We start from the raw sequence: 72,089 nt of genomic DNA on the forward strand, positions 1-72,089 counted from the left end.
GAAAAAACACACGGAAATGAATAGTATATTGTATTTGCAATGCTAGCAGCTGTTGCCATATATGACATTGGCCCTCTGCCTTCTGAATATGCATGATCTTATACATTGATGGGCACAACCTAAGATCTATTTATAGTAGCTAGATAGACAAATAATAAAATTGGGGTAGCAATTATAAATAGCATCTATTAACATATGTGACCATGCATCATAGGGCTGCTAGTCCTGGCTGTTCCTCCCCCACCCCAGCTTCCTTCTATTGCCTGGTGGGTCTTGCCACACTGATGTGTCCTTATGTAAATAGTGTCCCTGTTTACCCCCAAAGTCTGGAATGGATTGGATGTCCCCCAGGCCATTCGGATAAATGAGATTGCACTGTACTTCATTTCATTTCATTTCATTTCTCCAGTGCCCGGAGTAGATAAGGCCTATCTTCTGCATTGGAAGAGGTCACTCAAGAGCAACAAGATGGTCTTCCTTTCTCCCTATCAAGTGCATTTTTTTTATATAGCTGCAACCACAGTCCATGGATAGATTAAGATCCATTAGAATTGCTCACAGCACCATCTTAATTTCTAGTGTCTGTCAGCCAGGCTGCACAGGAAAAGCACGTGTCTCTGCATAGCAAATATCCTAGCCGGGATACAGACGAACCGTCCAGCCATGAATGTAATGTTAAACATTAGAATGATGCTCCTTTGTTGCTTGCTAGAGTACACTGCCTGTCCATATCAACCTGAATAAACATTTCAGTTAAGGCTAGCAATATGAGTTTTCCAAAGTATTGCTTTTAATAATAATAATAATAATAATAATAGGAAGGGAAAGATCATTCATTTTATCGTGTGTATGTTAAAAAATGGGTGTTCTAGTCTCAAACCATGGGAATCCTTATGGGATAAATGGCTTCTGCTTACCCTTTAAAAAAAAAAAAAAGAAGGAACGACATCACAACATATTAATTGATTCTAAACCTGCAAATTAACAAAGAATACAGTTGTTTTCCAGCACGTCTGTGCTTCTCAGCTGGAGATGTGCTGTTTTTCATGCAGTACACAGCAGGTTGAAAATGGCTGTGTGCTCTTACGTGTGGGGAGGGGCAGGGGGGGCGCTAGCCACCTGACTATTTTGTGCTGATGGAGAGTTGGTGGATGGAAGCGTAAATAAATGAATTTTCCTTGAATGAAATATTCTGTGATCTGATGCCGTATCATTTCATTTCTAAGCTCTCTATTATGATTGTTAACATGCAACGAACAAAGGAGCTGCCAGAATTTCAAGCACATGATAGTCACTTCCCCACTATTGCAACACAATGAGTCCATTAGCGTTTTTTTTAACCTTTAGTGTATGTGTGTGTGTGTGTAATAATGATGCAGTGAGTAAAGGTTTCGTTTAGGCCGAGGAACTTTTGTAGAAACACTTGGATCTGCAAATCACATAAAGTCCCCTTCCAGCCTTCTCTCAGCACCACCACTGCTTACCCCTTCTCCCTCCAGCAGAGTCCGACCATTTCTCACAGCAGGAACACATAACAGAGAAGACATGTAGCTGAGTTTCAGAGCATTTGCTGTCCTTAATTCACTCCCTGGCATCTCTAGTTAGGCTGAGAGAGCCCAACCCTGGAGAGCCATTGCCAATCAGCGTAGTCAGTAGTGCGCTAGATGAACTGAAGGCCTGTCTCGCCAGAAGGCGGCTTCCTAAGTTCATACAGCCATTCCATGTCCAATGCTCCACCCAGCCTTTGGTTCAGTTGCTGGATAACACCAGTGGTTCATTTAGTCCAGCATCCTAATCTCACAACCAGAAGCCTATGGGAAGCCCACAGGCAGGACCCTGAATGCAACAGAGCTCCCTGATCCTGCAGCTTCCAGTAACTGGTACTGAGACATAGTGCCTCTGACCGTGGAGGTACAACACAGTCATCAATGGAGCCAGTGTGGTGTAGTGGTTAAGAGCGGTAGACTCATAATCTGGTGAACTGGGTTTGCGTCTCCGCTCCTCCACATGCAGCTGCTGGGTGACCTTGGGCCAGTCAAACTTCTTTGAAGTCTCTCAGCCCCACTCACCCCACAGAGTGTTTGTTGTGGGGGAGGAAGGGAAAGGAGAATGTTAGCCGTTTTGAGACTCCTTTGGGTAGTGATAAAGTGGGATATCAAATCCAAACTCCTCTTCTTCTTCATCATCAATGGCCTTCTCCTCCATGCACTTGTCTAGTCCTCCTTGCAAGCCATCCAAGTTGGTGGCCATTGCATTTTGTGGAAGTGAATTCCATAGTTTAGCTATGTATGGAGAAGTACAGTGTACTTTTGCTGTATGGAGAAGTACAGTGGTACCTCAGGTTACATACGCTTCAGGTTACAGACTCCGCTAACCCAGAAATAGTACCTTGGGTTAAGAACTTTGCTTCAGGATGAGAACAGAAATCGTGCTCCGGCAGTGCAGCGGCAGCTGGAGGCCCCATTAGCTAAAGTGGTGCTTCAGGTTAAGAACAGTTTCAGGTTAAGAACGGACCTCTGGAACGAATTAAGTACTTAACCTGTGGTACCACTGTACTTACTTCTGTCTGTCCTTCTTCCAAAAATCAGCTTCACTGGATTTCCACGAGTTCTAGTTTTGTGAGAGAGGAAGAAAGATTTTTCTCAGCCTACTTTCCCCAAACCATGCATGATTTTGCACCCTTCTACCATGTCTTTCTCGCCTTATATCTAAATGAAAAAGCCCCAAATGAAGGAACCTTTCCTCATAGTGGAGTTGCTCCACCCTCATTATCATTTGGTTGCCCTTTGCTGAATTTTTCCCAACCCTACAGTATCCTTTTTCGAGGTGTTCTAGGGTAGGTGGTATCCCAAATGCCATAGATTTGTAGAATGGTGTTATGATATCAGCCATTTTGTTTCTGGTTCATTCCTTATGCCTCCCTGGCAAGGAATTTGCCCCTTTCACAGATGCTGGGTAATATTTATAACTTCACTTACTTCAAAATATGGTAAACAAGTCAGCAAAGGGTCCTCCTGCCCATTCTGCCATGTGGGCCCTGGACCTATGGCCCAGAGTACTGCACTGATGCATGAGGTGTGTGTTAATTTACCACTCTGCAGTATGTTGACATTTTCTCAGTTCTCCTGCAAGAGATCTTAAAACCCACTGGGCCTGTGATCTCTATGCACCCAAATTAAGATGTAAGTGAATGTCTTTCTTCTTTTGGCTAGGACAGGCACTGCAGATTGTATCTTTGTGGACTCTTTATATGGTGCCCAACTGTTGCGGTATAAGATTATTTCTCTCCATTCCACCCAGATGGCTTTAGAAGATGCCCATGGGTGCACTCGCTGGGGTGATGCTAGTTGACACAAAGATTTTTCTTTCCCTAAGTTATTTCACAGTTACATTGATTTAGACAAGCTAGTTTTGACATTCTGTTGAAAGCTGCTACCTGTTCAATAATTCTATGATAACAGAGAGATTTTCTAAGAGAAGTTCCCTTCAGTATATCTAGAAATGAGATACCATAATCTCAAGCGTTACTGTAGTCTGTGCTACTGATAGAAGTGGATTATGGGGCCATTTTACTGTAGTTTGCAGTATAAATATTATGACCTTCTGCCTGGTTTGGATTTTATCTCTGAACTTTTTCTGGTTGAAGATGTCTACATTATAACCATTTAGGATTAGGTGATCGTAAAATTAGCAGGCAAGGTTCATTGTCTTCCAACCCAGCCAGCCACAATTCATTACATCAGCCCAAGTGATCCACATCCAGTGATTCAGCTGAGCAAGTGAATGTGTGAAATTTGTAGCAATAGTCATTACAATGGTGGTGGTAGATGTGGGTAAAAATACTGCTGATCTTGAGTGAACCCTATAGCAACCCTCTAAGCACGTATGGCAGTCATCCCATTTCTAAACCAGCAGGAAGTTTGTGCTCCAAAATTCAGTCTGAGTTTTCATAGATCTTTACAGGTGAAAGTCAGGTGGTGATCATGCTAAATGCTGAATTTGGGAGGTGGGGATCAGGCTGTGTAGTGAAGACCTATGATAACAGACTACCAGTTGATGGAAACTGCAGGAGGGAAGAGTGGAGGAGGAGGAGGTTGGATTTGATATCCCGCTTTATCACTACCCTAAGGAGTCTCAAAGCGGCTAACATTCTCCTTTCCCTTCCTCCCCCACAACAAACACTCTGTGAGGTGAGTGAGGCTGAGAGACATCAGAGAAGTGTGACTAGCCCAAGGTCACCCAGCAGCTGCATATGGAGGAGTGGGGAATCAAACCCGGTTCATCAGATTATGAGTCCACCGCTCTTAACCACCACAACACACTGACTATTGTGTTCAGATCCTTCTTGCATGCAGGTATCTGTTTGGCCACTGTGAGAATAGGTTGCTGGACCAGATGTGCCATTGGCCTGATTCTTATGTTCTTAGCAGCCAACAGATGTTGCTGGACATCATCTCCTACAATAGACCATGTTCTCTGAGACTGATGGGAATAGGCATCCAACAATATCTGGAGGTTATGCCTCCCTGCCCTATGAGGAAAGGTTGAAGGAACTATGTAAAGGTAAAGGGACCCCTGACTTTTAGGTCCAGTCACAGACGGCTCTGGGGTTGCGGTGCTCATCTCGCTTTATTGGCCGAGGGAGCCGACATACAGCTTCCAGGTCATTTGGCCAACATGACTAAGCCGCTTCTGGCGAACAAGAGCAGCGCACAGAAACGGCGTTTACCTTCCCGCCTGAGCGGTACCTATTTATCTACTTGCACTGGCACGCTTTCGAATTGCTAGGTTGGCAGGAGCTGGGACAGAGCAACGGGAGCTCACCCCATTGCAGGGATTCGAACTGCCAACCTTCTGATCAGCAAGGCCTGGGCTCTGTGGTTTAGACCACAGCGCCACCTGCATCCCTTGAACCATGTACTGTATGCTTATTCTGGAAAAGAAAAGAAAAGAAAAAACAGCAGGGGAACATGAGCATAAGAACCAGGTGCCTGTGGAAAATCAGCAAGCAGGACCCAAGAATAAGAGCATTCCCCCTTCTGTAGTTTCTAGCAACCGGTATACAGAAATATTACTGCCTCCAATCATGGAGGCAAATCATGGCCATCATGGCTAGTAGCCATTGATAGACTTTATCCTCCATGAATTATTTGTCCAGTATCTAAGTTGGGATGCGGGTGGTGCTGTGGGTTAAAGCACAGAGCCTAGGACTTGCCGGTCAGAAGGTTGGCGGTTCAAATCCCCACAATGGGGTGAGCTCCCATTGCTCTGTCCCTGCTCCTGTCAACCTAGCAGTTCGAAAGCACGTCAAAGTGCAAGTAGATAAATAGGTACCACTCCGGCGGGAAGGTAAATGGCATTTCCGTGAACTGCTCTGGTTCGCCAGAAGCGGCTTAGTCATGCTGGCCACATGACCCGGAAGCTGTACGCTGGCTCCCTCGTCCAATAAAGCGAGATGAGCGCCCCAACCCCAGAGTCGGCCACAACTGGACCTAATGGTCAGGGGTCCCTTTACCTTTACCTATCTAAGTTGGTGGGCATCAATGACTCCTGTGGGATCAAGTTCCATAGTTTAACACGGTGCTTCATGAAGAAGTACTTTTCATTTATCTTTGCTTTCACGTGGCAACATCACTCTTCGACGATCTGAAGGGCTGTCACATAGAAATACTTGTTCTCTGGTGCCCCAGAAGGCAGGACTAATAGGCTTAAGTTAAAGGAGGCCAGCTTTTTGTTGAACATTGGGGAAAACATCTTGACAGTAAGAGCAGCTCAACAATTACCTGGCGGGGTGGTTGTCTCTCCCTTGCTGGAGGTCTTTCTGTGGAGGCTTGGCAGTCGTCTGGCTCTGGCTCTCCTGTACTTCCAGCACTGAGCAGAATGACGTGGCTTGCGAGGCCCACTCCAACAGAATGATTATGCAAAAAGACAAAATTCACTAGATGGCCCCCTCCACAGAAGATAGAAGAACTCCTGTGCTAAGCTAAACTCGGTGCCCCTGGTGATGTTAATAAGCCAAGTGGATTGACAGCACTTGAAAGGATCACCCATTTATTCTGACAACTTAAAGTAGCTGTATGCTTCATGAGCAGATATCTCTCAGTGCATGATCTGGAAAAGAATCGCCTTGAGCAGAAAAGAACTGGCCAAAGTGTGCAGAATATTCTGCGCAGTTGAGGGTTTGCTGTTGTTTTCATGTTCATGTACGAATGCAATGCAAACCTTGAGAAAATTCATCTTTCTTCGCTATAGTTAACAAAAAAAGAAGAATCCTCTGGCTTTGCTAGGTCTCCAGCAGGGTTGGGGAACCTATGGCACTTTAGATGTTTTGGAGCTCTTAACGTATGTCAGGCCCAGGCAGAGTGGCCAAGGCATAGGGATAATTGAGAGCCCCGTAACATTCTTGCAGCCACAGGTTCCCCATCCAAGAATGGCTCCCAGATGATAGATAAGGTCCACTAATGGGGCTGCAGAAGCTGCACATCAGATGAATCTAGAAGTCCAAGTTAGAACACAACAGTAAATAAGACTCACTTCTGGGTCAGTTCCCATCTGCACTGTAGGTTTAAAGCAGTCTCATACCACAGTCATGGCTTTCGCCTAAGAAACTTGGGATCTGTAGTTACTTAAGGGTGCTCAGGTAACCCCACTTTTTATGCCCTCCTATTATGAGAACTTCCCATTTATTCTTGCTTTCTGCTTCCAGCTCTTTAACCAGTTACTGATCCATAAAATGACCTATCCTCTTATCCCAAGGCTTTAAGCTTGCTCATTAGTCTTTGGTGAGAGACTTTATCAAAGGCTTTTTGAATGTCCAAGTATACAACATCTATTGGGTCACCCCTATCCACATGCTTACTGAAATGCTCAGATATCTATTAAAATATTAGTTATTTTTAACAAAATTATGTTTGTGGAAGCCATGCTGGTCCTTCCTCAGCAAGATTTGTTCTTCTAGATAAGTGGCAATTGCCTTTGCTTATTTTGACCACTCCCTCTGTGTGGTGGTGCAGATTTGGCTCAGGGGGACAGGACAAATGACTAGGGAGTAGCAACACTGTTGAAGAGGAAGTGGGCTACTCAGGGACAAGAGGCCCTCAGAGTTTTCTTGCCCAAATGCCCCCCAAACCCAGAGCCAACACTGGTCAGAAGCTGGAGGCAGGTTTTGCCTGGACAGGAACAGTGGCAATGCTTCACTTTTGCACACTGCTGTGAATGGCAACCATTTGCTTATGTCCACAGTGACACCAAAGGACATAAGGGAGGCACACCTCCCTTATCCTGGAGTCCCACCCACAGAGAATTAAACATGTTCTTATCTACATAGCCCAATCCTGGCTTCTGCTTCTAGATGGCACTTGTGAGTGACAGGCGAGTGCGATGGAACGGCACACGGCTTTTATTAGGATGCTTCTGATAACTAGGAGCAGTTGAAAGCTATTGTCATTCCTCTTTAGTAGAGGAATTGATGCCAGTGCTTGATTAACTGCAGTTGGAAAGTGTTGAGCACTCTGAGCTCCCAGGCTGTGCTAAATTTCCGAAACAGCATCCCAGCCAATCATTAATGCCTATTCCTAGTGCCATGGACACCATTTACAAAAATAATGGTGCTTCAGATGGAGCTGTAACATAGACACCCCTCTATTTGAGGAATTAGATTAAAATTTTGTGACTGTGGCTTTTTGTTGCTTAGGTAACCACTGTTAACATGGCCTCGTAAAGGTCTACTTCCTCAGTTGAGACTGAAGAGGTAGAATTAATCATGAATATATTGACTGCTGCACTGTTAGAGATAACCTCCAGACAAAATGTCCCCAAATTACTAAGGCTGTCAGTTGATTAGATTTTGTTCATTCATTAATCACCTGCCTTTTAATTGATTAATTGATTATATTTAAATAAATCTGAATACTAGAAAAATCTTAACACATGTTCCTTTTTCAGACATTTTCCCTGATTAATCTACTAATTAAATCTTGCAACCCAACAAATTACCACTGGAATTTAGAATCTTGTATGTGGCAGAGTTAGTAAAACTAACAAATATCCTACGGATGTGTAATGGAAGATAAACTAGTGATAACTTTAAATCAATATAGTCTATTTGGTACTGAAAATGTATTTGTTAACTCTCTAGGAAGGCTCTGGTGAACTCAGTGAAGTTTAGTTTTAAGTAACTTGGGGCTAGGAATAGAGTTGTATAATATTTTGCTATCCCATGGTGACATAAGGTCTCTTCTGCACTTTCCCTGGTTGAATTACATTATGCATGTACAATTCATCATCATCATCTTCATTGTCATTTTATTTGTATGCCATCTTTACACACACACACACACACACACACACACACACACACACACACAATCATTCTCCTAGGAGCTTCCCTTGGAATACAACAGCTTTAATCAAGCAAATATTGATGAATATGTTTACATACTAGATCTGGCAAAACAAGAAGCAGCATGAAATCACTTGATAGATTTTTTTAAAAAAAAAATCTGGCTACAACAGATTGAAAGACCTGGGGAAATGAAAATATATTTGCTTGGCACTGAAATGACATCAAGGTAGGTTCCAGGTGAGCCTTTCAGAGGAAAGCATTCCACAGTTATGCTGCTGCCACTGAAGGCCCTCATCCTGAAACTACCTTTTGCATCTCATATTGTGAAGAGGGTCCATGTAAGGCCACCATGATGTTCCACATAGACACACATGGAGAGAGCTTACATAGAAGAGAGAGGCTGTTAATGTCATCTGTTAAGCCAGGAGTAGTCAATGGGTTGTCTCTCCAGATGTTGTTGGACTCCCATCAACCCAAGTCAGGATGGCCAATGGTCAAGGATGATGGGAGTCATAGTCTAACAATTTCAGCAGAAGACAAAATTGGCAATCCCTGTACCAAGCTGAAATATGGTTGCACGTTGCTTTTCAGGTGTAAGATATTTGCTAAGCTGCTGCAATACATGGAATGTTCATAAATATCCTAACTACCAAGGGGAAAGGTTTCAGCAGCTGCATGCTGAAAAGCAACACTGCTTTTCTGAGAAAAGTGAAAGGTCAGCTTGAGAGAAAACTGTTCCATGACCTAATGGAATCGCTGTGAGCTTTGGCAATATCTATGGAAAGGCAGATGCACCATAGACCAGGGTCTATGTCAGAGTAGACACAGTGAGTTGGAGGCTGAATTTCACATATAGATTTGATCTAACCATAAGAACATTTAGCTGTACACCTCCCCACCTTTTTTTGTTCCATATGAATATGCCTTTGTATCTATATAACTGCATCACTACAGAAATTTAATACAGGGAGAAATGGTCATGTTTTCGCTTCATCATCATTTCACCAAGCTGACATGGTGTCGTCTCAATCAAGATTTGATACATCACCTTCACCACAACCTGGACAACAGCATATCCAAACTGATAAGCTTTTTCGGAGACCGAGACTTGAAGATACGCCGACACTATGCTGACTCTGCACCTAAACAGACTTGGGACGTGTACTTTCTAGCCCAGTAGAACTATGGAAGGGTTTACTGCAAGAGACAGTTTCTCTGTTATTTGAGCACAGGACATGACATGAATTGTCATAACTGTTACTCAGTATAATCTGCATGGCCTGAATCTTGGCTTTGTCAGACACAAAGGTGCAATTTGCACAACCATTTCCCCTATGTGGTGGTTGCATGATAAAGTTGCAGAATCAGACATTTGGAAAGAGCCTTGGAGACCCTATAGTTCAACACCCTGCCCAATGCAGGAGCATACCTGTCAACTTTTCCCTTTTCTTGTGAGGAATCCTATTTGGAATAAGGGAATTTCCCTTTTTAAAAAAGGGAAATGTTGACAGCTATGTGCAGGAGACAATGACAGCAGCCCAGGCATATGTTCACCCAGCTTCTGCTTCCAGTGAAGGAGAGTCCATCACTTCTCAAGGCAGACTGCTCTTCAGTCTGTTAGTTCTTATGCACAAAGGCATTGACCACAACTGGCTTTAAAAAAATGCAATTAGTATGGGTGCTCCTGTATCAGGATAAATGGTAATAATATAATATAATAATAATAATAATTTATTATTTATACCCCGCCCATCTGGCTGCATTTCCCCAGCCACTCTGGGCGGTTCCCAATCAAGTGTTAAAAACAGTACAGCATTAAATATTAAAAACTTCCCTGAAAAATTCTTCCGTTGGAGCAAAAGGCAGCTTGTGGAGAAGAAGATCCATTGTGGCGAAAGAGAGAAAGGGTTTAATGCCTCTTCCTGTGTGCTACGCTACACACTACAGTGGTACCTCGGGTTACATACGCTTCAGGTTACATACGCTTCAGGTTACAGACTCCGCTAACCCAGAAATATTACCTCAGGTTAAGAACTTTGCTTCAGGATGAGAACAGAAATCGTGCTCCGGCGGCGCGGTGGCAGCGGGAGGCCCCATTAGCTAAAGTGGTGCTTCAGGGTAAGAACAGTTTCAGGTTAAGAACAGACCTCCGGAATAAATTAAGTACTTAACCTGAGGTACCACTGTATTTCTGTATTTGATTTCTTAAAAAATCTATTCAGTACCACAAGATCTGCTTATGGTCACTGGGTTTTTTTAAAAAAAGAGAGAGCAGCAATGGGTGCCAGCCATGATAACCAAATGGAACTGCCAAGTTCAAAGTTCTGTGTACTTCTGAAGAACAGATGCTGGTGACAAACAACAAGGGAAGGAAAGTTGCCTTCAGGTCCTGCTTTCAGAGGTGTCCGGCTTGATCATGTTTAAAACAGAATGCTGGATTATATGGCATTTGGTCCAGTCCAGGGGAGGACTTCTTATTTCTTGCAAATCCCACTTTCTCCCAAGGAATATCCTGACTCACCATTTGCCTCCAAGTGAAGTCTCTGGAGAAAATAAAAAAAGGTATGCACTTGGTATTCAGGATACAGAGCGCTGCAAAACTCAACTCTATGGCACATTCTGGAAAAGTGAATGCAAATCAGACATTTGCCTTTCATTTGACGAACCCCCAGCCTCCCCCGGATAGTTCTGAGTGGAGTGATTGATTGAATGATTACTTTATAATGATACTTTATAAGCTGTGCCTGTTAATATAGCAGTTTGTTTATAACAGGCACTTATATATAATGTTGTAAATACATAATGCATCAAGAATGATTGAGCTCTGTCTGGAATGCAGCGAGAAACAATACGGTGCCGTGGCACTTCGGGGTATTTTCATTTAGGGTATACTGGAATGCAGTAAGGAACAACAGGATGCTGTGGCAGAGAGGCGTGTTCAGTTGGTTAGGCATGTAGCAAGAAGCGTTAGAGTGCTGTGGTAGACATCTCTGTCTGCTTGGCCTAGTATGGACTCTGGAATGTAGTCAGGAGCAGCACTGTCCTGCTATGATTCTTTCCAGGACGCAGTAAGAAACAATGGAAAGCTGTAGCATGCAAGTATGTTCTCTTCGATAAGTATGCAAACTGCCAGGCATGCAGTAATAAACAACACAGTGCTATAGTATGCTGGTCTGCTCATTTGACCGAGTGAAAATTCTTGAATACGCAATATCTTGAATACATGAGGATACGTTTCTTAGTCTAATTAAATAACTTGGTTGGATTGCTACTGCAGTGCCTTGGCCATTTAACTCAGTATTATCTAGGTCCACTAACGGGCAGGATTCCTTTTTTAAAAATTACTTTTTATTAATGTTTTACCTCCACTTTTTTAAATGTTTCATTAATAACAACCCACATTAATACAAATATTAATACAATCAAAAGAGCCAATTAAACAATTCCAAACTAAACATTTTTGGACTCTCCAGGACTTCTGTCCCTCTCAGTCCTATCTGGGGATGCCAGGGATTGAACATGGAACCTTCTGCACACAAAGAAAATGCTCTTCCAATCAGCTACGGGCATCCTCCATGTGGCACGGTGCAAGGAGAATGCCACTGTAGACAGTGGTGCAGTGGTGAATTGCAAAGTGCAGAAGCCCATCATGACAGCCATCATAGCTATGCCCCCAAGGAGAGTCCAAAAATATAGGCAGCTTAGTCTATTATGTACTCACACACAGAGAGAGATAGGGCATCAATACATAGCATAATGCCCAATATATTAAGATCAGCAGAAAATTATGGAACAGTGAGCTGGGAAAGGGTGGTGTAGTGGTTAGCCTGCTGTGACTGATCAGCATTTTGAGAGTCAAATCACTGCAAATAGGTTGCCTGGCTTCTCTTCAGATCATTTAAGACTGCCATCTTTTTGCAGTAAAACCACTAGGATGAAGTAAGAACTCCATCAAAGAGTTCCAGAGCAAGAAAGATCCATCAATAACCCTGGCATTCTGGCACATGAGGCCATCACCCCCGCTCTGAAAATAGTCTTGGAGCAGCACTCCCTTGCATTCCACTTCCACCAAATCGCTGGTAGTAGACAGACATTCATTTGGCTAAGCTGCTGTTTTAATTGGGGTGGCTGAGCAAGGGGTCACAAGGAGTAACTGCTACCTGTTCCATCTCATGTGGAGTTCAAGATGAAGTGCATTTCAAACAAAAATGTACATGTCACCATAAATCCCAGATAGTTATGTGTGTACACACACACACACACACACACACAAATTGTGCTTCTTGCAATGTTGTTGCCAGATGTTATCTTTGCTGATAATGGAGCCAGTTAAGACTAGAAAGAGCTATTTTGCTTGCTATATTAGCACTTCCACTTTAGAATAATCCCTCTAGCATGATTCCGTAGTATTTACAATTTTTGTAAGTACCGATTATATTTTCAAAGTCAAAGTGGAATAAAATTAGTGCATTGTAGACAGTCATTGTGCTTTCTTTAGTAGTCAGCCTTACACGTATTTGAATAATGCTTTATGAATGTAATTTGAAAGGTAAGAGCTTGATTCCTTTCTCCCCCCTTTTTAAAATAAAAAATACACTTACATGGGCAGTATGAGCTCTTGCTGAGGATCTTCGGTGCATGGCTATTGTGTCCTTGGAGAGTTAATAAAGAAAAACTTGGTTACGTAAGTTCACAGTGGCATGTGGGTGGCATTCAGGTAAATCAGTATTTATTCACATTCTTCCAGTAGCCAAGGGGGGGGGGAACCCCTATTTTGATCATGCCACTTACACAGCCAGTTTCAACTTGAGAAAATGAACAGTATAAATATCTCATTCACAAATGTCAAAAAAATAAGGGAGAGGCTTTATTTTTGGCCATCACCAGCAACTGATTTTTATGAAGGGGCATTTCAAAGGACTTCGTTCTCCATCTGCGATATATGAATAGCTGTCCACAGAAATGATTTAGGAGCATGGGAAATGGTGCTATACCAGAACACGCTCCCCCAGCTACAGTTTGTTAATGTTGTCAACAGGGCTTTTTTCAGCCGGAACTCACCAGAACTGAGTTCCAGCACCTCTCAGGTGGGCGCCATTGCTATTCTAAGCGAACAAGGGAGGTGTTCATGGTCAGTTCTGGCACTTCTTTCTCTAGAAAAATGGCACTGGTTGTCAAAGACCCCTACTCCCCTTACAGAACTACAATTTCCCAAGTTGTTTAATAATCATCCTTCTCCACAGGGAATTCTGGGAACTGCAGCTCCTTGAGGGAAACAGGGAGTCTCCTAACAACTCTTGGTATCCTTAACAAACTACAGCTCCCAGAATCCTTTGGGTGAAGCCAAGTCTGTTTAAAGTGTAACATAGTGCTTTAAACGTATGGTGTGAATGTGGTCTCTGACCAGCAGCTGAGGTCTTTGAACCTGTCTACCTGTTACCTGATGTTTTAAACAGGTGAATGAACCTGGGGCCTTCTGCATGCACTATAGGTGAGCCATGGTTTCTCCACATTTGGTAGCAAATGACTTTCCAAATAGGTGCCTTATAAAGTACCCATGACCAATGTCAATAGATTACTCTTTGGCAGCTGAAATACATCTCTGACACTCTTCCCCTCCTCTCCAACCACCACCTCCAATATTATGATGCTGTGGAGCAGGGGGTGGAATTAACAAGCAATGTCATCACTCCTTGTAGATAAACACATGCGTAGAGTGTCAGGCATAAGTAGGAGATTACAGAACGCATCTTCCTAAGTGCCACTTATAAATACAACACGTGTAGCTTGCGGAAAAATGTCATCTAAAGAGAAAAGCAAGACTTTGCAACCACAGTGGATTATATCATTAGCCAAACTGGAAAGTAATCGCTGCTTGTGGCTGCCAGAATATGTCACTATCCTGGAGTCTGCTGCTTCCTGAGCAGAAAAACAAATCACCAAGTTTAAATTAATACACCAAAGAGCAAGTGGTAAGCTCTATAAAAGGGATATGTAAATTAGAAATAGCTAGTGTGTGGGAGAATATGGGAGCAGAACATGGCTTAGGAATGCCAAAGCAAACTCGCAAGATGTGGCAGACAAAAACCTATTTGCAAATGCTTATTTGCATTTATTTATTTTCTGTTTAAACCTGTATCATAAAGACAGGAGGGATCTGCTGGTGCTGTGGGCCTCTCAGAGACCTCTAGTTGATCAGTGTGAGAACAAGATGCTAGATGGCATCTAAAACTAGCTAAGTTATTTTGGCAATACAGTGATAAAGAAACAGTGATGTGCTGTCCTTTCATGACACCACACAACAATTGCCTGAGACAGCCACCTCAGTCTGCCTAAAGATACAGTCATACCTCTTGTTATGTTCAGTTCAGGTTACGTCTTTTCAGGTTGCATCCTGCGGCGACCCGGAAGTACCAGAAAGGGTTATTTCCGGGTTTCGCCGCTCACGCATGTGCAGACGAGCAAAATGATGCAACGCGCATGCGCAGAAGCGGCGAATCACAACCCGCGCATGCGCAGAGGTGGGTTGCATTCCTTTCAGGTTGTGAACGGGGCTCCGGAATGGATCCTGTCTGCAACCAGAGGCCAGTCCAGATAAGCTATTTCATGCCAACTTTTACCAGCTGAAAGCAAAAACAAACCAACAATGGCAATGTATGGACTCCATTATTTTTCTGGCTCGTTTCAGAAATCTATATTGCCATTGTGCAAATCTATTCTGTCGACACTCTTTCATAAAGTCCCAATGAATCGTACCAACAAAATGAACTTGCTCTTCTTCAAAAGTGAAGCATGCACTGGGTTTAACTTTGTTTTAAATGCATTATATATACTCAAAGTAGAACCATATTTGTGCAGAAAGGAGAGAGAGAGAGAGAGAGAGAGAGAGAGAGAGAGAGAGAGAGAGAGAGAGAGAGAGAGACTTGACGGCTTTATGTTTGATTCACAATCGAAACCACAGTAGACGTCACAGGAGGTTTAAGACCAGGCACACACACATATACTTAGTGCACTTGATTACAGATCAGCAGGGAATAAACAAAAACACCCCCTTTTTGTTATATTAAAATCATACTTTTGTTCCCATGTTAGATGCTCATAACACCGCTCTCTCAGAAATGGAACAAGCAGCACGAAGTTGTTGCAGCTGCAAACAAATATCTCATTTACCATTCTCATTTAAATGTATTCTGGAAGGAAATGGTAAAGAAGGTAGCACACTCATTCTTCAAATGAGAAGACGTTTTAGGGGGAGAAAAAACAACAACCCAGAGTCTTTAGGAAGTCTGTCCTAATATGCATAATCCCGAATAATACACAACAATTGGGGAAGGGGGGGAGATGAAGAAGATTTGCAGCCACCTCACCAAACACTCAGGATGCAGGAGAAAATCAGCACCTGCCTAGAGGGTGGTGATGAGCCTGGAAAGCAAGTCCTATTATGAATGGTTGAAAGAGATGGAGAAAAGAAGATTAAGGAGAAACACAACAGTAGGCTTCAAACATCCGAAGGGCTGCTACATAGAACATAGACTTGGGTTGTGTGCACACCAGCCCATTAAAAGCACACTTCTCCAAAGAACCCTGGGAACTGTAGTTAACTCTGCAACAGAGATACAATTCCCAGGACCTTTAAGAAACCACAATTCCCAGGATTCTTTGGGGGAAGTCACATGATTTAAATGCATGGTGCACACACAACTTTGTGTGTTCTTCCAGGGCTGGAAATAATGGGTAAGAGTAGCAAGGAAGCAGATTTTGGCTAAAAGCATTAGCAAAAACTTCTGGTGGACAGCAGAGCAGGTGGCAAAGCACTCCTGCACTGGAGGGTTTTAAGTAGAGGAAGGATGGTCACCTGACAGGAATGCTTGAGTTACATCTTGCATTTATGTCATGCACTGAACAAGGGAGGTAAACTAGATGTAAAATTCTTGTAAAATTCTACAAGAGGAGAATTGGAAAGAGGAGCCAAAGGACAGAGGAGGGGAGGTTCTGAAGCACCAAGTAGACATTATAATGTATGTGTATGAAGAGATAATTCATAGTTATTAGACATGGGCATTATCAGGTGATGAGTTTATCGTTTAATATGTTGCCCCCCAATGCCAGTTATCCCACTACTGCAATCTGTGGTGACTGATATCTGACAGCCATTTCACACAACCAATCCAATACAGTGGTACCTTGGGTTAAGAACTTAATTCGTTCTGGAGGTCCGTTCTTAACCTGAAATTGTTCTTAACCTGAGGCAACACTTTAGCTAATGGGGCCTCCTGCTGCTGCCGCGCCACCGGAGCACAATTTCTGTTCTCATCCTGAAGCAAAGTTCTTAACCTGAGGCACTATTTCTGGGTTAGTGGAGCCTGTAACCTAAAGTGTCTGTAACCTGAAGCATCTGTAACCCTAGATACCACTGTATACGATAGTTTACAGTCACCACATGAGATACACACTTTATCAGCAGAAGTGATTTGGAAAACATCTCTAAACTTTAGGGATGTTGATGATGAAGAAGAATTTCATTTATTAATTGCTTCCCACTAGGCACCCTGAAGTGATTTACAAGATAATAAAAACATATATAAGATAGTTACATAATACAGATGGAGACCACACTTATATTGGGTTGGTGGGTTTTTTTAATACATTGGTCCCTTCAATCACAAGGGAGCATCAGGATAATCAGAGCTTGCAGTTTTGGACTCTGCAAATCTTTAACTACACCTTGCCCCGATTGTGCAGCACACAGTTGTGCCCACTCTCCAACTTTGCACCCTGTGACCGTTCAAGCAAAAACACCAGTAGTATGGGCCTAAGGTTGCAAACATGAATACGTAGTGGGGCCATATGGTCACTGAGGTTTGTTCCAATAGCTATTGATCACCTGAAGGTAGTCCCTCTCTTTCATGATGTTTGCTCAGAGGGGCGAGAATACCAGGAGGACTCTGCAACAGACAATTGTGTATCTCTGTGAGGGTTTCTGGTCTTCTAGACAAGGGGCTACCCTGAATGTATTTTGTTGCTGGAAATGAGGGGATATCAGGATCAGTCCTGATGGATCAGAGGAAAAGCTAATCTAGTCCAGCATTCTGTTCTTACAGTGGCCAATGAGAGAGAGAAAGAAACTTAAAACCATGGTAGATGGGTGAATAGAAAGGAAGAGGGAGTTAGAGTGTAGCCAAGTGGTTGGAGTATTGGCAGAGTGTTGGACTTTGAGAATGGAGAGCAGGATTAAAATTCCTGTACATAGCATGATGTTCCATGGGTGACATTAGGCAGCCTAATTCTGGTCACATTCCACATCATACATTTAAAACACATTAAAAGCAGTCAGTGTAGACAACACAAAGATGAATGGACCAATGGGCACCCATGGTATGAGGCACCTTCCCACGATCTTTATCATCATCATCATCATTATTATTACTATTACTATTATTATTATTACTATTATTTTCTTTTAGGATATGTTCATTAGGGAATATGGTAAAAGATAGTGACTGATCACCTCATGTGCCCCTGAAGTTGGCTCTAGAAGGTGGGGTTAGGAGAACCCCCAGAACAGCATATGGGGGAGAGGAGAGGGGAGATTGTTCTGTCTGGTAAGCCAAAATGCATGTCCAGATGGAATGATTGCCTTGGTGTGACCCTGAATTCCTCCCTTGGTCTTTCTGTATTCCTAGATACGTTCTCCTGTGAGCTACCCATGCCAACATGAAACAACCTACACACACACACACACACACACACACACACACACCAGTGCAGACTCATATAATAGTTGAGTATGTACAACTCATGGACGTGGGTGGCGCTGTGGGTTAAACCACAGACCCCAGGACTTGCCGATCAGAAGGTCGGCGGTTCGAATCCCCACAACGGGGTGAGCTCCCGTTGCTCAGTCCCTGCTCCTGCCAACCTAGCAGTTCGAAAGCATGTCAAAGTGCAAGTAGATAAATAGGTACCGTTCCGGCGGGAAGGTAAACGGCGTTTCCGTGCACTGCTGTGGTTCGCTAGAAGCGGCTTAGTCATGCTGGCCACATGACCTGGAAGCTGTATGCCAGCTCCCTCGGCCAATAAAGCGAGATGAGCACCGCAACCCCAGAGTCGGTCACGACTGGACTTAATGGTCAGGGGTCCCTTTACCTTTATGTATAACTCATATAACAGTGCAGACCAGCTTCCTACATATAAACTCAAGCTAGATTTCTGTTATATACACATTCATATACTGTACGTATATATTATAATTTGCAGCTATATGAGGGTTATTTAGAAACAACAACAACCTGTATTCTTTCTACCCTAGCTAACAAGTTTGTAATTCTGCAAACAAATCCTAACCTGAAAGCAACTGTGCAGGAAGGCGATTGCTGCAAACACGCCACGTAATGAGAAATTCCCATTTCCTGCATTACGGCGTTAGGCGAGTTGTGTGATATTGCCATTACACTTTGTCGATATTAGGAGAGGGGCCATATTTTTAAAACGTACGCAGGAGTGGAACACACAAATGGCTGTTTGGTCTCTCCCCCTCCCCCGCCACCCAACAAATCGGGAAGTGGCATTCCGGAGCTACGATGCGGCTGCGATATCTTACAAGTCAATTTGTTCGTCTCATTTTCAGATGATGCAGCTATTTATCTCACATGACTAGGCCTATAGCGAGGTCCCTAAAGAGGAGGCACGCCACCTCACCGACGGCAGCGACAAAAAGGTCAGGTTGTTGGACAGGTCCCTGAAAAAACCATCTCCGTTGTCTTGCAACTTTTCCCTCCCCCTGATCTGCTGGACATGTCCAAACTGAAAAGGTCTAGTTTACCTAAGGGACCAGCACCTCCCCCCCCCAGCCCCATTTTTATATTGCTGTGGGGTTAATAGCTATGTCGTGTGGGGTCAGGGAAGACATCTGTGTCTCAGATAATATGCTTACGGTGATTACCACACATAATTGACTGACCTTCCCTCATTCTTCGCTGGCTGCAGGCCATGCCTGATAGGAGGAGATGCTCTGGAGGAGTTTATTTTCCATCACACACAATTGTGCTGCTGAGCAAATATTTTAGCAAGCTTTGAATGCATCACCTCTCAGGCTCTGGGCTTGACAGTTAAAATATGAAGGCTGCGGCCAACTTAATAATATTAGATTTTAAATCAGCTTGCAGAAGGGATGGAAAACATGAGCAAATCCTACTTAAAGTACATTTTTAGATACACCTAAATAAGTGCTGAACTCTGGCAGTGGGGTTTTTTTTTTTTTTTTTTTGGAGTGTGTGGGTAGGGGAGAGAAACTATCTGCCTTGGGTTTCTTTCCTAGCTTCAACCCACCTTGCCTCAAAGCGTCCGAGGAGAGCCGTATCAAAAGACAGCAGGGGGAAAACTGCAAATAAACCAAATCTGGGAGATGCTGAACCGCAGGTGGTACAAATATAGCAAATGCTGTGTTTGTGCAGCTGCACATTTAAAGTATACCTAAGAGCATCAGGGGAAAGGGGAATGGCTGCAGAGGAGCGGATTTTAATCTCAGAAGATGTGTGCAAAAAAAAAATATATGGGAGGAGGAGACTTTCTGCCAAGTTCACCTGACACCTAAGCAACAGTTTGATGCCCTCTCAAAGCATTTCACAGCATCTTCAATCTATTGTTTACCTAAAACCCAAGATATGATCATGTGCAAGGGTGCATTCAGACTTGAGGATTATTTCATTAGTTTTCCTGGTTAAAATGCCAGTATTTCTATCCCAAGGTTTCTAACATTTCTTTCATACTGTTCCTTTTAACCTGTTGCATAATGGAGCTGTGGGTGTTAAAAAAAATTGAAATATGTTGTGCTACATTTAATTCAGTCCCATGGATGTGGTGTGGCGCAATAGCAGATGCCATTGGACATGTCATCACCCTTTATGAACATGGGTGCTGCTTCTGTTCCCCCATGGCGAGAACAAAGTACATGCCAGGAGATCACTCCAAATTTCATCCTGCAGTTTTCCATCTTACATGTGTGTGCTTTTTCTAGATGCAATTAACATGGGAACGGGCATCAGACTTCCGCTAGATTCCACTAGATTTCCAGAAGTAGCTTTTACATCATATGAAATATTACATTTAAAATAAGAAAATTATCAGGTAAGGAAATGTTAGGGAAATGGAATAAAGTGCCGTCTGAATGCAGCCCAAGACAAGAAACACAATCGATTAAAAAGACATAGCTGGAACACAACACAGCTCCACTTCAGTTTTATCACTGAGCCCCAGCACAGTAGTGTTGGTCTCTAAAGAGGGATCTCTTTGTCCTTTTCCAAAAAAGCTGAAGAAAGATAACCAGATGATGCTCCCTTCAAAAAATCTTCTGCAGACAATGTGCCACTACTAAGAAGACCCTGAACTTGATAGCCAGCCACTGGCAGAGGCACCTGTAATGTGGATTCACTTGATAATTAGCCAGAGCAGAGGGAAGAATATAGAAGGAAACCTTGACTGTTATTTAAAAACACATTTTGAAAAGGCGCTAAATTATGCATGGGGATAAAAGAGTCAATGAGAACCATGGTCTGCTCTGTGCTTCTGAGACGGAGGAGGAGGAGTTTGGATTTGATATCCCGCTTTATCACTACCCGAAGGAGTCTCAAAGCGGCTAACAATCTCCTTTTCCCTTCCTCCCCCACAACAAATAAACACTCTGTGAAGTGAGTGGGGCTGAGAGACTTCAGAGAAGTGTGACTAGCCCAAGGTCACCCAGCAGCTGCATGTGGAGGAGCAGGTAATCGAACCCGGTTCACCAGATTACGAGACTACCGCTCTTAACCACTACACCACACTGGCTCTGAGGGGATTTATGAGCTCCAAATGGTGTAAATGTAGGGGAAATAGATTGTGTGAGAGAGAATAATAAGTGTCATCAGGGCAGAACCTCAGGCAGTGGCGAAGCTGCATGCTCTGCTACCGGTTGCGGAGAGCAGGCGGAGGCGTGGCTGGCGCCCTGGGGGCATGGCACACCACCCGTGGAGTCATGGCGTGCATCCCAGGGGCATGGCACGCTGCCTGTGGGGGCGTGGCACAAGGCGCACGGGGGTGCATGCCATGTGTCGGAGGGCACCGCAATGGCACCCTACTGAAATAGTGGTGCTGGAGGCGGTCCGCTCTCTCTGCACCCCCGTTCCTCCACCAGTAACTTCAGGGCCAGAGGAATATGAAGATGGGCCACATCTACAGCAGGGCTGGCCAACCACATTTGGAAGTTAATACAGATTACTTCAGAGGTGATCCCTATAAGACCAGAGTTTAAAATTACCCACCTGCAACACTACCAGTATACCAAGTTTGTTTATTAAAACAGCTAACACATCCCAAACTATCACTAGACAGGCCAGGGCACCACCAAATCGCCCTCCTTGCCTTACTCTGCCAGCACCACTCGCCAACAGATAGATGGCAAGTGTGTTTCTGCTTCAAGAGAACTGAAAGAGAGGACAGGTTTTAAGGAAAGTTTCTGTTGCCTTGGAAAATTGGAGGTCCTTTTTGGTGTGTGTGTGTGTGTGTGTGTGTGTGTGTGTGTGTTGGGGGGGGGTTCAAAAGAACATGAATGTTCACAGCAGACGCATTGCCATTGCTGATACTCCCTGTCTTGTGTCACATTGAACTGAGGTGGGCAATGAAACTGTCATGGCAGAGCAAAACAGAGAATATTGCCCTGCAACATGCCGTTGGAAGAACTAGGTCAACACTCCCATTCTTGTCATGCTTTTTCATTGCTTACCCTCACACCACAGTGCAGAAAAATGGGAAATTTATTCCCTACGTCAATAAATTATCCTTTGTGTTGCACTGCCCTGTGAAAACAGGCAATGGAACTGTCACAAGGCAATGCTGGAAATCTGATTGGCACCCTGCCTCTCTGACATCATCACAGTGAACCCTGACTGGCTGGGATCATGCAGTGGTTGAGAAAGATGGCCTAATAATAAGGGAGGAAATATCATTGAAGAAGCAACACAACACACTGGGGATAAGCTTGGGGAAATGTTAAAGGCTAGGAGGGTTTTCAACACCCCCAAGAGCAAACCTTACCCCCTCAAAAAGTGTTTGGAGTGAATACTTGGTGCAGCTCTAGAGAGTCAGTGTGGTGTAGTGGTTAAGAGTGGTAGTCTCGTAACCTGGGGAACCAGGTTCGCGTCTCTGCTCCTCCACATGCAGCTGCTGGGTGACCTTGGGCTAGTCACACTTCTCTGAAGTCTCTCAGCCTCACTCACCTCACAGAGTGTTTGTTGTGGGGGAGGAAGGGAAAGGAGAATGTTAGCCGCTTTGAGACTCCTTAAAGGGAGTGAAAGGCAGGATATCAAATCCAAACGCTTCTTCTTCTTCTTACCCCTACGACTCCACTCTTCAATCTCTCCTTCAGTTAGTGATCCTGATACCTCTTCCACATTCCTCCACAGTGTTGAGGGACCCTCCAGAACACTATAGTAGGTGTTGAGGGATCTACCAGAATACCAGTGAAGGAAGCTGCAATGTGTTGTTGTTGTTTAGTCATTTAGTCGTGTCCGACTCTTCGTGACCCCATGAACCAGAGCACGCCAGACACTTCTGCCTTCCACTGCCTCCCACAGTTTGGTCAAACTCATGCTGGTAGCTTCAAAGACACTATCCAACCATCTCGTCCTCTGTCGTCCCCTTCTCCTTGTGCCCTCCATCTTTCCCAACATCAGGGTCTTTTCCAGGGAGGCTTCTCTTCTCATGAGGTGGCCAAAGTACTGGAGCCTCAGCTTCACAATCTGTCCTTCCAGTGAGCACTCAGGGCTGATTTCCTTCAGAATGGAGAGGTTTGATCTTCTTGCAGTCCATGGGACTCTCAAGAGTCTCCTCCAGCACCATAATTCAAAAGCATCAATTCTTCAGTGACCGGCTTTCTTTATGGTCTAGCTCTCACTTCCATACATCACTACTGGGAAAACCATGGCTTTTACTATACAGACCTTTGTCAGCAAGGTGATGTCTCTACTTTTTAAGATTTGTTTGTTATTGCTTTTCTCCCAAGAAGCAGGTGTCTCTTAATTTTGTGGCTGCTGTCACCATCTGCAGTGATCATGGAGCCCAAGAAAGTAAAATCTCCCACTGCCTCCATTTCTTCCCCTTCTAATTGGCAGGAGGTGATGGGACCATTGGCCGTGATCTTAGTTTTTTTTATGTTGAGCTTCAGACCATATTTTGCGCTCTCCTCTTTCACCCTCAATAAAAGGTTCTTTAATTCCTCCTCACTTTCTGCCATGGGAAGCTGCAATGGGAGGAGGCAATCAGCAAAGTTCCCTCCCTCCACAACAGGAAGTTTCTCTGGGTATAAAGCCTTCCTTCAATGGAAGGAGTCTTTCCATACACAGAAAGTGAAGCCTGGATACAACTCTCCTTGATATATGTTACTGAAGGCTTCATGAACTAAGGGACGTTCTTTCAAACAGAAGAATAAGAACAGGTTTCTCGCTCCTTCTACAACTTGATGAGTTGTAGAAAATCTTGAATGATCTCGCCATTTCAAGTTCTGACCTTGTAGAAGAGCCTTGGAATCAGGCTAGGAGCTTTACATAAGCCATCATGGGCAACAAAAAATGGAAAAGTATGGTATGAATGTTATAAATACATTGAAGAAGTACTGGGTGGATTGCTACTTTGACCATAAACATGGCAAGATGCCTTATAATGAGTAAGGCCATTGGTCCATCTAATCCAGTATTGCCTACGCTGACTGGCAGCAGGTCTCCAGATAATTTTTTTCTGCCCCACCTGGGGAACTTCTGCATGTGGTTTCATAATATGTTGGAAGCTGCCCAGACAATAAAACAACAGTAAAAGTGCAAAGAAATGTATGCACAGATGTGTGCTCTCCCTGCACGGAACCTGCGGGTGGCTGGGCCCATATCGTGGTAAGATACTATAAACACACAGGACAAACATCAATCAATCAATCAATTTCTTTTATTGGCATAACAAAAAAAATTTCCTTCCAGTAGCACCTTAAAGACCAACTAAGTTAGTTCTTGGTATGAGCTTTCGTGTGCATGCACACTTCTTCAGATACCTTCAGATATTCTTCAGATATTGGCATAGTAAGAGTACATCATATACATGGATCAGAACACAACATAGGTAACAAAACATAGTAAGAGGATAAAACTGTACAGACATTGTGAGATAAAAAAAAGTGGCTCTTAGGACTTATAGTGACGTAATTTCATGGCATCACTCAAAAATCTTGCCACATTCTCCACAATGTCTTTCTTACAATTATTCAGCAGATAGGACATGCTGGAAGAGTCAGTGCGATAGATCCCCTCCTTCAATAAGGGGGTCAAATACTTAAACATTTTTGCATAAAGCGGGCAATGAAATAAAAGGTGTGTGATGGATTCGACCTGTTTTGTGCCACAAGGGCAGTCCCTTTCAGAATATGGGATTTTTGAGAATGTACCTTGCAAAACTGCAGACAGCGAAACATTAAATCTTGCGAGGGAAAGAACTCTGCATAAATGGGGATTGTAAACATATTGGGCTAGAATAAGCCACAACTTTACTGATTACAGATGCAAGTAGCTTTCAGAATAGGTATGTATCCTGAATCAACCAACTTGACTGCTGGCTGGCAGACTATTTTGCAGGGTCAATCCTGGATGAAGGAACTCCCTGTGATGTACATCAAATAGGGGCGATCCCTTCAGGGCTGCCACTTTTTTGGGGAGTGCTATGGCCACCAGCTCCCAAATGGGCACCCGGATAGAAGCCCCTCCCCCTGGACCTCTGTAACATGGCACTCCTGATTCCCCTAGGCGAGGATAGGTGGCTTCCCAAACCCCTCCGTCACCGAGACTAAGGATCCAATCCAATGCCTTATCCGCTAACAAGTTGTGACAATTGCTATGAGCTTGGCAATACCCTCCATACAGGCCCAATTCATCTGCAGGCAAATTCCTCCCTGGCCCCGAATACGGCGACCGAATATTTCCATAGCGAGGGCATATTCAGAACCTGCCCGCTCCCCACCACTACACAGGGCAGGAGGATGGGGAATCCAGCTTTAACTGAGCTAACGAGTCTTTATATGCCCAGTGAGTGGACCTGAGTGAAGACCAGGAGCTGAGGTTCTCCACAAAGCCAGGCCCACCCTCCTGCTTGCTTCTGATAGGTCTGTTCAACCACAGCTTGCCTGTGATAGGTCCCCTTGAATACAAGCCTCCCAGCAACCTACATAGCCAGAGGAGGATGGAGTGTTGGCTCCCAATGGTCCTGCGGGGCCAAAAGTTTGTCCCAGGCTAAGACTATGGTCACACTGGGCCACAATTGCTGCTTACCATCATACAAACGTATGATATTATTGATGATGATGATGATGATAAATTATTATTTGTACCCCGCCCATCTGGCTGAGTTACCCAGCCACTCTGGGCGGCTTCCAACAAAGATTAAAAATACATTAAAATGTCACACATTAAAAACTTCCCTGAACAGGACAGCCTTCAGATGTCTTCTAAATGTCAGGTAGTTGTTTATCTCTTTGGCATCTGATGGGAGAGCATTCCACAGGGCGGGTGCCACTACCGAGAAGGCCCTCTGCCTGGTTCCGTGTAGCTTTGCTTCTCACAATGAGGGAACTACCAGAAGGCCCCCGGCGCTGGACCTCAGTGTCTGGGCAGAAAAATGGGGGTGGAGACGCTCCTTCAGGTATCCTGGGCCGAGGCCGTTTAGGGCTTTAAAGATCAGCACCAACACTTTGAATTGTGCTCGGAAACGTACTGGGAGCCAGTGTAGGTCTTTCAAGACCGGTATTATGTGGGGTCTCGGCGGCCGCCACCAGTCACCAGTCTAGCTGACACATTCTGGATTAGTTGTAGTTTCCGGGTCACCTTCAAAGGTAGCCCCACGTACAGCGCGTTGCAGTAGTCCAAGCGAGAGATAACTAGAGCATGCACCACTTTGGTGAGACAGTCCGTGGGCAGATATGGTCTCAGCCTGCGTACCAGATGGAGCTGGTAGACAGCTGCCCTGGATACAGAATTGACCTGCGCCTCCATGGACAGCTGTGAGTCCCAAATGAGCATTCCTGGTGAGTAAGGAAGCAGCATATGACGAAGGGAGCTCTACAATTTCAGCAAACTGGATCAGGGCAATAGCTGCATGTTCACCTCCAGTGGGGGGGGGGGGGGCATGTCACATTTTTTTGCTTTATCCCTAAATTCACCCTTTCCATTATTTCAGTGCTATGCAGGTAAAACATTCTCCAAATGGCTTTCGGGTTTGGTCATTTCACAGGTCAGCAATTAGCATTGTGTTTCCCACATCACAATATTCATTTTTTCCTTAATTGTGCAATGCAGATGCAGGGAATGAGTCTTGCATCCTCAAAAAGCCCAAAGGAAACATAGTCTATGACTCAACCCTAAGATCATGAACATTTTGTACTGTAGCTGCCACTTACAAAAAAAAAATATAAAAATCTGTCCGAAATTCGAACCCGTCATCTCTCAAACATTTAAATATAATTCATTAAAAAGAGAAAGGGAGGGGAGGGAATCATGTAGCAACCGCATAACAAGAAGAGGGAGAATGTACACATTCAAAACATATGGGTGATCTTTAGAAAAATCTCAGCATCACTTCATAATTATATACTACAAGTTTTAATTAACTAAAGCTCTGAAAATCATAATGCCTTATTAAAATGCAATTAATCCTTTGATTAAAAAACAAAAAGCACAAGTATTTACAACAAAAACACAAGTAGAATAATTACAAATATCATGTACCCATTTCTTTTATTTGGGTGTCACTTATGATGTCTCACATTCCCTTCATTAATTCAAATACACACATTATCTCAAATCCACAGCCGATTGAGTGACAGTGGCCACCAAACACACAGCACTATATCCTATTGATTTCGGCAAATCCTGAACAATGCCATTTGCATGCTTGTTTCTGTAATAATAAAGATATGCCATTCAGAATTAAAGGACCGGCCAGACTAGTGGCAACTAATTGTGTTGTGTGTAATGAGTGCAATTTCAATTTGATATAACCCTCAGCTTTTCTTGCAGCACTCGCTAAGTACTTTCAAGTCTTTGTGGGGAAATAATTGATTTTTTTTGTGCTGTGGGCACAAGAAAATTATTATGATCTTTTGAATAATGCCAAAGAAAGGACCATGAATGATTTAAATTGGTATGTGAAGAAGGCTTCACTGTGGATTGCAGTTTGACTGACACCCTACTAATGTAGTATCTAGATTAGCAATTTTTAAGGAGGCAGCCAATGTAAAAACTGGTAAAACAGAAAAACATTGCTAACGGGGATTTTGATTTTGTTCTCCAGCAAGGGAGAACAATACGGTCATTTCATGCATGTCGGACAAGCACTACACCGTTTATTACATAAATGCCCTCGTTTTTGTCTTTATGCCATGTGAGTTGGAGGTTACATTTCAACTGATAAGTTTTACATTATATTAAAAAAAATTCTAGATGCAATAGCTCAGTGCAAAGTTACCCCAGCAGCTGAAGCCTATTGGGCATGAGGGGCTAACATCTATTCCACTGTTCAGCTTAACCCCGAGAAAGAGAAAATTGGGAGAGCCCTTTTTGCCTAAAAGAAAATTATCTTCCCCTCCTTTCCGCTATTGCTCACCTTCTCCTTATCACACATTCTTTGTCATATTATGTGGCAGAGATCTTCCAAGCCATCTCAAATCTGAGACAGCTGGCACTCTATCCTCAATATACTTTTACTTGGAATTAAGTCTCATTGATCTCTACTGAGTTTGGTTCCAAACCATTGTGTTTCAGATCACAGCCTATGTGTGTGTGCCTGCATGCTATCTGCCAGTCCAAGATCAGAAAATTATTAATTGCTCAGTTTTTAAAGTATTTAATTGATCAATTGATTAGGCTTAAATAAATTAACCCGAGAAATCACCTAACATTTAATAAACAAAAGCTACATTTATTGTTTAAAGAGAAGGTCATATTTAAAATTTCCTCCTTGTTCCTATAATACACCAAAGTCATTATTATTATTATTTTAAAAAAATATATAGTTCCTGAGCCTTCAGCCTTGGACCTCAAGATTTAAAAAAATCTCCATTGGATTCATCATGGAACAGCTCAACCCTATGCGTGCCTGCTCAAAAGTATGTTCCACTTAGTTCAATGGAGCTTACTTCCACGTAAGTGGATGCAGGACTACAGCCTTTTTTTTAAAAAAATAAAGCTGATTAATTCACCAGTTGATTAGAGTTGGTGGTGTCCATTGTAAACTTCTGCATTGATTTTAAGCAGATTCGCACAGAAGTAAATTTAATTCAAATTGATGGAACTTCCTTTTATGTGACTAGTATGGCTGGGAGTGAAATATCCCTTAATAATTGCACTCGTGTGTGTGTGTGTGTGTGTGTGTGTGTTTTTAAATCACCCATCTGCACATAACCAAATATACACATTCTCCAAAATGTATCACCTATCTATAATCAAACATGTATAGGTAGGTTTGGATCAAATCTACATGTTCATCAATGGCTACTAACTAATTGCATCTACAGGACACAGGCTTCTTCTATTGAGGCCTCTTGCTTCTTTTCTCCGAAATGTAGAACCTATTTTCTTAGGCAGCCCCATCGCCGCCAAATGTGTGCATCTCGTGAGAAGCAAACAAGCACATCTCTCCCCTGTTTTCAAATACAATTCCACCTTAAAATGCATACCTTCCAAACCTTATTCTTCAGAGGCGGGAATGTTGTTAATTTAGTTGGTCATAACTAAATAGTTTCTAATCTGGAGCAGGAGTCTGCTGAGAATATTGGACAGTTTAAAGGTTAATCACCATCGCCTGGTTACACAAGTGAGGCAGAACTAATTCCTGCAAAGGCAAATGGCTTCCAGTTTTATCAGCAGCGCAGATTAGAAGTGTTAATATACAGAAGAGAATAGATGCTCAAGGGCCAGTTTTCCCCTTATCGGCAAACTTTGCAACAGAACTCGGCTACTGCACAACCTCTGCACTTTCTATAATAAGGCGACTCATTTTGCCTCTCGAGCAGAACTATCAAACAATCCTCCCCAAACCACTGCCACCAAAATCAGGGTATTACAGACCACAGCTAATTGGAAGATCACTATAATGAAGTAAAAAGATAAAATACTTTTGGCTGCAGGCCTAAAACGTGGATCAGCACAACATAGGAAGCTATCTGGCTATGTCACATTCAGAGAGATTTACATAAACAATAAACTCAAACCGACTGCCCCTGCAAATACATCTTTGTTTACAGCTAATGCAATCTAAAGCACTGGTTGTAGAAAAGAAGAAAGCAAGGCGGGGGGCGGGGGGGAGAGGGAAGGAGAGGGGAGAGGAGATGTATTTACATATTTCAAGTTATCAACAGATCCAGTAGCCACCGACCCAAACACCCCGCAACCCTGGTTATTTTGAAATGTACTCCATGCAGAGAAAATGTGCTAAGATATGCAAATAGACACGCTATACAGTATTTAAATATGGGTGCTCTTCAATGTTCGCCTGTGTTTCCTTTGCCGGAGGAGAACGGGCACCTGCTCTTGCCTAAATGCAGCTCTTGGGCGGAGGAAGCCAGGACAAACAAGAAGGGGAAAGCAAGATTCATCAGTATTGCAACCGCTATATTTCTCAAATAAAATTTATTGACAGAGGACTTGGTGGGTTTGATTGTTTGCTAAGGGAACGCTTTCCAAATGGCTGAAGACAATGAGAGGGCAGTGCACAGGAAAGAGTCAGATTAATGCAGAATGATAACAGTAATTCTCCGATGCTAATAGCTGCACTCTCTCTGCTCTTAAAGACCTGATCCAGTTTCTATTTACTGTCATGGTGACACCGGTCCCATATTCTAGCGTTCTTAGAGAAAAGCCAGAGGAGCTCGGAAAGGTATGTGGTTTGATTTATGAGGCAAGATGCATGGTTTTCACTGCAACAGCAATAACCTGGTTGCCACTTGCCTGCCACATGTTGCCATCTATGAGCCACATCTCCCACAAGTCGTAAGCCAATGCATTGTAATCGCATGGGATTTTGGTGGAAGTGTTAACTAAAGGTGACAGAGAAAGAAAGCACACCGAAAAACAAATTCTACAGGGGAAATAAAAGGACAATTGGTAAATGAAAACCTTAAAGAAGGCTTAGAGACAGAAGGGGCTCTTTGTGGAAGACAGGAAGGCGTATTGGGTTAGTCAAGAAGAGGGAGAACTTAGCAGGAAGAAGGGAAATCTTTGTCTGAAACTCTGTTTTCCCTGCTAATAATGTCGAAATTTATATGCATCACATCACATCAGTGGCATAACATATGCATCACGGACATCTGTAATCTATTCCCATGATTCTTCCAACTCAAAAGATGGAGGTATTATGTACACCTGGTGCACATCTTATTGTACAGTGACAGATTTACATGGCCTCCCATAACACCCTGCTTATAATATCTCTACATTTTTAGTAATGTGAATCAGCCACAATATTGGAGATTCTATTGATCTGTTTCCCACTTAAAGCAAAAGCTCCAAAGAGGGCACAAAACTGAAATCAGACAAGAGAGTGAGTCTGTAATTAAAAATACAATGAGTCGCACAACTAATTCAAGTCCATTGATGCCAGTGGCTCTGCTCTGATTATGACTCAGGACAGCATTCAACTAAATAATTGTGCAAGTGCAAGGATTGTCACTACCGCAATGGGGCATTCGCCCCTCTTGTCCTCGCCCCCGTGCACCCCACGTGGTCTCCAAATCTGCTCCAGAAGGTTGGAGAAAAACCTAGAACAGATGTGGTCATTGTGCTAGGGGAGAAGAGTGTTCAGTTGCACAAAGAGAATTCTTGTATTATTGTAACCTTAGCAATACACTGAATATCGTTCTCTGTTGGTTACAATGCATCTCATGTCGAATCCTTGGACAGGGTTGACATTCTATGGAGCTTGCTGGCTTATGGGAGGCCCCCGGTTGCCACTTTCCGAGAGTCCGTAACATATATGTTTCAGCGTTCAGCAGGCATTCGACAGAAATATTGACACGGGGCACTTCAACACGTAGAATCCCAAACAATGCAAGTGGTCTCTTGGAGCCAGTCCCTGTGATTACGAAGAGATGAACTTTGTGAGGATAAGATGAACTGAGAAAATTCGGAAAACCAGGGGTTTGGGGAAATAGGGGGTTATCACCAGAGGTTGCATACAGATGAAATAATAAAGGGAGAAGGGGAAGCGTGAGAACGGCACTGTGAACTTAAGACACACAAGAGTTGTAGCATAGCAGCAAACTGGTATATCAGCTAGCTCTAAGGAATGAGTGAATCTCTTGTTTTTCATTTCTTTTCAGTCTTTAGTTCTCCCCAGAGACATCTGATTGGCCACTGTGGGAAACAGAATCCTGGGCTAGATGAGCATTTGGTTTTATCCAACAGGGCTCTCAGTCTCCTGTCTTAAGAACATAAGAGCCCCTTTGGAGCAACACTGCCTTGGGATGGAAGAAGCTCAACTGCCTTCCATCAAAATAGATGGTTAAATGTGCCTGTGCATTTAATGTGTCTATTTTCTACTTTAAAAAACACACCAAAACAGTTATAGAGTTTATCAGGAGCAGAATCATGGTGAGTGAATGAAAGGAAAGTTAACCTTGTCCTTCCAGCATGATGAATAGCCACCACACACCCAATTTCCCAGCCTCTCTGCCCAGAAGAGAAGCTAGGAAAATGTGGAGCTGACTCAATCACTGGCCAGACCTACGCTGACTTGCAGCAGCTCTCCTGGATTTCAGAAAGGAGTCTTCTCCTGCCCTATATGGAATTGAACCTGGCAGCCTTTTTTGCACATAATATGTGCACTAGCACAGAGATATGGTTCTTCCCCTGATGCCAATGGTAGTTTCCTTCTCAGTGGACACAGCAGCTTGGAGGAAGGAGGTTGACCGATACCATAGCACAGGGAGAAAGCGTGCAGATGTTTGTGCACTTTGAAATTATATACCTTGGGTGTGGGGACTAACAGGTGGACAGCAAAAGTGGATCCTGCAAGCCAGAATGGTTGCAAAGACTTGTACTTCCAAGGTTGCAAGGATGAACAACCACTTGGTCTGAAGATCTCACTGCCCCTTTCTGTATTTGAATATATAGCTCACCTGCCTATCGATTAGGACACATGGGCTGCTTATATTAATGTTTAAATTAGGACTGATGGATTATTCATATTGTTAATGTGAACTGACATTGTTTCTTTCTCTCTCCCCACCCCCTTTTTCTGTTATACTTGCAATCACAAGTATTTTAAAAACCACTGCTGGCAGGGAACAAGGCCATCTTGCAGGATCTTATGGCATGCGGATATATTTACACGAGTTTCCTAACTACATAATTACAAGATATTACTTAAATCTTAGATCAAATGCATCATGTATTGTCACACTATATCATATTATAGGAACACCCATAGTTATAATTTCTTCTCTCTTTTTTGGTACAGAATAAAAGACCACCAGTTTCGTTGGAAAATCTGGAGTGTTTGCATTCTTCCCTCCCAAAGCAATTTCTAAGTAGTGATTGCCATCCCATCCCACAGTTTCCTCACCTTCCTGATCGATTTTTGGAAGATTACTGCTTCTCCAGCTTTTTTGCTACCATTATCAGAGCTGTTATCAACACATGTGATACCAAAGCCCTTTGCTCTTTCTTTATTATTTATCTACTGGCTAATGTGGCCTAACGGCATCACGACTGGATTCATTTGCAGCTTGTGTCTCTTGATCTCACTTATGGTGCTTCTGGTATCTTCCCAAAATAGTCTGCACAAGTAGTGGGGAACCTTTGGGCCAGGATACTCCAACTGTGTCTCAATCGACTCTCCACAGGCCACACCCCCTCCCCAGTCACGCCTTCAATTGGCCCTGCTTCACATTCTCTGTATTTTTGCTTGGCTGGGATGTGTCCTTGAACTTTGATTAGGCTTATCAGAGTTGCCGGGGTGCCTAACAACAACAACAACAACAACAACAATTTTATTAGTTACACCCCACCCATCTGGCTGGGTTTCCCCAGCCACTCTGGCAGCTCCCAGCATATATAAAACTTGAATAAAATAGGGGGGGGCAGGTAAGCCCCATCCCACATAATCAATCACATGATGTGGCAGTACCCACTAACTTGGGGGGGGCTTGGGCCCTCAAATATTTTATTGGGGGAGCAGAAGACCCCTCAACCCCTAAGAGTCAGCTCCTATGCCTCTTACTTTCCTGGAATGAGGATAGAGATCTGAGTTCACTGTTTTATGGCTCTGTTGGGTTTTGACAACTTCTTATGAGCAGTTGCCCTTCATTATTTTAAGGATGAATTTGATGGTATCTCTTTTTACCCTTATTCTTGCAGTCTTCTCAGACCCTCCAAGTGTCCCTATTTTCCAAGGACAGTCCCAGATTTACAGAAGCCATCCTGGTTTCTGATTTGATCCCAGAATGTCCCACTATTCCTGTTTTCATTGGAGAAATGTTGGAGAGCATGGAGTTATCCGATTCCGCTAGCCAAGGAAATAAGTAACTATACAACCTTTAGAAGACAACAGAAGGCAGCCCTGTATAGGGGAGGTTTTTTAAAAAATGTTTTAGTATGCTTTTATATATGTTGGAAGCGACCTAGAGTGGCTGGGGCAACCAGTCAGATGGGTGGGGTATAAATAATAAAATTGTTGTTGTTGTTGAATAGGGTGTCCATATTTTCATTGGAGAAATGTTGGAGGGTATGCCTTTAAACTGAACAGTGGGAGCCTATAAATTTACCAAAACAATTGCTTTCAGGTGATTAAAAAAAACCAATCCTTCCAACACACTCCAGGCATCTTGGGGTAGGGCGCAGAATGTTTTCTGCCTTGTGTAAAAATCACAAACCCGAAGGCATTCCCAAATAATTATTCCCTTGGCCGTGTTGCAGTCGTCTCTGCAAACGCTTGAGCTGTCAGCTCAATCCCGCCAGTGACGGCTCCCTCTCAAACTACATCTGTTACATTAGGGATTGCATGATGACCCTGACTCCAAAGATGAAGCAACGTGCCCTGGAGCTGGCAAATCAATCAGGTTACACGCCTCCACTTTAAGCCAATTTCCAATTATTTCAGGTGCAGGTTTTAACATGTGCGGCTTGCCCTCCCACTCTGTTCCCTTTCTTAATTAGCATATTAAGACCCCATCTTCCCCATTTCCACCCCAAAATAGGAGCCTGAAGGCATCTTGCAAAGCCAGTGATTCTCAATTACACCATCTCACTGATAGCCATGATGGCTTTTTCTTCTTCTTCTTTTGCAGTGGGTATGACTGGGCAGATATGCCTGAGTAGCTGGTTGGTGAAACTTATTTCAATTAGTTGCTCAAAGGAAGAGCAGCAATCTGAATTAACAACGGGCCTCCCTTCCTATTGGAATTCCCAGCTGAAGATGGGAAGTGCATAGCCAGGCATCCCCAAATTCGGCCCTCCAGCTGTTTTTTGGGACTACAATTCCCATCATCCCTGACCACTGGTCCTGTTAGCTAGGGATGATGGGAGTTGTAGTCCCAAAAAAGCTAGAGGGCTGAGTTTGGGGATGCCTGTGCATAGCAAAGGGTTTCCTTTCTTGTCACTCCAGAAGATACGTTGCTGGGAAATAAATGGCCATCAGCAAGCGTGTCATAAAACTGCCAAACAGAACAAGTTAAAGGAAGAAGAGAAAGGTTTGGATCCTAACTTCCCTTTTGTGAATGAACAGACCTTGCTGGGGGTTGAGTTAGATTACCTTTGGGGTTCCTTCCAACTCTACAATTCTATGATTCACTGACCTTTCCTACCTCTTCCTTCCTCTGTATGTCCTCTCTCTCTTTCTCTCCATTGCCCCCCCCCCGGGGGGGTTGGAAGAGACCTTTCGGAACAGGATGGCCACATATCCTATTTTATTGGCTCCTTAATATGAGTCTTAATATGAGTTTTGGTAGTTCAGATTAGGATTGCTTTTGATCCTCTTGCAACTCATAATTTGTGCAGCTCGACTTTATGCCTCAGAAATAAATTGTGCCGAATTTTTAATGGGGCTCACGCCACGGTTGTTGCAGCCTTAAGAATATTTTTTGTTGGAAAGGGCTACCTCATTCCCAGCAAGAAGCAAAATAAATAACAAGGCAAAAACCTCAGTCTGTGGTATGCAACAGGTTGATTGGTAGCCGCTGGAAAAACGGGAGGCGCTAGGATTAGCAGCAGAAACTAACAGCTGCTCTTAACAGAAGTGGTCTTTGTAGCAGCTTCCATTCTGTGAAACCTCACTTCCCCTGGAAGATCACCAGATCCCTGGCTGGAGCACATTTCAGAAGCAATAGGAGAGTTCTCTGATTGGGCAGGCGATTGGTGTGGAGCAAATAGGAGAGTTAGTTTCACGCAGCCAGATGATGCAGTGGCTGTGAACAGGAAAGGCCATGGTTCTAATCCCACCTGAGCCATGATCTCGCTTATTATCAACTTTGGGCTTATTTGCATGCAGAAGGTCCCATGTTCAAACCATGTAATCTCTAGGTCAGGATGGGAAAAGCACCTGCTTCAGACTGTGGAGAGTAGCTGCTAGTCAGAGTCAACAACACTTAGCTAAATGGACCAATGATCTGGGCTCAGTATAAGGTAGTTTGATTGCCACCTTGGCCTGAAAGACCTGCTCCCTGCCTTGCAGGCATCTTTCCACTTAGGTAGGAGGATGGAGCACTGACTGACTCCAGCTACAAAAGCTGAGGATGCTGAACAGACTTTTGGACTGGGATGTTGTTTGGGATTTTTGTTTTTTGCATCTTTATTTTAGATTTTGTTGCAATTTATGTAGAAATTGTTTAGTTTGGTTTGGTTTTATATTTTTTCATGTTTTGTTTCTTGTTTATGACTACTTTTGTTATGTTATGTGTTTTTTACATGTTGTAAGCTGCCTTGAGCATGGTTTGAACTGTGGAAAGGCAGCATTCAAATAAAATTATGTATGTGTGTGTGTGTTGTTGTTGTTGTTGTTTAGTCGTTTAGTCATGTCCAACTCTTCGTGACCCCATGGACCAGAGCACGCCAGGCACTCTTGTCTTCAACTGCGTCCCGCAGTTTGGTCAAACTCATGTTAATAGCTATGCCACTGAGGCAATGTACACCAAACATTTAAAAACAGAGCTAAAAACACATAGGCACTAAAAATTTAGTACCAAAGTATTAAAAAGGAGTACAAACCGTGCTAATTAGGAGTTCATCTTCTATTTATTGAACTGCAAAAGCCTGGATAGATAAAATGTTTAGAGTTGGTGCCTGAAAGAACTCGATAATGTGAGAGACAGATACGCCTTTGAGGGAAGCTTGTTCCAGAGTCAAAGGCCTACTGTGGAAATGGCCCTTCTGTGAATCATCATCATAGCAGGACTTGCTCTTGGGTAGAGTCAAATAGGTTTTTTCAAGTAGATGTATTAATTCAATAACTAAATATTCTCCCACAAATCAGAGTTAAAAAGGAAATATCGGGGGGATTCAAGTGACACCACTGTGCTGACGAAAAGTATCAGTCAGCCGAATACCAAGCAAGGCAATTTTCAGCACTCCCCACCCTCCATAGCACCTCATCTCCCCAAAATCTGCTCTGGAGGGTTGAAGGACCCCTTGGAGCAGATTTGGGTGGACGTGGCAGGCTCCGGAGGGAAGAGGAATAGCTGGAAACTGTCTTCCTTCCTAGAATCATAGAATCATAGAGTTGGAAGGGACCACAAGGGCCATCGAGTCCAACCCCCTGCCAAGCAGGAAACACCATCAGAGCACTCCTGACATATGGTTGTCAAGCGTCTGCTTAAAGACCTCCAAAGAAGGAGACTCCACCACACTCCTTGGCAGCAAATTCCACTGTCAAACAGCTCTTACTGTCAGGAACTTCTTCCTAATGTTTAGGTGGAATCTTCTTTCTTGTAGTTTGGATCCATTGCTCTGTGTCCGCTTCTCTGGAGCAGCAGAAAACAACCTTTCTCCCTCCTCTATGTGACATCCTTTTATATATTTGAACATGGCTATCATATCACCCCTTAACCTCCTCTTCTCCAGGCTAAACATGCCCAGCTCCCTTAGCCGTTCCTCATAAGGCATCGTTTCCAGGCCTTTGACCATTTTGGTTGCCCTCCTCTGGACACGTTCCAGTTTGTCAGTGTCCTTCTTGAACTGTGGTGCCCAGAACTGGACACAGTACTCCAGGTGAGGTCTGACCAGAGCAGAATACAGTGGCACTATTACTTCCCTTGATCTAGATGCTATACTCCTATTGATGCAGCCCAGAATTGCATTGGTTTTTTAGCTGCCGCGTCACACTGTTGGCTCATGTCAAGTTTGTGGTCAACCAAGACTCCTAGATCCTTTTCACATGTACTGCTCTCAAGCCAGGTGTCACCCATCTTGTATTTGTGCCTCTCTCTTTTTTTGCCCAAGTGCAATACTTTACATTTCTCCCTGTTAAAATTCATCCTGTTGTAGACTGGCTGGACACAGAGGAAAAGTGGGAGGCACCAGCTGGGGAACCCCCATGGGAAGAAGACTCAGAGCCAGGGGACTGGTGGTGGGACTATGACAAGTGGTCAGAAGGAGAAGCCTGGGAGGAGGAGGTGTCAGAAGCTGAAGAGGTAACAGGGCGTGGTGAGCAGGGAGAGTCTATGGCAGAGAGAAATCCCAAATCAGAAGCAGAGGCGGAAGCCGGAGAAGAGGGAGGCCAAGACGCAAAGATGAGTCAGGTTGGTGACAAAGCCAGGGTGTCTCCCCCTCTGGCTGTGACCATCTCTCCTCCCCCTAGTCTCCCAGGACCAGAAGAGGGAGGGGCAGAGACAGGCATGTTGAGCATAGTAAGTCTCTCTGAATTCCAAGGGGCTTACTCCCAGGTAGACGGGTATAGGTTTACAGTGCACGTGTTTAAAAAGAAGACATGTGCCAATGATTGTGCAGTTTCAGTGCGTGCTGAAAACCTGCCTGTTTACAGAGGCCTTTGATTTATGCAAAACAACAGGAATTTTCACGACGACGCCTCCACATCATTTGGCTTAAGATATATTTAGTTACTGCTTTCATACATTGCAATCCCTCATGGGGAAAAACAGTTCATATAGAAGGATGATGCATCCAGTGCCCACGGAACCTCTAAACACAAACTTGGTCCTAGCAATGTGCCAAGATGTTTCCCAGACCATTTATCCTCAATGAATGAGAAAGTAAATTTAGTTAGAAAATTATCCAAGGGAATAATGAGTGGGATGTTGGCTTTTTATTGCATTTGCCTTACTTCCCAGGTGACCAGTGTTTTCTTTCTTTCTTTCTTTCTTTCTTTCTTTCTTTCTTTCTTTCTTTCTTTCTTTCTTTCTTTCTTTCTTTCTTCCTTCCTTCCTTCCTTCCTTCCTTCCTTCCTTCCTTCCTTCCTTCCTTCCTTCCTTCCTTCCTTTGGCGATCACTCATAGCAGAGTAAGATTGTCTTCCATAAACACGGTTTTAACAATGAGTCTGCAAGTGAGTGTGGAGGCCAAGTCTGGATCCACACATCCTTCCACAGTGGGGACATTGGTTTCTGGGCAGGAGTTGATCACGGTGTGGATTTGCCAAGCGTGCCTTCCTCTTAGCACATTTCTCCCTTGCGTCCTGAGTTTGAGTGTCTTCAGAGCCCATGACACCTTTGGTAAACGCTGTACTCCAATTGGAGCACTCGCAGGCCAGTGTTTCCCAATTGTTGGTGTTTATACTACATTTTTTAAAAAATTGCCTTGTCTTTAAACCTTTTTTGTTGACCACCAGCATTACACTTTCCATTTTTAAGTTCAGAATAGAGTACAGTGGTATCTCGGGTTAAGAACTTAATTCGTTCTGGAGGTTTGTTCTTAACCTGAAACTGTTCTTAACCTGAAGCACCACTTTAGCTAATGGGGCCTCCCGCTGCCACCGCACCGCTGCTGTGCGATTTCTGTTCTCAACCTGAAGCAAATTTCTTAACCTGAGGTACTATTTCTGGGTTAGCGGAGTCTGCAACCTGAAGCGTCTGTAACCTGAGGTACCACTGTAGTTGCTTTGGAAGACAATAATCAGGCATCCGAACCACATGACCAGTCCAACAAAGTTGATGTTGAAGAATCATTGCTTCAGCACTGGTGATCTTTGCTTCTTCCAGTATTAGTATTATTGGTATTAGTTCACCTGTATTCCCAAGTGACATGTAAAATTTTTTGGAGACACTGTTGATGGAATCTTTCGAGGAGTTGGAGATGGCGTTTATAAGTGGTCCATGTTTCACAAGCATACAGTAAGGTTGGTAGTACAATAGCTTTGTAAACAAGCATTTTGGTTTGTCTAACCTTTTGTGAGTGCATTCTGCCCATCCGCACTCTTGCAGTCTGCACCCTTCAGCCTTCCAACATGCCTGCACTCACAGGAAAGCGCAGCGAACATGGACATCATGGAGTTTTTAGGAAGTGTGGGCTGGGAAGATTGCAGAGTGCCAAGAAATAATTGCACAATGAAAGAGGCTGTTCACTTACTCACACCCGCTTGGCCACGCCATGTGTAAGGCAAGTGTAAACTGCAAATTTTGTGAATTTCTCAAGCCTCCTGAGAAAGAGGCAGAGACAAGAGGAATCCAGCCTCTTTCACATGGGACAAAAAATCATCTGGAAATCTGAAGGCAAGATTCGTCATACCACTAATTGGTAGCATTAAATTCTTATCTCCTTTGGGTGTGCATGTGTGGTTTCAGGTATCCCTACTGCCACACTCTTGCCGAGAGAGAGAGAGAGAGAGAGAGAGAGAGAGAGAGAGAGAGAGAGAGAGGTGATCAGTATTATCAGAGCTGATCCTTGAATGCAGCAGCTTATACACAGTCCACTGCTTCTCAAGAGGAACTCTGAATTGGGGCCAGTGGTTTGGTCTGTGCCCCTACCCTGCCCCCTCTTCCTTTTTTTCCTTCTTTTTTTTTTGTAGACTTATGTTTTGCAACATGCTGTGAATTCTGACCTATTGATTAATGGGTCTTTCAACAAAAAGCAACCTTAATCTTTCCTTAATTGCCTTAATGGCTGTACAGCCTCGCTTTTATTCTTTCTTCCCACAATGTTGTTGCAAATGCTTTTGTGTCTTAACTTGGTGCCCAAACTAAGAACTTAGAAGAGACTGGCTCCTGTCTATTTCTCTCTGTGCGTGTCTCTTTCTGTGTCCTTATAATTCCCATTCCCAAATGCCTTTTCATTTCCTTAGCTGATGGATGGCCCCTTGCTCGATGGCAGATTTTCCAAACTCCGCATAAATAAGCCAACACTTAACACAGCAAACAGTACGTCATGAAGAAAGGGCTCCTTTCTGATTGTTTTCAGTTCTGCAGTCTGGATTCAGAGATCACGCAGGCAACTCCATAGGCACATGCTATATGTAAGTATTTTGTCACTCAGACATCAATAACGTTCAAATCCACACTGAGAATTTCCATTACGGCTATAATCATTCTCCTGCTAAAGACTGCATATGATTTGTGCATTTGAAGGCCAACCTCAGAAATAAATACTGTAGATTTCGAACAAATTCTAAGAATTTACAGTACCCATTCCATGGTACTATTCAATAATATCCAACAACATCAGAGTAGGCCCCTTGAACTCAATGCACCAAAGTCCATTGGTTTCAATGGATCTGCTTTGGGTCCGATCAACACTGGATACCCCACACGGACTATTAATATGTGCCTGCCCCATGCCTTTAATAGACATACCTCCCAACATTCCTCAGATGAAAATAGGGACATTTCTTACTCCCTGCCAACTGACCTTCCTTGGCCCCCCCATTTTATGCCCCCCCCAAGTATTTCCACCACCACTACCCCAATGGGGCACAGTACACACACCCTCCAGGCAGAAGTCAGGCAGGCACCCCAGTGCTGGCAGGGGTCTCTCCCAACCCCACCTTGCAGTGTCTGGGGCTGAAGCTGGGACCACTGAGCTATAGCCCCTCCCCAATGATCAATGGGTCTGCACTGATTATGACTAGGTTTTTCTTCAACACAGTGTATAATTATTATTATTATTATTATTATTATTATTATTATTATTATTATTATTATTAGAGCCCGCCCATCTGGCTGGGTTTCCCCAGCCACTCTGGGCAGCTTTCAACAAAATATTAAAATAGAGTAGTCCATCAAACATTAAAAGCTTCCCTAAACAGGGCTGCCTTCAGATGTCTTCTAAAAGTGTGGTAGTTGTTGTTCTCTTTGACATCTAGTGGGAGGGCATTCCACAGGGTGGGTGCCACTACCAAGAAGGCCTTCTGCCTGGTTCCCTGTAACTTGGCATCTCGCAATGAGGGAACTGCCAGAAGGCCCGCAGCACTGGACCTCTGTGTCAGGGCTGAACGAAAGGGGTGGAGATGCTCCTTCATGTATACTGGGCCGAGGCCGTTTAGGGCTTTAAAGGTCAGCACCAATACTTTGAATGGTGCTCGGAAACGTACTGGGAGCCAATGTAGGTCTTTCAAGACCAGTGTTATGTGGTCTCGGTGGTCGCTCCCAGTCACCAGTCTAGCTGCCGCATTCTGGATTAGTTGTAGTTTCCGGGTCACCTTCAAAGGTAGCCCCACATAGAGCGCGTTGCAGTAGTCCAAGCGAGAGAAAACCATAGCATGCACCAATCTGAGGAGACAGTCCATGGGCAGATAGGGTCTCAGCCTGCATTCCAGATGGAGCTAGTAAACAGCTGCCCTGGACACAGAATTGACCTGAACTTCACTCTTCTCTTTTCCAGGCTAAGCATACCTGGTTCCTCCAGCTTTCCTCTCCCCCCACCGACCACCTTCATTGTACTCCTCTGAAACTGTTCCAGTTTGTCCAGATCAAGGAACCTCTTTTGGCCTGATGGGCCAGATCGATATCTGTCCTCACCCCCCATAGGCTGGTGCTGACAGGTGGGCTGGACAACCCTCTTGTCAATCACCAGGCATCATTATGTCAGATGACTGACAGGCAGTTTGTCCCACCCAGGTGTCCCTTGCGCAGCACTTCCCAAGGACTCAATAACCAGTTGCCTGCCAGGCACTTGGGAACGATAGCGCATGGGGCTTTGCCGGCCCTTTGCTTGGCAAAGCACCAAACATAGGGCTGGCATAGCTGCTCTCTGCATGGATCGACTCTGTGATTGAGTGTCTCTCCCTGCATCACACATGACATCACATAAGACGTCAGGTGTAGGGTAGGTGGGTGTGGTTTGGGGGAAAGGCCAAATTGGGATCTGTGTCAGGCCAGAGGTTCGCCACCCGCAGTTTACAAGCTTTGCACAGAAGAATTCAAACTGCAAGATCCAGAATTGGACACTGTACTTCAGATGATATATCGCTAGTGCAGAACAAAGTTCCATTAATTCTGTGTCTATTGATGCAGCCTAAAATTTTGCCCATCCCTTTTGCAGTCATACCATACGGCTGACTTGTGTTCTGATCACCTACAATCCCATAGCACAAGGTGGTCCAATGCAACCCTCAAGGCATTTTGGGCAGCCCTTGGCAACCTTTGAGGGGCTCCTCTCCGCAGGCCTCAAACTGCTTTCCCAGAGCTGGGTAAGCAAGGTGCTAGATTCTTCCCACCTCCTCTTCTAAGTCTAGTTAGCACCTTCCCAGCTTTGGGAAGGAGCTGGGAGGGCTCTAGGATCCTGACAGAGCCAGAGGCAAAGTGAATGGAGCAATGAATGTTAATTTTACCTTTGTATAGTAGGCTGGGGTCTGGAAAGTCAGGGGGCAGCCTGGGGACCAAACAGAGTGCCAAATGAGGAGGAGTTTCCCCACCCTGAACCTATGACTAAGCTGCATTCATTTCACTGAAAAACACTTACGACACAGGATCTGCTGCATCCATTCAATACAGCAGAGATGACCAATGTCTCACTGTACATTGGTGTACACTGTACATACTATTTACCAGATTGCCTAAGAACATTGCTAACCTGTAAACTTTACCTGTAAACAAGGCACGGCCTTGTTTGGCAACTGCATCTGACACACCTTCAGGTGCCAAATGAAAACATACCTCTGCCTTTGCAGGAGTCTGATGGCATTGATGGGACTCTCTGTCAAAGTTTTATGACAGTCCAGAGTTATAGATGATAACTTCATTTGTTATATTTTACCTACTTTCATTGCTTATTTGAGTGTGATGGCACCATTTTATTTTTCTACGCTGTAATCTGCCCTGTTTTAGCAATCTGAGTAATGAATAAAACAATAAAATTAATTTGCTGGCATGTACTACATTTCAAAATCTTGACTATTTTTGTTAAGAGCAGGGAATGGCGAATATGCCTGTTTTCAATTTTTCCAGTCTTGAATTCAGTTCTCAACATTTCTGCAGGAATTTGTGAATTTTGGTTAAATTGCAAATACAAATTTATAAACATTTTCGTGCACATTCACCCTAATGAACACACTTTTCATGCAGTTTTGGCTAAGGCACACATTTTTGAAAAGCAATTTTCCCTTACTGTGATGCATTTTGTGAGTTATTTTCACTAACCTATGCATTTATTTGCACACTTTACCCTAGTACGGGCATGTCTGCACACCTTATTTGGCTGGAGAACTGAACAGCAAATCTATTAAAAGTACAATTTTTGAAGGGTGGCCTCTATTTTATTTCAATATTGTTCAGAAAGTTTTAATTAAATGCGAACTGAACAGAAATTCAGTGGTAGGTGGTGGGGAGATCACTAATAAATTGATGGGAGATAGATAGATGATAGACAGACAGACAGACAGACAGACAGACAGGTGAATGCAGCATTATTCATGTGTTTAGTTGCTATAATTCTAGTGGTCAGTCCTACAGAAAACCTGGGCTCAGTAGGGCTATCTGAAGACAATATTTCTAGTGCAGGAGGTTTTTTTAATCATTGGTGGAAATTGTTAAGCCTAGGGAATTAATTGGATATTGATTACAAATGATGGTTTCTTTTTTCCTGTACAAGTCCACGAATTATCTCCAGGAGGGTTCACACATTTATAGCACAATTTTATTTTATTTTTATTAAAGATTTTCTTGGTTTACAAAAGTATGTGCAATGTCTCTCTTTTTTTTCCAAGTAACATTTTTTACAGATCAGTTTCATTTGTTGAGACATTAGGAAGAAAAGGGGGAAAGAGGTGGAGGGGGAAAAGGTGAGTGGGGGTGGGGTGGCGATATTTCTATTTTACTTAATATATGTGGGGTTTGGTGTCAGCGTTGCTTGTGCAGGTTCTCTGCTATTCACTTGTGTTCCTTTGGTGGTGAGAGAATTTGGGGTTGGCCTAGGGCGTGGTTGTTTATTTGTGTTTGGTTGTGGTGATCTTTGTTTTCATGTGTGAGTGGGGTGGGTGGGTGTTTTGGATCAGGTTAGCCATCTTGATTTGTATGTTGGTGGTGGATTTTTGTCATTGTCTTGTTGGGCTGCATATGTGATAAAGGAGAGCCATACTGGAGTGAAGGTGTCTTCTTCTATTTGTCCCCGTGTCAGTTTCAGTTTATTGGTTAATTTTTCTAGTAAGGCTGTTTCCCATACTATTTGGTATCATTGGTCCCTGCTTACTCCTGACAGGTCTCTCCAGTGTCTGGTTATGATGTTTCTGGCTGCTGAAAGTAGGTGGGTTATGAGTTCTGTCTTATTCAACATCTTTATCAACGACTTGGATGATGGACTCAAGGGCATCCTGATCAAATTTGCAGATGACACCAAACTGGGAGGGGTGGCTAACACCCCAGATGACAGGATCACACTTCAAAACGACCTTGACAGATTAGAGAACTGGGCCAAAACAAACAAGATGAATTTTAACAGGGAGAAATGTAAAGTATTGCACTTGGGCAAAAAAAATGAGAGGCACAAATACAAGATGGGTGACACCTGGCTTGAGAGCAGTTCATGTGAAAAGGATCTAGGAGTCTTGGTGGACCACAAACTTGACATGAGCCAACAGTGTGACGCGGCAGCTAAAAAAGCCAATGCAATTCTGGGCTGCATCAATAGGAGTATAGCATCTAGATCAAGGGAAGTAATAGTGTCACTGTATTCTGCTCTGGTCAGACCTCACCTGGAGTACTGTGTCCAGTTCTGGGCACCACAGTTCAAGAAGGACACTGACAAACTGGAACGTGTCCAGAGGAGGGCAACCAAAATGGTCAAAGGCCTGGAAACGATGCCTTATGAGGAACGGCTAAGGGAGCTGGGCATGTTTAGCCTGGAGAAGAGGAGGTTAAGGGGAGATATGATAGCCATGTTCAAATATATAAAAGGATGTCACATAGAGGAGGGAGAAAGGTTGTTTTCTGCTGCTCCAGAGAAGCGGACACTGAGCAATGGATCCAAACTACAAGAAAGAAGATTCCACCTAAACATTAGGAAGAACTTCCTGACAGTAAGAGCTGTTCGACAGTGGAATTTGCTGCCAAGGAGTGTGGTGGAGTCTCCTTCTTTGGAGGTCTTTAAGCAGAGGCTTGACAACCATATGTCAGGAGTGCTCTGATGGTGTTTCCTGCTTGGCAGGGGGTTGGACTCGATGGCCCTTGTGGTCTCTTCCAACTCTATGATTCTTTGTGGGCATTATTGTCTTGGAAGATGTTTAGTAGGGTCAATTCTGGGGTGAATGCTAATACATGCTTAGTTATTTTACATAGTTTTCTGGGTTTTAAGGAACCACCTGTAGGTGAGTTTCAGAGTGAATTCTTTTCTTTTCATTGATATGGATTTAAAGGGGGAGGGGTTAGACCACATTCTGGTCCATTGAGTGGGGTTAATCTCATAGCCTATGTCATCCTCCCATTGTTTTTTGATTGTGTCTAGGAGGTTCGTGGGATTTTGGAGTAGTATTTTGTATACTGCAGATACCATCCCTTTACCATGTCCCTTTGTTGTTAGGAGAAGGTTTTCAAAGGTTGTCAGGGGCCTAGTTGCTGCTGATTTTACTGCTGGATTGTTTAAGAGGGCGTGTAATTGGTGTTGTGCTAACCAAGGCATTTGGGTGTCTTCTAGTTTGTCCTGTATTTCTTGTGTTGACAAAGGTTTGTTATTTTTATAGAAGTCTATTAGGCGATAGAAGCCTTTGGTTTGCCAGGTTTTTATCTGGAGGTTTTGTGCTGCATGGTGGAATAATGGGTGGCACACATGGGGAATTATTGGGGATGGGGTTAGTTTGCCTATTTCTGTTTTCCATGTTTTGAGCATGGTCTGTGTGTACCTGTTAAGTGTTGTGGGAATTTTCCTTAGTTTGTTTGGTAGGAGTGGGTATGCTGTGGTTTAGGTATTTTCAATTGTGTTCCTCTCTAAGTGTATCCATTGTTTTGTCTCATCTTCTAGTATATATGGGATTATATGGCGTATTTGGTTGGCAATGTAATATGCTTCTATGTTGGGGATTCCCCATCCTCCTTCTGAGGTGGGGAGGTGCAGGTATTTGGGGCTTATTCTTATGTGAAAAGATAAAAGAGTGTAGTTTTCTCTGCCATCTGCGGAGTTGGGTTGGGGGAATCCAGATTGGGAGGGTTTGGAATAGGTAGGTTAATTTTGGGAGGGTGATCATTTTGATCATGGCTATTTTGCCTGAAAGAGTGGAATTCATGTTGTTTCATCTCTTTAGGTCTCTGTTCATTTGTTGTCACAGGGGCTTGTAGTTGTGGAGGTACAATTTATTGAGGTTTCTGGTTATTTGTACCCCTAGGTATCTGAACTTGGTGTGGCAAAGTTTTATTTTGGTCAAAACAAAAAAAAATCCTTCCAGTAGCACCTTAAAGACCAACTAAGTTAGTTCTTGGTATGAGCTTTCGTGTGCATGCACACTTCTTCAGATACACAGAAGAAGTTTTATTTTGGTGACATTAGTGAGTTCTTTTTGGGTGTGAGGAGTGGTGTTGAAGCACATAGCTTCTGACTTTGCAAAGTTTACCCGTGGGCCGGACTTTGTGTTGTTTAACGAACCAATGGGTTGCACTGACCTAGCGTGTTGTGGGTGGGGGACTAGTGGGATTAGGATTAGATTTGGGTTAAAGGGTTGGGGGTAAATTATAGAGAGTATCCTATATGTAGGCATATAGGTGTTTTTAGGGGTTTTTGGGGCCTTCTGGTGTTTAGCAGGTTGGTTCTAAGTCTCAGCTGGTATGGAGGGCCTGGTTCAGAGGCAGGCCGTCCTCCCTGTCGTTTGCGATAGGGGGTGGTCAGTGAGACGGTGTTAAGCGTCTTTGTGACGCCAATGTTGGGTATGTTGGTAGCCATGTGTTGTGTTCTGTTGGTTGTTACAATGAGGCAGAAGGGGAAGCCCCATCGGTACTTAATCCCTGCTTGTTGGAGAAGCTGGGTGCATGGGCGTGGGCTTTTCCTCTGATTTAGGGTGTCCTGAGATAAATCCTGTAAGGCCAATATTGGGTTGTCTCCATATCGAAGGTTGGTTTCTGAGGTTGTTCCATACCTTTCTTTTTGTAGGGTGTGAAGCACACAATTATTATTATTATTACAATGATGTCTCTTGGGGTGGGGTTCGGCATAGGTTTTAGGGCTCTGTGAGCCCTCCCCAGGTCGTCTACCTTGAGTGCCAGGTTTGGGATAGTATTTTTCAGCCAGCGAACAATTAGGTTTGCTGGGGTTTGCTCCTCCACTTTTTCAGGAAAGTTGCAGAAGTGGATGTTGCAGCATCTACCACGATCTTTGAGGTCTGCTTGTTTGATTTTCATTTCTGTGTTTTCCGTTTCTACTCTTTCCAGGTGGCTTTCTAGTTCAGCCAACTTATTATTCACACGTGTGTTTTCCTCTCGGTACTCCTCTATTATTCTTTCTTGTATTTGGTTCTTGTTTTCTAGAGTTTCCACTTTGGAGGTCAGGTCACTAAACACCTTCAGTAGTTCTGTTAGTCTTGTTTTCACTTCCTTCAGCTCTTGTTTTGTTGTTATATCATTCTCATCTTGGTGGGGTGTGTGTGTTGTGTTCTCAGTGATGTTTGCCATCTCCCTGGTTGGTGTCAATGCAGTCTCACTGATGTTTTTGGTTTAAGGCCTGCTTGATGTCCTCTTGGGGAGGAGGGTGTTGTGATTTGGAGTGGTGGTGGTTCCTGGATGTTGCTGAGCTGCACAGGCGTTGTTGACTGGTGGCTTTTACAGAGCATCTGGATTAGGCGGTCATTTGTGTCCCATCTGGGTTGTGTCTTGAGGGCTTCTCTGGGGTTCCCGCAGTCTCCTTAGTGGTGCGTACTCTCCTCTTCTTTCCCGTCAGCGGCAGCGATGGCAACAGCAACAGTAAGGTTGGGACTCCTTTTTCTTTCTCTCTTTCTCTTTCCCCCTTTCCTTCCCCCTCTTCGCATTAGCTCCGTGGTCCTCCTGGTCCTGGAGCTCCTCTGGGTTGTTGGGTGAGTGCCCAGCTTGATCAAGGTAATGGGGAGGGGGGGTTTCGGCTCCTCTGATAGACGCACCGGGCGCCCCCGATTCTTCTCTCCTATCGGCGCAGGTGGCAGCAGTCCTGGCAGCCCAGGAGCCAGCCAGCCAGAGCCATTTACTCTGGCTCGGTTCAGGAGCTGTTTTCTGCTGTGGCGGCCACCATGGTGCCTCACCTTTATGACACAATTAAGGTATAATTCTGAAACTTCTGAATGGACTGGACTGCCATAAAGAGGAAGGGTGGTGTGTGACGAGAGATAGCATACATTTTTTGAATACTTACGGCAGCCTGGACCAACCTGGTGCCCTCCATGTAGAAGAAGAAGAAGAAGAGTTTGGATTTGATATCCCGCCTTTCACTCCCTTTAAGGAGTCTCAAAGCGGCTAACATTCTCCTTTCCCTTCCTCCCCCACAACAAACACTCTGTGAGGTGAGTGGGGCTGAGAGACTTCAAAGAAGTGTGACTGGCCCAAGGTCACCCAGCAGCTGCATGTGGAGGAGCGGAGACTCGAACCCGGTTCCCCAGATTACGAGACTACCGCTCTTAACCACTACACCACACTGGCTCTCGTGTATCTGAAGGCCACCTTGAAACTATTTGTGTTGTAGAGCGGCACTCTTTTTTTAAAAAATAAAACACTTTGGACTACAGCTTGCAACAGTCCCAATCAGCACCTATTGACAGGGGCTGATGGGAGCTGTAGTTCAAAACATATAGAGGGCACCAGGTTGGCCAAGGCTGACTTATGGTGTCAGTTTCCTTTCTGTGTGATTATTTTCAAATACATTAAATATATTTGGTCCACATGCACACATAGACGTGCAAACACATAATGGTTTAATGCTGGGATGGGAAACCTGGATGTTAGCACGTCCAAGGGTCAGAAATAGTTAGGACTGCCAACAATGCCTGGAAGGCCACAAGTTCATCAGTCCTGGCCTAATGGAACAGTACTTTTGGGCTGCATTTGGGTTTATGCCAGGGTTGCCATATTCCCAAAAGTGAAAAACACCTCCTCCCAAAAGCAAAGTTTTTTAAATTTTCAAATTATTATTATTTTTTAAATTATCTCATCCTTTGCCATATGTCTGGGTTTCCCCAGACATTTATTTCCTCCCGATTTGCCGAAAATTTGCCTGGATGCCATTTTCCGTCCGAATTCCCTGACGTGTCCAGGAAAACCCGGACATATGGCAGCCCTTAGCTTATGCACATTTCCCTGGGAGTAGACACGTCTTCTAATTCTGGCATGCATAGAATTACACTGTTGTTTTTTCCACATATAATCTGCCTCCTCTCTCTCTGTTTTGTGACATATTTGGTGCTTGACGTCCCCATCCTTCTTGAAGTACCAGACTGGCTGTCAAAACGTAAGATTTATTGAGTCACAAGTTGTAAGATTGGTCACAAGTTGTGAGAACCTAATTTATGGCACCCGAATACTTACTGAGACACGGGTTGCTAAATTGCAACCCATAAGCCCTGTTGGATCAAATCAAAGGCCTATCTAATCCAGCATTCTATTCCCATGGCACTCTCCACACAGATGATTCCTAGCAGCTGTTATCACTTCCTATAGCACTGGAAGTAATATTTAGCCATCATGACTAGTAGCTATTGATCACTTTATGCTCCATGAACTTGTTTTCCCCCTCCTATTACAGCCATCCTTATAGGTGGTTATCACTACATTTTATTGGTAGCAAATCCCATAGTTTAACTATGGGGTGAGTTAAGAAGTACTTCCTTCTGCCTGTCCCAAATCTCTCCCCATTCACTTTCTGTGATTGAACCCAGGTTCCAGTGTTGTGAGAAAGAAAGGTGGGAGGAAACACTTCTGTATATCCATTTCCTTCACACAATACTCAGATTTTTGCAGCTCTATCATGTCTCCCCCTTGCCTGCCATTTTTCTAGACTGAAAAAAAAACCCAGACCCAAAGAACCACCCTGTCTCTCTAACAACCTCGTAGCCATGCAAGGTGCAACATGACTTTTCTACCACTCATCTTCCACACCTGTGAGCTAGAGCCACCAGGAATCCAATTTCACCTTATACTAGATCAAGGTGGGTGTTGACAGTGATAAAGCTGAGACCACTGATGTACCCAGAAAGACAGATTGCATGCACCAGTGTGATGCTGGTGAAAAAAGCAACCTCCATATTCTCCCTCTCTATTCTGCCACACATCTCCATGACACAGCTTCACCATCATGTGAGTTTCCTCATCCACATTGGTTGGGCAGGGAAATAGACAACGTAAAGCCATCAGATACTATGCATTGACTACATTTTTGGAGCTGACGTCAACACAAAGAGGCCATTTTTAGCAGTAATGTTTAGGTCTAACTTAGGGCTGGGGGAATTTATGACTGCCAGATGTTATTGGACTACAACGCCTGTTATCCCTAACCATTGGCCATGCTTCATGAGGCTGATGGGAGTTGGAGTCCAACAGCACATGAGGATCAACAGTTTCCCATTCCTGGTCTAACCTATGACATCTTTCACAGCTGCGGGGATGTTGAACAGATAGACAGATCCCTGTTGTGACTTCCCAGGTCAATAGGAAAGGGATCTTTTGGCAGGTAAAAAAAACCACAATAATTCTTAGGTGGGGCACAACACCAAACCACAAAGACATCACGGTTATCTTGCTCACGATGAAAATGCCTTATTTACTTATGGAAAAGCAAATATATCTATTTTCTTTTTTCAAATATTCAAGACCATGCCAGCATGCCATGACTTATAAGTGCATATGTTTTTCATGGATCAAGGCCTAATAATCTATCCAGGGCCTTCAAATTAGGGACTGGAAATATAGTGTACATTGCAAAGTTTTTGTACATATTCTTAGCAAAGACTTTAAATAAATAAATAAATAAATACACACTGATTTGCAGAAATTTGTTTAAGCATAAAAATCCATTTTTTAAAAAAGGGGTGGGGGGGGGGAAGTATCTTGAATATTTATTTTGCCGGCCACAATATGCATCTTAAAACTACCCTTCCAAGTAAATTTGCTAATCAGGCTATTAAGGGAAAGAAGCATATCTTGAAATATTAAAATTGTGTCTGGCAATGACACATTTTTTGCTATTAAAACATGTATAATGACTCTTAGATTGAGCTTGCCAGATATGTTTAATACATAACTTAAATTGCTAATCCTCAGAATAGGAGCAGAAGAAATTCAGAACTGCAGAGGGCAGGAGAAAAAATGCAGCACAGCAGAATTTGTAAGAACATTTTCCAATTTTATTTACCTGGAAAGTGCATTTTAGTTTTGCATGCTACACTTCATACACTTTCTTCAGATTCGTGGTCCACCTCTTTAATGAGAGTATTTTCCACACACACACACAAATATATACATATATGCAAAGCGGTGATAATTTAGCATTTTAAAAGTTTTTCCCAGCCATTCAGTTACATACCCCAAACCAAATATCCACTGCAAATACATGCTCCTAGTGACTGCTTGCATTGAATTAATTGTATACTTAGAAGAAATCAGAAATGGGCACTTCTTTTCTATGCACACTTACTTGGAAGTAAGTGTCATAGACAAAGTGTTTTTTCCTTCTAGGACTGGTCTGTAAGTTTGATATATTTTCCCAAGGGAACAATTTTTTAAAAATTGTTTCAGACTGAATTCCATCAATTGTAAAAAAGAAACCTTATAGTTTTTGAGCAAATAAAATTAATGTTTTTATGTTAGCAACATTGACGGGGGGAAAATGGGTGTTACTTTTAAAAACCCAGCCTAAAGTTTGTTAGGAAATAACAATTTATTAAGAATTATGATATTGTTAAAAAGTCTAATACAATTATGTAAGAGTTTTTGAAATGGCTACTTTTAGGCATTTCTAAAACACTATCTTGGTTGTGATCCTAAATTCAATTGAAATTAGTGGAATCTTACTTCCAGGTACATATTTTTTAAGAATGGGATGTTTGTCGAAAATTATCCATTTTAGCTACACCAGCACATATTTCTAAAATTATATGGGGTGAGATTTTCTGAATCTGTAAATATTGTGTTGTCCATGGGCATATGTCTACCCATTCAATGTAATTTTTTACATCTGCTTGAATAGAAATATTAAAATATAGGTAGCGTCACAGGGCTGAGCTTATACTTGGAATTACATCTAAGCAGTAATAGCCTATATTTATATATCAGTTAGGTGAACAACTGATAGCAACATCTTCAACATTCTGATACATTTCGAAATATATTTTTCCTCCTTTTCTGGGTAAATTAATACTGGATAAAAAGCACACACCTCAAGGTAAACAATATTCTCTTTCTTGAATAAATATATATTTGTGTAATAAGAGTTCCTTTATTGCAAATTCTCTCTCATCAGATTATGCTTTTTTTACAAGTTGCAAATACAGTGATACTGTATTGTGATACTTCCACTTGTAGTGTTCTTTACTGCAAACTTGTGATTAGTATTTGGTGTGTTACATTTTGGTGGTCTTAGTCATCTATTTGACTGCAGTTGTTAGTAAAAGGTGCATCTCCATGTTGTTTGTTTTTTTAATGAAACAAAATACAAACACAAACCTTTGACAATAACTGATATTTAATGCTTCTGAGCACTGCTGTAAATTTTAAAATAGAACAGATCGGTTAAATAGTTAAAGCATGAAAGAAAGTGCTAGCAATATGGACAGATATGAAATGTTAATAACTCAATAAAGAGACTCACACCATTCTACGGGCATGTTTTCAAATACACCAAATTATCATTTGGAGAGCTCACCTTTTGCTAAAAGGAGTGGAAAGCTGCATAAAACATGGGGCATCTGAAATATCTCTGAATGCAAATGCTAAATTGGTTTTAAACGGATGTATGTTTTAACTCGGCTGCACCATTTCAAATAATTCTTTATGTAGCAAAACAGAATCCATTATTCACACATGAAAAAGAGAGTGTTAAGCCTACCTTTTAAAAAATTGACTGGTAGGGTTGCAAGTCGCTGCTGCAGTTCTCTTATGCAAAGACATCAGCTTCTCTGCTTGTTTGTTGCCAAAAGGGGGGGGGGGAAGGATGGGGAGGGGGGAAAGAGAATAATTATTTTGTGTCTGAGCAAAAAGAAGAAGAAGAAAAACCACTCTTTGATAACAGCAGATTCTCCTGTGCATTAGCAAGGCTGTTGTTCCCCACTTCCTGAAGATTATCCACCTTTTTTTCCTAAGGCATCTTGCTCAAGAGAAATAAATGGGGAGAAAACCCAGGACAGATCAACTTGCAACCCCAAGTCAATGGAACACTTTTGACTGATGTCTGCTGAGCAGAATTAGACCCCCAATCCAAGATAAATATTTCAATATTCTGCCCAAGACAGAATGAGAGACAATGAAGCACTTATCCAAAACAGACCTGGCTTCGAAACAGAGGCAGAATGCCTGAATCAGGAAGCCTTGCTATAGAAAAGTCTGCCTTTTAAAAGCTCCTCACACGCGCTAAAAATTGAATGAGAGAACGGGCAGATAGATATGTGGACATTAGTGTTCCAAGCAGGCTATGCCACTGTCTCAAGACAGACGTTTCTTTCTATCAAGGGCGATGCAGCATCACAATATGGGTGCAATTGCAGAAAAGTAGCCCATCAGCTTTAAACTGCACTCTCTTCTCAGGTACAAAACTGAACAATAGTTTAAAAATTGACCTCTGCAAAACAATTGTGTGCAAAAGGTCATTTATCTAAACCACTGCTTCGCAAAATGATGAAATTAGATACTCTCTCAGTTCTGCATCCATGATGCGCTCCCTCTCTCTCTCTATACAGAAATGAAACATGTAGCACAATCAATTCTCTGCATGTTTACAAAAAAAAAAAAAAGCAAGTTCCGCTGTATCCGTGGGGTTTACTTTATGTTAAGTGTTTTTAGGATTACAACCTAAAGCTCTCAAAATGTAATGATAATGACTTACTTGTCTTATTTGAAAATGAGCATTAAAATTAACTTTACAGCCTAATTGCACATTAAATATCACACTGACATCATCACATGCAAGTGATCTATAGCCTCAGAATCAAACACAACTCTGTGTTTCAATGAGACTTACTTTTTAAAAGCATGCTTTGAGACTTTGCTGTCAGTTCCTTCCATTTGGATGAGTTTAGGCACAGATTTTACTTTTATCTCCTGGGTATGGATCATATAGGCAGCATGAACATTACAGCAGCATTGCAGCTACAGAGCGTGATCACTTTCCTTTCTGAAATTAATTTTTAAAGAAAATTTCACTTTCTATGAGCCTTGTGGAGAAGAACAGAACCATTTAACAACCGTCCTCTTAACAAGCTGCAGTCTTCTGAGGTAAAACAAAACAAAACAAAGCTCCACATGGAATAAATGTTAATAATCTGGGTTCATTTGCAGCAAGAACCATGGATTTTCAAAACAACTTTTAATGAGAGATAAGAGAGGAAAGGAAGTGTCACCGTCAAAATCTGTGATAAAACCATGTGGGGGAAATGATAGATACTGACAGACAGACAGACAAATAGACTGAAAGACATATAGACACAAATAGACAGATAGATAACCCATCTGTGCAAATGGGTCTGTTTCCTAATTGTCTTCAACAACACTATTAATTATTTAAGCAACTATGTGATGCTTTTACAGAGTTTTTACACGCCGAATAAATAATAGGCAGGTCTCTTCCCACAAGGCGCTTACAATCTAAATTAGGCTATGGGAAAGGCAACAGAGGTGGAAAAGAATGATGGGTGGATAGATGGATGTGTTCCTGAACAAATGCAGATGTGTTGCATTTGGAAACAAAGACAAACTTGCTTTATTCCTCAACGAGAATGTGAAAGTGGATGGCATATAGACCACTATCTGCCAAGGTACAAGTGCCTATCTATATCTGTATCTTCTGTTTTAAACGCCTACTTATTTGGCTCATGTGTTTATTCTGTTGCTTGTTTTGTAAACCTCTTTGAGGCCCTTTATAGTGAAAAGGGGCCTATAGGGGAAAAAAAGAGGGAGCTAAATAAATATATATAAACATATAAATATAGAAATAAAGCCTTTCCCTATATATCTCTCTACACATGGATTCAGAAAAAAGGTATCTTCCCATGTCAAGCAAGCAATATGCAAATAGGTCGGGGCCATCTTGACCCGCAGCTTACACCTGTACCAACAACCACGCTGGCGCAATTTCTCTTACCTTAATGAACTTACATCTTTAATTTCACAGCTTGGCCCCTTTTGCGCTTAGCCTGCTAAACAAAGACGCCGAACTGTTTCCAGTCCGTAGGCGCCACCCTCCCCTCCAAACAGCTGTGGAAACTTTAAACCATGACAAGGATTTTTGCCCCTTGTGAAACTGTCAAAAGCAATAAATATTTTTCTTTTCCCCCCCATCATTAGACACTCTTAAGAATGCCTCCTCCATTGTCCACTGTAATTCCCAGCGCTCACTGGGCAGAAGCTTTATTGTCTCAAACGAATCTTGAAGTGTGAACAATACCGGTGGTGGGGCGGGTTTGATGGTAGAAGGACCTACACTTTTTTTTCTCTCTCTCCCTCTCCCTCTCTCTCTTTTTTTCTGTAGAGGGTGTAACCGTTAGGAATGTGGTGCTTCTCCATAGACAGCTTTGCCAAAAGAGCACTTGTGTTTTTTAACACTGGTCTTTCAGAAAGACGCTCAAGTTAAAGCATTGTGCCCCACTGTAAATAGATGCACTCACTAGAATAGGCCTTCTTCACTCCTAATTAGGGAAGTAACTCTAGAAAGACAGAATGTCACTTGCAAGACTGGAGTCTTTGTTGGGTTTGTGTGCGTCCCCACTATGTGAGGTAATTGGAGTTGTACCTTTTAGAAAGCTGCTAATTTCGCATAGGAAGTGCTAACAAGACCTTTGTGTAGCCTGTTTTCCTTCTTCCTTTTTAAGGAAGTTACAGACCTTGAGTACTGGGGGGGGGATTGGCTGGGCCAAGGCCCGGCGAAGGAAGCCACAGTAATGAACCACTTCAGCTTGCAGTTAGGAAAAGGAGGCCTAATTTTCAGGCCTGAGAATACTGGGCTTGACAAAAGGTTCTGTTTAAGCTTATTATACAGGACATTCTTACGGCCTATACAGCTTCCCTTTGCAATGACCCTCTCAAAATAAGTGCATCAAGTTTGTGCAAATAGAAACATGCAACTTTCCAGGTTTACGGTATAGTTTTCTTTACAAAGCCATCTGTAATATAATGCAAGCTGCAATTAGCATGGACCGGAGCAACAAGATCCAGCCAGGAAAGTTCCTTTAACAAAAGGCAGAGAACTGGAGGAATTAAGTAACAGTTAAATATTAGCTGGCCTGTCAAACCATATGCCACTATATATAACAAAATTAAATCATTTCACATCTTCAGATTAGGCAGAAGTTCACGATTTATTAATTCTGCCAATTTTAAATTATTCAAGCAGGGCGGGGGGCACCTGGTTTTAAAACAAACAAACACTCCACCTTGCTTTCGGCTTTTATAGCTGTCGATGTCATCAAAATGCCGACTGGAACTACATGTAAAACATCCAGATGCAATAAAATGAATTACTACTTGCAGGGATGAAAAATAGTTTCACCAAAGATTTTTTCCCCTCCCCATGCTTGAAATATAGAAGTTATAAAAAGAACCAAGTGCAAAGAATGAAAAAGTGACCTTTTCAGATCAGGGGCTAAAATGAAAAGTCTTCTGGTAAGAAAAGGGAGGGAAATTCCATTGCTCATAATAGCTTTTAATGCTTTTTTCCTACACACTGTCTATCTGATAATAATGGCAAGGTTAGGGTAAACAATGAAGACTATGTTTGCACATATTCCACTTTTGGCATTCTCCATATAAATTTTCTGAAACACTTAAGAGAATAGATACATAAACCTGTGACCTTCAAATGAGCTTTTTGATATTGTCGACACTTTGGATTATGAAAAAAAAGAGGTCACAAAATTGAGCCATTTTTGCATCGTAATGAATTCCATTCTGTTGGGTAAACAAAGCTAAATTTTAAAACAGGGGCCTGACATCTGTCTGGCTCAATATGCTTTCCTATTCTTCAGAGAGGGGAGGGAAGGTGAAATGTAAGTTCTTCATGCAGGTTGTAAATGATTATATATACATAAAAAATAACCATCCAGCAAACACACAAGGAGGACATTTGGTCCAATTCAGTATTTTCCAGACAAAGGCAAGAAGAAAATGTTCCATTTTATGGCTTTATTTTTCAAAAATAAAATAAAACAGCTTACAAACAACGGTCCTGCAATACAATAGAGGGGCCAATGCTACCATTATGGCGCTAACTCTTATTGACAAGAGCTATGAGGGCCTCCAAAAGTTACTCCTATTTCCGCCGTGCCTTTGTCCGTCTGTTGTCCTCTCTCAAAGGCTCAGTTTGGTATTGTTGCAAAAAAGAAGGGGGGAAAAACCCAACCACCACAAAAAACCCCTCTGCACCCACATTTATTTCCACCATCCCACCCCCCACCCCTCCCTTCTAATTCATACTCCGCATTGTGAAGTTTTGCCATTCAGGAATTGATTGGACAACAGCAAATGAGAATGGCCAAGTGATTAGTCTCCCGGCAGGGGCCAGGATTGTGGGTATAAACCTGGGGCTACGGCTTCAGTTCTATGTGGCATTCAGCTCGGCTTCCTCCTCCCCGTCCCTCTCTGGTTCCTGATCGCTCATGCATCCTTTGCTGCAGGTAGCACATTCCTTCATACCAGGAAACTGAATCCTTATAATTAGCCGGCACAGTAGTGTCCACTCCCTACTTGAAAGTCGAAGGGCTGGTGGCCCTGGAAGCAATCTCACTTTGGTATTTATGAGAGCGAGGCGGGTGGGGTAGCGCCGAATCCTCCCCAGCTTGCTTCTTAATACATTTTTTTAAGAAGAGAGATTGATTTGAGAGCAGTTGCAAGGGGGGAACGGACCCAAAAATCTTTTCATACGGTCCTCTCAGAAGTTACCACGGCGTGGATTGCTGAGGTTATATTCAGCCAAGTCCTGCTTTAGAGTAGACTCGCTGAAAAAAATGAACCATGTGCACTAATATCAATAGGTCTACTCCAGGCTGGACTAGCATTGAATACCAGCCCTTGGTGTTGCGATCGAATTTAGCTGGGAACTCCTAAAACAGCCCAGTAAGGACAAAGTGTGCTTAGTGACTGTGGAATGCTGACTGGCTGCAGAGAGAAGAAGAAAAGGACCGTCTCTTTCCTTATGAATCTACCTGCACCCTGAGATCATCTTCTGAGGCCCTTCTTCATGTGCCTCCTCCACGAGAGGTCCAAAGGGTGGCAACACAAGAATGGGCCTTGTCTTCAGTGGCTCCCCATCTGTGGAATGCTCTCCCCAGGGAGGTTCGCCTGGCGCCTTCATTATACACCTTTAGGCACCAAGCAAAAATGTTCCTCTTTAACCAGGCCTTGGGCTGATTGACATCCAATGCCCTTTTAAAATGTGTTGGGGGAGGGGGTTGTTTTTGTTTTTGTTTTGATTATGTATTTTGTGTTTTTATATTCTGATTTTATGTTGTAACCGCCCTGAGACCTGTGGGTATAGGGTTGTATACAAATTTTAATAATAATAATAATAATAATACCAGGACAGAGAATGAATGGTGTGTTTAAACAGTAAGCAACCCACACTGCGACACTGTGCTGCTGATCCAACATGTATTACATTTATTATATATTTTTTGCCCTGCCATTCCCCCAAGGAACTCTGGCACTGGTGTAATGGTTCTTTTTCTCTCCCTTACAATCTTCACAACAGCTGTCTGAGGTAGGCAAGGCTGAAAAACAACGACGACTAGACCAAAGTCGTCCAGTGAACTTCATGCCTTGAGTGGTGAGTTTGGCACAAACCTCCCTCATCCTACTCTGGGGCTCTAACCACTATACCGCGTTGTGTTTTATTTTTTAGTCATGCCGGCATATGATTCATTGTTTGAAACTGGCTTTATTAAAAATACTTGTTCACCCATTACACTCAACATAAGTACAAGTCATCTCCACACACGTGGAAGTGTATAGTGTGAAAAAGTGTACTCTGGCTGATTTATATAGCTCAACTGGTTTGTACACTAACTGACTGCTCATTGAATCTAACATGATGATGACACTACAGTTACTTTATATAGAAATGCTCATCCATCACTCACTCATGGGTGGGATATCAAAACAATTAGTATCCATCTTGATAAACTAGAGCTCTGATGTTGTCAGGGTCTGTGGGGTCTATCTGAGACTGCACATAGTGGTGAATCCAGTGCTTTTTTTCCCGGGGGAACACAGGTGTATGCATACCCCTAAACATTTTAAGTTTGGCAGTATTTCAATGAGATGTACCCCTAAATATTTTTTTTAAAAAAAACACTGAGTGAATCACTTCACTTGCAAGAACCTTTAGGCTCATAACCGACTACCATACCCATGGTGGCTCATGGGATCTTCCTGGGCAGGAAGGAATATAAGGACTTCCTGTTTCACTTGCTTGACCTTATCAGTGTGTTTTGTACCCTTGGATATTAGTTGGTTCTGCCTCCTGTTTTATCTTACGGTTTATGACTTGCTGCACAGTTCTGACTCCTGACTTGCCCTTTGGCATAAGTAAAGATGGAGTATAAGAAAAACACATTTGCACAAAAATACATGCAATTTGTAAAAGGCAACACCGGAAGCAAACCCCAATAACAGCAGCAGAAAGCGCCGGCAGCACAACTAAAAGCGAACAACATCACCGTAGTCCATCAAAAGCCCATAGCGGGGGAGGTATATTTTTACCTGACACCAAAAAGATGTCAGTACAGGTACCAGGTGGACCTCACCTGGGAGAGCATTCCACAAATGGGCAAGGGAGTAGCCAGGATTTTTGTTAGGGAGGCAGAACCTAAGTTAGTTAAGTATTTTTATTGATTTGGGGGGCAGCTGCCCCCTGCCCCCCTGGCTATGCCCATGCAAATAGGGAGCCACAACTGAAAAGGCCCTCTTCCTAGGCTCCTTTTTGCATTACAAATCAGTGCAACAAAGGAGCAGGGGGTATTTGTGGTGGCTTGCCTTTGCATACCAGCCCGTCAATGAAATCCCGTTTCAGCCATTGCAGGACAAATATCTGTTTGCACTGCAGCAACCATAACAGCACATGGGATCGGGCAGGTTTCCATTGGACTTACTGCCTCTCTTGGAAAAAGCATGAATTCCAATGCTTTCGTAGATCTGAGCAAAGGATGACTTTCCCCAACCCTTCTCATACCTCACTCTTACTTTATGTGTAATAAAGCAGAGCTCTGGAAGTTGTTAAGTGTACAGATGTCAGTCTAAGCATTTTACATGTCACCAGCCTGAATTCATTTACATTTATTTTCCTATTGTTTTATATCTCTTTATGACAATGTACCGCATAATACAGTTTCAATCTTTAATGTACAACTAATTCTCTACCATTAATTTGTCAACATGATTACTGGATATGCCACAAGTAAAGCAGGATGATTTGAAATATGTACCAGACGTTCCCCGTTCTCTCAAGGAGGATGAAGTGACAAAGATTCAGAGAGGAAATTTGTTTTTCTGCCTTGGGATGTCTATAATTTTTTTGAAAACTACAATTTGGTTGTGATACTGCAAATGGAAGAATTCTAAACCCCAGCCTGATATAAAAATAAAACATCCATCTAATATATTAATTACCTAAGTTAGATAGTCCCAACAGAAATCTGAGTTGAGAAACAGTCTCAGAGTGAAGAAGACTGACATCGTGCTTGACGGTAGCAATTCAATTCTAGGCCAAATGTTCCTTTAATATTTCACCTGCCTGCTGTAGGCCTTCCTCATACTTTCTATAAGGCAGAGCTTCTCACAGCCTTATAGGAGAACGATTCAAGATTGAGGCATCAGTCACTAATTAGGGGTTGAATTTCCATGCACAGAAGGGGGTTAAGTACAAGGACAACATTGTTTTCCAGAAGAATGAGTTTTATTCCAGCTTTAACTATGGGGAAACTGAGGTTTGCCCAAGTATGTCCACAGGAGGCGCCACGTCCCGTTTCATTGCTTGAGGTAAAATGAAACAAACAACCCCACCATGCTGTCACCACTGCTCCACGCTGCCAGCCTCCCTTACCTGCATGGCATGGCAGAGCTGGAATATTATGAGATCTTGTGTGGCCTGCAAGATCTCATGAGATTTCAGTGAGTGGGGTGCCTAGGACTTTTGCCGCTCAAGGCCTCATGGGCAGGCCAGCCCCGCACGTTCATTGCTTCATTGCAGAACCAGGTGTTAGCTTGCACAGGTAAGGGAGACATCACACCACAGACCCAAGGCTTTCCAATGGACTCCATTGACACTTTCAACTGTATTGTGTGCCGAATGTGTGGTCAGGTGCAAGTGTGTGAGCTGACCCAGAGAGGGCTACTTAAGATCTATGCCCCCCAATCAGATTGACTCTTTCTTTTGGAAACGAAAGATCTTCCTGCTCATTTTTTTTACGAGTTGAACTGCACAAGTGTGGCACTTTCTCTCTGCCTAACCTACCTCATTAACAGGGCTGTTAATGAGGATAAATTGTGGCCTTGGGCTACTTGGAGGCAAGGCACAATATAAATGTGATAAATGAATGAATGAATGAGTGAATATAGGGCTTAAAAAGGTCTTAACCTCCACTTTTGAATTACGTTTGGAAGCAGACCATTAGCCAGTGTAGTTGTTTCAATGCACAGTTACAGTTTTGCAGATCTCTCTTACTGGATCAGAATGGGTTCTGCAAATTTGGTCCAGCCTGCGGACTCAGAAGAAGATACATGCCCGGACTCCATTATCTGCATTATCTGAAAATTTTCATTATCTGAAAATTGTATCCCACTATTATTTGTTATACAGTGGTACCTCGGGTTACAGATGCTTCAGGTTACAGATGCTTCAGGTTACAGACTCCGCTAACCCAGAAATAGTACCTCGGGCTAAGAACTTTGCTTCAGGATGAGAACAGAAATCGTGCAGCGGCAGTAGGAGGCCCCATTAGCTAAAGTGGTACCTCAGGTTAAGAACAGTTTCAGGTTAAGAACAGACCTCCAGAACGAATTAAGTTCTTAACCCGAGGTACCACTGTACAGGTGATCCTCACTATCCCATAGGAAATCCCAAATGGGGGGCTTCTTTTTTCCCCTTGTGGCTACACACACCATGGTAAATGGGGCCAATTTAGTGGTCGATCACAACCAACTCCAATCCTAGAAAATGTGAGGAGCTAGACATAGCAGGCAAAAACTGAGCTACTTCCTCCATTGAAAAGTCAAAGCCAAGCTGATTAAAAATTCCAACAGGAAGGTTTGATGGGGGGGGAGAGAAATGAAGATATTCTTTGAAAAAGAAGTGTTTAGACACAGGCTGTCTGCTTCAATTCCCCTACTAAGTAAAGCCTTCTTGCCCTGAGAATGACAGTCGATTCCATAAATTAACTGGAAATCCCTCTTCTCAAGAGTCTAAGTTATCTCTCCGTTGCCTGCAGCTCTGATTTAGAATAGGAGCTCGTTTGTTTACTGTTTTAATTAATGCTCCTTTTCAGCGTGGAGCCAGGGAGGGGGAAATGAACTGACTCGATAAACAGGTGTAGCTGTTTGGTGTTATATTTGTGATCGTTCAGGGCTCGGTCCAGATTAATGAAGCTTGACTGGACATGAACCTCCCAACAGAAAAGGTAGATCAACTCCACTAGATGCCCAGTAGGTGAGGATTATTTTAACTGCTAGCCTGTGATTGGAAAGGGTTAGAGAAAGACAGCCATCAGCTGGGATTTCTCTCTCCCTCTCCCTCTCCCTCTCCCTCCCTCCCTCTCTTTTCAGAGTACATTTTCAATCTACACTACAGAGCAGTTAGGAAGACTTAAAGGATGCTTCTGACAAAGTGGGGCCTAATCCATCAAATCTTGTGCCGTATAATAAATTTGTTAGTCTTAAAGGCACCACAAGATTCTTTGTTTTCGCTGCATCAGACTCATGGGGCCAGTGCCGGATTAAACCCTGTGGAGGCAGTCGAAATCTTGGGGTCCCCCCGCACATTGAACTAAGAAAGCTTGATTGTAATTTTCTTTCAAGATCAAATCAATATTATTTTGATCCATTGTCGCGGGGCCCCTAAAAGGCTGGTGTCTACTCTGCCTATTTGGTAATCTGGCACTGCATGTGGCTGCCCAACATTATGTCCTCTGAAAATTGTACTAATGAAACCAGCAACTTTTCCTTCTCCTCTATCTTGGTTCCCCCCAGTGGCGTAGCGTGGGGGGTGCAGGGGGGCCGCCGCACCGGGCACAACATCTGGGGGTTTGGGTTAGGGGGCGCAAATCCACGGGTTAGGGGGCACAAATTACTTGCCTTGCCCCGGGTGTTGACAACCCACGCTACGCCACTGGTTTTGAAGCAACAGCCGAGTGTCACTAGTAACTGAAAAAAAAACATATTGCATGTTGCATGGGGAAGGAGATAGAAAAGACTGAAGTACCTATACACACAGGGGCTTCCACCAGTAATGTTAATCAGAACACCTTTTGGTTTCTAACATGCTTTTGGAAACTTATGGATACAGGTGATGCAGAGGATGACGCTCTTGATTTGAACCATAGTTCCTAGAAAGATGGATTTAATCCTAATGTTCTGGGGAATGCCTTTATTTCGCTTTCCCCCCTGATCCTATGAACACATAGGACCCTGTGTAGTTCTGGAGCAGCTTTGTAGCTAAGGGCCAAAATCTATACAGCTGCAGAAAACCACTGATCAACCATATCTTGACATTTTCATTTTTACCTAAAAAATAGCTGGAGAGGGGGCAGGGAATCCAGATTTGATTGCAACAGCAATTGTTCTTCTCTCCCCGTGGCATTTTTTGTGTGGGGGGGGGGAGGTGTCAAATTGCTATCACCACCAAGCTGGTCCATTTCTTCTTCTTTTCTCTATAGTGGGGCTATTTTGGAGGAGGTGGATGCAAAGGTAAAAGGCTATAGACTTCCTGCCCCAGTACCACTACCCTGAACCCATTCTCCCATGGCTTATCTATTTATTTATTTTTGCAAAAATTGCTCTAATGTAAGAGCAAGGAACCCTCTGATCCAGAATCATAGACCTGGAAGGGAACTTGAGGCTAATCTAGTCCCAAATCCCCTGTATTACAGGAATCTCAACATGCGATCTCCCATCCCATTTGAAACCATACTGGATTCTGCTTAGTTTTGCAAATGTGCTAGCAGTTTTATTGCTACAGTACTAAGAGATAAGCCCTGCATATTCTCCAGTGGGCGTGGGGAGGTCCTGCATATTCTGTCTTCTCCATTTGCTTCAGTGGAGGAGACTTCCATCTCTTCAAGAGCAAAGAAGGGATGTCTGCAGAAGACTGCCTCATCCATTGAACTGAAAGGCCAAGGCTTTTCAGGCAGCAGAGCTGTGTGTCTGTTGGCTCCATTGCACCTGCAAGAAATTGGATCAAGCGATAGAGCACCACTGCATCATACGCTGCCCTTGCTTTCCCAAATAACAGGCAGATGAAGCCAGGAACCAAAATCACTTTAAAGCAAACCCACCCGCACAAATCAGCTTCTGCTTCAAGACAACGTCTCACATCCTCTAGGGGGAAAGTGTAGAACAGAAAACGAGGAGGCTTCTGTGGAAACAGCCAGCGTGCTCATCTTAGGGGGTCTGCATCCCTAGATTAGCAACCACATGATGCATTTTAAATAAATATTGGAGAGAAGGGAGAAATGGGAAGGTGGGCAATTGTGGAAGCAGAGTCCGCTGTATGACAGCAGCATCCAAAATATAAAAAGTGATTGCGTATGTGCCTTGGGCAGGGGTCAGCAAACCTTTTCAGCAGGGGGCCTCTCCACTGTCCCTCAGACCTTGTGGGGGGCCAGACTATATTTTGGGGAAAAATGAATGAATTCCTATGCCCCACAAATAACCCACTTTAAATAAAAAGGATTTTTATTTTGCATTTTAATAATATGCATTTTAAATAAAAGGACACATTCTACTTCTGTAAAAACACACTGATTCCCGGACCGTCCGTGGGCTGGATTTAGAAGGTGATTGGTCCGGATCCGGCCCCCGGGCCTTAGTTTGCCTACCCATGGTCTTGGTGAACGAAACTCATTTCCACAAAAAGTTAACCATGAAAATGTTAATGGTCCTGTTTGTGATTTCATTCAATATTTTTTCAAAGAAATGTGTGCGATCATAAGCACCCTTGCTTAGAAATAAGTTTTGCTGAAATCGGCAGGACTCGTTTATGCCTTCATATGTTCAGGGTAGGGTTGGTAGCATACCACGACCACATACCTAGGGGTGAATGTGGCAAAGCTTTGCATACAGAAAGTCCTGGGTTCAATTCCTGTCATTTCTAGGTAGGCCTGAGAATGTCCCCAGTCTGGAACCCTGGAGAGCTGCAGACCAGTAGTTCCCAATCCTTTCCCCCAATGAACCACTTGAAAATGGATGAGGGCCTTGGCGATCACTTGATGATTTTTCTGCCTATTCTAGCAATTGTAAAAAAATAAATTAATGAAACTACCAACCTACACACGAATCCAGTTGAAATACTCTCAGTATCTTACATAATAAAATAAAGTGCAGAGAGAGAGAAAGGTGCCAGCACTCACCATGAAGTTGTTACAGTAAGTGCCACACTCACAGGATAGCTCAGTCGGTAGAGCATGAGACTCGTAATCTCAGGGTTGTGGATTTGAGTCCCAGGTTGGACAAAAGACTCCTGCACTGCAGAGGTTTGGCCTTGAGGTCCCTTCCATCTGTATGATTCCATGAAACTTTTAACATTTGGGGAGGGGAGAGAGTGCTGGTACAGTGGTACCTCAGGTTAGGAACTTAATTCGTTCTGGAGGTCTGGCCTTAACCTGAAACTGTTCTTAACCTGAAGCACCACTTTAGCTAATGGGGCCTCCCACTGCTGCTGCGCGATATCTATTCTCATCCTGAAGCAAAGTTCTTAACCCGAGGTACTATTTCTGGGTTAGCGGAGTCTGTAACCTGAAGCGTATGGAACCTGAGGTACCACTGTACTGCGTACCCATGAGTACCCCCGGGGGGGGGGGGAAACCACTTGGGTGGATAGAGGATGACCAGCCATACAGTATCAGATGATGGGGGCAGTGGCAAGCAGGCCTGGCAGTAGCATATGGGCTGGCATGGGCATATTCAGGTTCACCAGGGCTGATGCTGGTTGCCACAACTTACTTTCTTTCTTTCTTTCTTTCTTTCTTTCTTTCTTTCTTTCTTTCTTTCTTTCTTTCTTTCTTTCTTTCTTTCTTTCTCTCTCTCTCCCTCCCTCTCTCTCTCTCTCCCTGCTAAAATAAAAGAAAATAATAATATATATTTACTTTAAATTATATATTAATGTTTTCCACAAGAAAATTATGTGTCCCCCCCCCCCCCAAGTAAATGTGTTTAGCAACAGGGCAGAAGCAGCAGCAAACCCCATTACGTTCCTGTTGTCCGGATGGTGCTATTATTAAAATGAATTAAAAAACCAAAATTGCACATGCTACGTTTACCAGGGTGAGAAAGCTTTACTTTTTTAAAAAATTAGGAATGTAGAGGCTGTTGTAGGACATGGGAGGGTGAGGAAGAAATGTTTATGCTTCATCCCTTCCGATGACCATCTAAAACGATGGTCCAGGTTAGGTCCAGGTTCTAGCATAATCTGCTGGCTATGCTGCGCCTCCACAGTTGGAGACAGTAACACTTCTGAACACAATAAACAGTCCTAAACAGTCTTGGCCCAGTATACCTGAAGGAACGTCTCCATCCCCATCATTCAGCCTGGACACTGAGGTCCAGCTCTGAGCCTTCTGGCAGTTCCCTCACTGTGAGAAGCGAGGTTACAGGGAACCAGGCAGAGGGCCTTCTCGATAGTGGCACCTGCCCTGTGGAACACCCTCCTATCAGATGTCAAGGAAATAAACAGTTACCTGACTTTTAAAAGACATCTGAAAGAAGCCTTATATAGGGAAGCTTTTTAAGGTTTCACTATGCTTTTATATATTCTGGAAGCTGCTCAGAGATGGGCCAGGTACAAATAATAAAATTATTATTATTATTATTATTATTATTATTATTATTATCATCATCATCATCATCATCATCATCATCATCATCATCATTATCATTATTATCATTATTGATTTCCCACACAGGTATCTTGGTGGCCACTGTGAGATCAGGATGCTGGACTAGATGGGTCATTCATCTGACCCCGCAGCCTCTCCTTATCTTCTTATGTATTATTTGAAAGAGAGAGTCCAGAGGCTGCTAACAAAGAGTTGGCAGGTTCATAGGGGCTCTGTTGCTGTGTAGGGGCTTGACAGATTGCATCTGTTAAATGGTGACTATCTCGTCAAAGCTGCTCTTCAGAAAATGGCTGTGGCAGAGCTGCCACAAGTAGATCGGGCATTTCCCTGGGGTGCTAGAACAGTTCTTGAATATCTCACCCACAGTCCAGAGATTGCAGGGGACACCCACAGCATCCATTTTGGGATGCCACCCAATACTAGCTCAAATCCACACCCGTCATTTCAAGGGATTTAATACCCATTAGCTTCCCCCAAAAGTATTATGGGAACCGCAGTTTATTAAGGGTGCTGAGAGTCATTAGGAGACCCCTTCGTACTGCTACAATTCCCAATATCCTTAACAAATTGCACTTGCCATGATTATTTGGGGGCGGGGGGTGGCTACAAGTGTTGAAGTAATGTGAGAGCACTTTAAATATATGATAAGGATGTGACCTGCCTGAACTCTAGGTGAAAACAGGCGAGAAGCCACAGGGCTTAATTTAAAATTGAGTTAGTTTAGCAGGGTTAAGCCCCGGATGTAATAACGAAGGACAGAGCCGTCTCAGCAAATGTGCACAGGTTGTTGTTGATTTTATTCTGACAGTGCTCTTGTGACTTTAGCATCTACATAATAGGCCATAAAATATATATATATATTAGCCAGGCTTTCCCAAGCAAAGGTAGGACCTCCTCGAATCCAACACCACCTTCGTAAGCAATTCTTAAAGGAATAAGAGTCCTGTAAGGAAGGCTGTGTGTGTTCAAAACTGTAAGGGTAAATCCAGGTTCTCTTGTGATATTGGGTGAAATGCTCCTATTACACACAAACACACACACACACAATTCTGGCTTAATGATACTGGAATGGACAAAGCAGCTTCTTAACAACTCCCATCTTCCCTCTCCTGATCCCAGATAACGGGCATGAAATATAGGAGGCAGGTTGGTTACTTTGACCCATCATGTGAACCCAAAATAAATGACTTTTTTTTTTAAAGAAGAGAGTGGGAGAGGAGAGAAGAAAAGAGAGGAGATATCAGTAACATTAAAGTATCTTGCAGCAGCTATCAGCTCAGGCTTCACGATGGTGGCTGATAGAGCAGGCAATACCTACTGTGCGACAATAAACCATTTATCTTATCTGTGTTTATATAAGGCTAAATGCTGCCCTACTGTGTTAAAAACCATGGGGGAGCCCAGGGAAACTGCTTGGCAGTGTCTTTGTGGAGCATCGATGATTCTCAACAGACTTCCTTCCTTTATTTCAATTTATGCCATGCCATTCTACACGTGGCACCCGGGGCAGTTAACAACAACAATAAAAAAATACAAAAAAGTTGTTTTTAAAAAGCCAACACACACACACACACACACACACACACACACACACACACACACACAAACACAAACACATACACACACACACCACTGGAGCTTCCTACAGTACAAGTCGCTTATTTAAAAAACTTGCATAGGGAAACAGGAAGAAAGGTGCTGAAGTCCAAGATGTAGGTCTTGAGATTTGTCTTGGGAGTTCCCACAGGCATCTGCTTGGCCACTGTGAGAGCAGGATGCTGACCTCAACAGGCCATTGGTCTGATCCAGGACCATCAGGCTCATTGTATAGCCTTATGTTCTTCTGAGTTGTTTACACTAGGCATCTTTTACAGTTTACCATATTGGTGTTTGCTGCCCTGGGAGGAAGGGCAGGATAGAAATGTATTATTATTATTAGGCACTGTGCTCTAAATCACTGAGCCTCTTGGGCTGGCTGATCAGAAGGTCGGCGGTTCGAATCCCCACAATGGGATGAGCTCCCATCGCTCCGTCCCATCTCCTGCCAACCTAGCAGTTCAAAAGCACGCCAGTGCAAGTGGATAAATAGGAACCGCTGTGGTGGGGAGGTGAACGGCATTTCCGTGTGCTCTGGTTTCCATCATGGTGTTCCATTGCGCCAGAAGCGGTTGAGTCCTGCTGGCCACATGACCTGGACAGCTGTCTGTGGACAAGCGCTGGCTCCCTCGGCCTGAAAACGAGATGAGCGCTGCACCCCATAGTTGCCTTTGACTGGACGTAACCGTCCAGGTCCTTTACCTTACCTTTTACCTATTATTATTATTATTATTATTATTATTATTATTATTATTACTACTACTACTACTATTACCACTACTACTATAACTACAACTACTACTCATGACTCTGACCATCACATTTAGTTGGTGCTATCTGCATCAAGTTACATGCCATATTTCAGATGTCACCGTATGACCTTGTGGTTATTTTCCCCCACTAACGGTACTACAGTGGGACCTCGGGTTACAGACGCTTCATGTTACAGACACTTCAGGTTACAGACCTCGCTAACCCAGAAATAGTACCTTGGGTTAAGAACTTTACCTCAGGATGAGAACAGAAATTGCATGCCAGCGGTGTGGTGGCAGCGGGAGGCCCCATTAGCTAAAGTGGTGCTTCAGTTTAAGAACAGTTTCAGGTTAAGGCCGGACCTCCAGAACGAATTAAGTTCTTAATCTGAGGTACCACTGTATTTTTAAAAGGCAGACTATTAAAAGTTCATAGAAAAGAGGTCAAAGGTAACTACTTTTCCACCTCACAAATTACCTGAAAGCAGGTGTTCTGAGGACAAGGGCTACCACCAAGAAGGCCTACTGTCACCATCCACTGGTTGTTGAACAGCTAACAGGGCCTGCGGCAGGGAGTTCCAAAATTCAACAAAGTGCAGATTTCGAAGGATGGCAGTGTTTTATTCCAGAAGCTACAAAATCACATCACAATCACAGAATCATAGTGTTAGAAAGGAGCCCAAGGATCATCACCTTTAAAGTTAACAGAATCAAATTTCTCCCCCATCTCCAACCGAAACCCAGGTATCGATGACTGAAATGAGGAACCTGCAGCCCTGTGGATGCTGCTGGATTCCATGAGACGCAGCAAGTCTGTGTGTATATACAATAGGATAGCCACATGCTATGGGTCTGCTGCAGCAAATGCAAGCATAACACCTGTGTTTCCCAGTGAATGTGTAGAACTTGCCTCTCCATGGTGGACTTCCTTGGAGGTTTTTAAGCACAGGTTGGCTGGCCATCTGTCATGGATGCTGCAGTTGAGATTCTTGCATTGCAGAGGGTTGAACTAAATGATCCTTAGGGTCCCTTCCAACTCTACAATTTTATTATTAATTTTTATTTATTTATGGATGTTGCGTTTTCCCCATTTACACTGGTCCTACGAGATTGCAAGGTTCCATTTTTCTGCATTCAGCTTTATAGCATCTAAGCAGCTCTCCTTGCATGAACTCCTTCAGAGATATTCTGCTAAACGCCACCCCCACAATGACATCAGTGAAAAGTCTGAGGAGAGATTCTTCCCACTCAGAAGGAAAGCAGGGATTTTTATTTCTTTTTATTTCCTTTTTTTTTTACAGTACTGGTTGAAACTCCCTTTGTCTGGTCAAATAATAAGAACAATTTCAAGCCTTTGGTGTCTATCTGCACTCACAATAACCTGCTTTTGTGGTTCGCATTGGATCACCTCTGAAAGCAGTTTACAGTGATTTTCTGCTCCCATAGTCTTTCCATTGAATGCCATTTTCAACATTGCCCAAAGTATGTGTGTTCAAGGAACAACTGCAGATAAAATGGGGTGTGGGGGGGGGGGGAGAAAGGAGAGGATGGGGGAAAGTGAGAAAAGATTCTTGCAAAGGAGAGAGAGAATTCCTTTCTTTGTCAGCTGCCATAAAGACATTTCATCTGCCATCTGATACTTTGCTTGCAGAAAGCAAATGTGTTTAGAGAGATTTCCCCCCTTTTTTGTTTTTGTTTTGCAGTTCTCAGCATTCTCCCCCCTCCCCCATCCAATTTATTAAATTTTGAATTAACATGTGTTAAAACGCAAGGTTGATTTTGTTT

General features: G+C 43.2%; 1 long non-coding RNA gene across 3 annotated transcripts; it reads right to left on the reverse strand.

Moving 5' to 3' along the window:
• Positions 1 to 10,190: 10,190 nt before the first annotated feature.
• LOC309366063 lies at positions 10,191 to 56,107 on the reverse strand. 3 transcript variants are annotated; one of them, XR_014166456.1, is made up of 4 exons: positions 56,004 to 56,107; positions 53,757 to 53,826; positions 12,946 to 12,996; positions 10,191 to 10,887 (listed from the first exon to the last, which is right to left on the reverse strand). It is a non-coding gene; the product is annotated as an uncharacterized lncRNA (long non-coding RNA). The 3 variants fall into 3 exon arrangements; XR_014166457.1 differs by having other exon boundaries at positions 53,757 to 53,829; positions 56,004 to 56,079; XR_014166458.1 differs by lacking the exon at positions 56,004 to 56,107 and adding an exon at positions 54,885 to 55,123 and having other exon boundaries at positions 53,757 to 53,829.
• Between the last annotated feature and the right edge of the window lie 15,982 nt (positions 56,108 to 72,089).

Source organism: Podarcis melisellensis (genome assembly GCF_964234715.1).
Source record: "Podarcis melisellensis genome assembly, chromosome: 3".
In the NCBI taxonomy this organism is placed as follows: Eukaryota; Metazoa; Chordata; class Lepidosauria; order Squamata; family Lacertidae; genus Podarcis; species Podarcis melisellensis.